The sequence below is a fragment of the Salvia miltiorrhiza genome, chromosome 7 (genome assembly GCF_028751815.1).
Source record: "Salvia miltiorrhiza cultivar Shanhuang (shh) chromosome 7, IMPLAD_Smil_shh, whole genome shotgun sequence".
In the NCBI taxonomy this organism is placed as follows: Eukaryota; Viridiplantae; Streptophyta; class Magnoliopsida; order Lamiales; family Lamiaceae; genus Salvia; species Salvia miltiorrhiza.
In genome coordinates this window covers 13,040,459-13,112,547 of record NC_080393.1, presented here as the reverse complement: position 1 = coordinate 13,112,547, position 72,089 = coordinate 13,040,459, and the positions used below count along the sequence as shown (strand labels likewise).

At 36.3% G+C, this 72,089-nt stretch overlaps 4 protein-coding genes and 1 pseudogene across 16 annotated transcripts; 2 read left to right on the top strand and 3 right to left on the bottom strand.

Annotated features, from left to right (window-relative positions):
- Positions 1–1,207: 1,207 nt before the first annotated feature.
- On the bottom strand, positions 1,208–2,335 carry LOC130993830 (protein ALP1-like). Its single transcript, XM_057918867.1, has one exon. The coding sequence runs from the start codon at positions 2,333–2,335 to the stop codon at positions 1,208–1,210; it is 1,128 nt and encodes a 375-aa protein (XP_057774850.1).
- Positions 2,336–12,721: 10,386 nt separating this feature from the next.
- Positions 12,722–14,689, bottom strand: LOC130993109 (uncharacterized). Of its 2 annotated transcripts, none has more exons than XM_057917858.1 (2): positions 13,775–14,689; positions 12,722–13,650 (listed from the first exon to the last, which is right to left on the bottom strand). In XM_057917858.1, exons 1-2 carry the CDS (start codon positions 14,401–14,403, stop codon positions 12,939–12,941), a joined length of 1,341 nt encoding a protein of 446 aa, XP_057773841.1. In that variant the 5' UTR covers positions 14,404–14,689; the 3' UTR covers positions 12,722–12,938. The 2 variants fall into 2 exon arrangements, with proteins under 2 accessions (XP_057773841.1, XP_057773842.1); XM_057917859.1 differs by having other exon boundaries at positions 12,722–13,644; positions 13,775–14,688.
- Positions 14,690–39,694: 25,005 nt separating this feature from the next.
- LOC130993107 (uncharacterized) lies at positions 39,695–51,361 on the top strand. Of its 12 annotated transcripts, none has more exons than XM_057917854.1 (17): positions 39,749–40,009; positions 40,216–40,297; positions 40,551–40,704; positions 40,791–40,911; positions 41,687–41,731; positions 41,831–42,002; positions 42,229–42,412; positions 43,289–43,390; positions 43,502–43,831; positions 43,907–43,990; positions 44,388–44,546; positions 46,295–46,378; positions 47,178–47,315; positions 48,924–49,036; positions 49,570–49,730; positions 50,782–50,912; positions 51,039–51,361. In XM_057917854.1, exons 1-16 carry the CDS (start codon positions 40,000–40,002, stop codon positions 50,877–50,879), a joined length of 2,037 nt encoding a protein of 678 aa, XP_057773837.1. In that variant the 5' UTR covers positions 39,749–39,999; the 3' UTR covers positions 50,880–50,912; positions 51,039–51,361. The 12 variants fall into 12 exon arrangements, 8 of the variants coding, with proteins under 8 accessions (XP_057773836.1, XP_057773839.1, XP_057773835.1 ...); XM_057917855.1 differs by having other exon boundaries at positions 51,034–51,361; XM_057917853.1 differs by having other exon boundaries at positions 39,695–40,009; positions 50,782–51,361.
- A 4,569-nt stretch (positions 51,362–55,930) lies between these two features.
- On the top strand, positions 55,931–56,218 carry LOC130993829 (50S ribosomal protein 6, chloroplastic). The gene has a single exon (XM_057918865.1). The coding sequence runs from the start codon at positions 55,931–55,933 to the stop codon at positions 56,216–56,218; it is 288 nt and encodes a 95-aa protein (XP_057774848.1).
- A 448-nt stretch (positions 56,219–56,666) lies between these two features.
- On the bottom strand, positions 56,667–61,424 carry LOC130992740 (inositol-tetrakisphosphate 1-kinase 3-like; annotated as a pseudogene).
- Between the last annotated feature and the right edge of the window lie 10,665 nt (positions 61,425–72,089).

The window sequence follows — 72,089 nt, the reverse complement described above, 5'->3', positions numbered from 1 at the left end:
GAAGGTGGAGAAGAAGTAGAAGTAGAAGTAGAAGTAGAAGTAGAGCATGATCAAATGCAGGATTTCATCGATGAAGATGACAAGGACCAACTCTTGGTGGTGGAGGCATAGCATACGCATCGATTTTGGTACCATTTATTATTAATTGCATGCTCAACAATTTAAAACCATCTTTCTTAGTTTCCAACTAAAAAATCTTCAATTTCTGGCTCAAAAAAAAAATCTTTAATTTCGTGAATCCCACATGTATCTCTTTTCCAGATTGAAATTAAAAAAATATCGTAGGATGACGATCATGTTGGAGAAAAGCAAATTAAATGATGCAATTCTTATAGGGGAAATAGATGATATTCAATACTCGGCTCTACTCACCTTCCAACACAACCAAACACTGTGAGCTTTTATAAATTTTATGTATGCTGTGGGGTTGCTTTGGCTCATGACAAAGAATCTTTTTCTTTTTCAATTATCAATTTTCTAATAAGCACGATGTGCTCGACTCCAAAAAGTTCATATTTTTATTTTTATGATGAATTTTCAGAATAATTTATTATTATTAACTTTTAGTAAAACATGTTTTGTTGACTTTCTTTGATTTGTTGCAGATAAAAGAGGTGGAGAAAAAGAAAAGGAATAATTTGTCATGTGATGTACACTTATTTTTCTACTGTAATTTGACTTGATATGTAGAAATTCTTCTGATAAATTATCTCAATATTATCACTTCAATATAAAGTATATGCAATATGCAATAGTTTCTTGGTTTTTTTAAACTATAACGTCAAATAATTTTTTTTATCTAAATGAGATGAAGTTTCAGGCTGATTTAAATGGCCCAATGGCTTAGTTAGAGAATAAGAAAGTAGTGAGTGGATTTGGGGCAGGCCGCTGCAGTTCGAACTTTACGCGACCTGTTTTGAGGAGCTTAGAACACCTCCAACGGTGGTGTCTTAGAGGGGTGTCTTAGGAGTGGGCCCCACCTAAGACACACTCTTCTCCAATGCATTGTGTCTTAGGTGGGTGCTTAAATCATCATTTCCACAAAATTCATATTTCTATACTTTTATTTTTAAAATTCAAATTTTATTAAAATTAAAATTCTACATTACAATAATTTAAAGACATAATTTAAATACAATAATAATAAAAAAAATTACAATAATTTTCTAGGGCTCAATCGGACCAAAACGAGACCAAATATGCTCCTTCAAGTCCAAAGTGAGGCGAGCATGGATGCTTGTCTAGCAACAAATGAACGAAAATCCGGCGGAGCACCGGCACGAGGTTGAGAGGCGGCGCTACTCGAAGCTTCGTCGGCGTCTTCTTCCCACTGTGTTGCTTGCTCGCCTTCGTCTTCGATGATCATGTTGTGCAAAATGATGCACGTGAACATGATGTCGCTCATCGCCTCCTTGCTCCAAAGACGCGATGGGCCTTTGACGATTGCCCAACGAGCTTGAAGGACGCCGAAGGCTCGTTCAATATCCTTGCGAGCCGCTTCCTGCATCACTTTGAACCTCATCCCCTTCGGATCCGTCGGATGTGTAGGACTCTTCACGAATACAGGCCAATTGGGATAGATGCCGTCAGTCAAGTAGTACCCACTTGTGTAGTAGGCGTTGTTGACTTGATATGTGACCGGCACCCCCATTCCTTGCAGCCGATCGTTGAACAACGTCGAGTTGTTGAGCACGTTGATGTCATTGTTCGAACCAGGAGTCCCAAAAAAAGCATGCCAGATCCATAGATCTTGCGAGGCGACGGCTTCGAGGATGATGGTCGGTTCCCCCTGATCGCCGCGAGTGTATGCGCCTTGCCATGCCGTTGGACAATTCTTCCACGCCCAATGCATGCAATCAAGGCTCCCTAGCATTCCCGGGAAGCCGTGTTTCGCTTCGTGCATTGCTAGAAGCCGTTGGCAGTCAACGGAAGTCGGCCTCCTCAAGTACTCCGTGCCGAAGAGTTGAATAATGGCTCGACTGAATCTGCGCAAGCACTCCAACGCGGTGGACTCTGCAATCCGGAGATACTCGTTGTATTGGTCCGCTGCCCCACCGTTAGCTAGCATACGAACAGCGACAGTGCATTTTTGCAATGGCGTGAAGCCTGGCCTCCCAAGTGCATCCGTACGTTGTTGGAAGTATAGATCGGATGCGACGACATTAACGATACGACAACGCACGACGCATCTGAAGTCGGCGGCGGAAGATGTTGTCGAGGTAGACCGGATTTTCATCAAAGTAATCCGCGTGCAAACGTACAGCGCCGGCTTCACGGTCCCGACGAATGAAGGCCTTCTTCCGCTCGCTTCATCGCCGACGACGAGGTTGCTCATCTGGATCACCAATATCTTGAACAATTTGGTTAAATTCTTGCACAAGATTGGAAAATTCTTCAGCACGTCGCTCGTCCTCGTGGCTTGATGAGGAGAAAGACATTTTTTGTAGAGAATTTTTTGATGTGGAGATGATTTTTAGATAATGAAATGAATGGAGAAGAGTTGTGATATATATAGATAAAGGGAAAAAAAATGTTGAATTCAGCTGTTGGAAGCAACGGTCATTTAAAATATATATATATCAAACGGTCATTTTTTAAAAAAAACAATCGAATTTCGAATTTTTTTTTAAAAAAATGGGCGCGTCCGCCGGACGCGCCAGACACTCCACGCCTTCGCCCCGGGTCTCCGCCTCGCCACACCTTCGCATTTGGCCGGGTCTCCAGTGCGTCGCCCGCCTCCTCGCCCCGCGTCGATCCAGCGCTCACAACGAGCGCTGGAGGTGCTCTTATAAACTCCTTCAAAGTGTTTGACAAAATAAGCTCTTAAATAGCTTATAAGCTCCAAAAATAAGCTCCAAGAGCTTATAAGCTTCCCAAAAAATAAGTTCCTATGCCCCAACTTATTTTTTTATAATCTCATATACAACAATTCTTTTACAAATATTTTTCAACTATAATTTATTATTTTCATCATATCATTCAAGTTCATTTTTCTTTGATTTTCTCTCTCTAGCAAAAAAAATCTCTCTTTAGCTTATAAGCTCAATTATCTAAACACTTTAACAATTTATAAACTCTTAAAAATTACATCTTATAAAATTTTGAAACATCTTAGAGCACCCGCAACGCGGGTACTCGAGTGGCTCCTCGAGGAGAGGGAGCCGGTCGAGGAGGGCGATGCGGGGGGGAGCTCCTCGAGGAGTACCCGAGTTATCGGGTATGCTCGATAGGGGAGAATGGATGGCGCGTGCAATGCACACGCCCAATTAAAAAAAAGGAAAAATTGGAAAATTCAAATTTTATTCGAATTTTGACTGCACCTCCTCGATTTGCGAACCTTTGACCGACCGTTTTCAATTTTTTTTTCCCTCCTTCTCTTCTTTAAAAAACCCCACCTTCTCCCCACAATCTTCACAACTCTTCTTCTTCAATTTTCTTCTCTTCACACCTATTCTTCTCCTACAATTTTCTCCGTCATGGATCCACACAACCCTTTCTACGATCCAAATTGGTGCCCTGATCTCTCCTCCGATTATCATCCCGATATGGGAGGAATCAACTTGGAGGAGAGCCCGCCCGAGGAGGAACCGGTCAGTGCTCAGCAGAGTGTCTCCCCACCAAAGAAAGGCGGCCGGAGGAAGGAAAAGGCCACCAAAATCAAGCACGACAAGGAAGCTAGGTACCGTCATACTTACCTTCCACAGCATACGGATCTCATCGTCCAAATTTGGGCGGAGGAGACCAACGACTCGATCCGTGGGACGGATCAGAAGGGAGAGGCATATTGGGGCCGGATCCGCGAACGTGTGAACCCCATCCTCGACGTCGACCTTAAGATCAAGCAATTTCAAGGCCACTGGTCCCGGGTGAGCGCGGATGTGCGTCTCTGGGAAGCTGTTTGGGTGGAGACGCGCAACAATTGGCCGTCCGGTCATTCGGATGATATGATTCGTGAAAAGGCCCAAACCCTCTTCAAGGCTCGAAGCCCACACAGGGCCTCCTTCAATTTCTGGAACGCGTGGAGAGTTCTCCGGAACAATCCCAAGTTCAAGTCGATGTACCTCCTTGGAGACGTGCATGCCTCCAAGAGGACAAAGACTACGGAAGAGGGCGGCTTCACCACCTCGGCGTCGGGCAAGGAGATCTCTTCTGCCCGGCCCATTGGCAACAAGGCGGCGAAGGCGGCGGCGAAAGGGAAAGGGAAGGCAGCAGCGTCGCATACGAGCTCGGATCCTCCACCAGAAATAGTGGAGAGGTTGGAGAGGACCGACGAGCAGATGAGGGCATTCACCGCCCAGTACCAGCGGAGGAACGATATCCGGGAGAGGGAGCTCGATATGCAGCTCCTGAACACGGATACGACGCACATGACGGACGCACAACGTGCATTGCACGCGTCCATGATCGCCGACGTGCTCAGGCGTCGTGGTCTATCCTAGGCTATCAAGGAATGTGATTTTAATTATGTTTTAGGTTTTTTAAATTTTTATGTATTTTTTTTAGGTGTTTTTAAATTTTTATGTATTTTTTTATGTTTTAAGTAATTTTAAATTTTATGTTTAATCCAGTATTTAACTATTACAAAAATATGCTATTTAAATTATGCAATAAAATTTAAATGAAAAAATATAAAATCAAAACTAATATTATCAAGTAGGCTATCAAGGAACCCCAATGCAGCACTACCTACTCAATAACACAAACACTATCAAGTAGGCTATCAAGGAACCCCCAATACGGATGCTCTTATAAGCTCTTTAAAATAAGCTTAGCCAAACACCCTCTAAAACTTATCAAATATTGGATGGAAAAGGTTTTGTAAAACAAATGAATGATGAACTTTCAACTCAAGATGTGCATTAGGATTGTTTGTTAATTAGGATTGGGTAAAAAAAAAGATGTGCATTAGGATATAAATTTTCTACAAGAAACAATTGTTTGTTAATTAAAGACTAATTAACCACTATGTAGTCATCCGTAATTAAATGAGTATGAATACGATATGTATGAGCGATACTCCCATGCATATATACTTCTCATAGACGGCATCAGCTGTTGAATCGAGTTGTAATTCAATAACAAATTATGAAAAAGTTAGAAGAATCAAGCTAAGAACATGATACGAATTTGCAAAACTTTTTATTCTAGAGAGGTGAAGGAATTTCTTATCCTATATCTCTTAAATTGAATGCCCCATTACATTTAAACATAATGTCTCTATTTATAAGATACTCTCTCAATTCCAATTCCATTAGTAATGTCTCAATTACTATATTGAAATGTTTCATTAGTAATATTTCATATTTTTTTTAGTAAAAAATTAATCATTTAAAATGTTGTTAACAGATGGCCTAACTCACTTTATATACCAACTCACTCAAAATAATCCTTAAATCTCCTTAATCAACTCACCTTATATATCGACTACATTTTTTTTTTAATCTTTGTGCTCAAAAATAGCGGAAAATTATTAATGAAACATATGAAATATAAGAGCACCCACAGTGGGGACCCGATAGGGGGGACTCGATGTTAGGTCCCAGAAGGTCTAGAATAGGTGTATGGGAGGGAATACACCTATAGGCTATTTTTCAAAACACACGAGACAACCTTTAGAAGTTAACTAATACTGACTAGTTTGAAAGATGTAAACAGTTAAGCAAAGGTTGAAGCTAATGCTGAAATAACTTCAGTGAAGATATCAATTAAGCACTAGACTTTAACTGATATACTCGCAGAGGTTCAGTCTTAGAATTGATCAGAGAAGTGTTATGAATCTTACTGATTATCCGAAGATTAATTAGTTAGACTAATAACACTGGCAACGGAAAACTTATCTTTTGAAAAAGCCTTTTAATAAACACGTTGTCAGGTTTATGTTTCACTTTGCATTTAATCAGTTTCAGTTAAAGACGTTTGAGCACAGATAAGAAAGTAAAATTGAAAGCTGTAAACGACAAAGGGATTTTTACGTAGTTCGGAATCCAATTCCTACGTTCACGGTCTGTCGATCACACTGACAAATACTCTGGGCTTATGCTTACGGGTGCACAGCAAACCTTACACTGAAAATACACATTTCAGTACCAACACACTGGGTTGGATTTCTCAATCACTTAGCACGCACTGGGTACTAAGATCTCTTTGAAGTCATAACACTAGTCTGAACTCCACACAACTCAAACACTATTTTCGCTCAGTTGAAAGGAGGTTCGAAAACTACCAACTAGATCACAGAGAACAGTCTCTCTGTAATCAGTAACTTATGCTTTGGATAAACAATATTTTCCTACTAAGAGAATATATGTAATTAGTAGTAGACTGATTTTGGCTTTAGGATTCTCTTCTTCGATTCAAACTTTGGAAGGCTTTGATTGGCTGAGTGGCGATTTCGGCAGCGTTTCAGCTTGTGTATTTGAATCGGTGAAGATTGAAGTGATCTTCGAGCTCTATTTATAGGAGAGGTCTTGAATAGATCCGTTGGCGGAGATGGTCTTCAAGAATTCATCCGTTGGAGAGCAATTCGAATTTTGCCGAGGCTTCAATCTTCGAGGTTCCTTGTTTGGTGAGAAACAGCTACTCAGGTACAGAAGGTAAGGCGCCTCTGAAAAGGTAATCACCAAAAATGAATGCTCTGCAAAGAAAAGACGATCCTCTGTATCTCTGCATTTAATGCGGATGTACTTTGAGTGCGTGGCTTCCTTCTAACGTTGGAGTTTCAGTCCGAGGAAGAATTTCAACTGATACTTGACTTTAGTATCAGTTCGCTGATTCCACGTAGCCAGCATTTGATGAATCAGTCATAACTGATTCTTCAGTTGAGAAACTCGTTTAGTCAAATATCATAATTTGACTCTGCCTTTAATCGAGAACATCAGTCGAGTTCTTCAGTCTTCAGTCTCTAGTCCTTCGTTCTTCATTTTTCATTCATCCTGTCTTCAGAACACTAAACAAACTAGAAGGTGAACTCCAACACTTGAGTTCAAAAGGTTCTTGTCTATTACAAAGAAAACTTAAAGATTTTGGTATCATCAAAACTAGAGCTATGATATTTCATTAAGTTCCCAACACTCGAGTCACCCCCAAGATCGGGTCACCCACTGCAGCCTTGTCCGCCTCGAGGATGACCTGATCTATCAGGCTTGACCTGATGCCCGTTGGAGAGTGCGCGTGCTGTGCACGTGCCTATATTTAAAAAAAATAATAAAATTTGAAATTTGAAAAAAACAGCCGTTTGCCGATTTAAAAAAAATAAAAATCGGTCATTTGACCATTCATTCCTTTTTTTTTCTCTTCTTTAAATACTCCTATCTTCTTCTTCACACATCTTTTCCTATCTTCTCCAATATTCTTCTTCTCTCTATCAAACTCTCTTAAAAAAAATGAATCCCCACAATCCCAATTGGTACGACTTAAATTGGGTTCCCGACCTCTTCGGCGAAGACGTTTATCATCTCAATTTGGCGGGTATCAACTTGGAGGAGGAACCTTGTCCAAGCGGCGATGAGGAGATGTCGGCCACCCATTCCGCGTCGAAGCCCAAGAAAGGAGGGCGACGGAAGGCTATGGCCTTCAAAGAGAAGGCGCCGGCTCCTATGCCGGAGGAAGGAAGAGCCACTCGGCACACCTACACCCTCGAGGAGACGGACCTTATTGTCCGTATTTGGGCAGAGAAAACCAACGATGCCGTCTGGGGTGTCGATCAAAAGGGAGAGGCCTATTGGGGCCGTATTCTAGAGCGGGTGAACTCCCTCTTCGGCGTCGCCTTCAAACCCCGCCAAATAAAGGGCCACTTCGCCCAAGTGGCTGCGGAGGTGAAGTTGTGGGAGAATGTTTGGGTGGAGGTTTGCGCGAAGTGGCCTTTCGGCCATTCCAACGACATGCTCCAACAGAAGGCCCAAGTCATCTTCCAAGCTAGGAGCCCCACTTCTGGTCCCATCAACTACTGGAATGCTTGGAGGATGCTCCGAATCAACCGGAGATTCAAGTCCATGTACCTTGAGGGCGACGTCCATTCCTCCAAGAGGACGAAGACGTCGGAGATGGGCGACTTCACCATCTCAACGTCGGACGAGGAGATCACGTCTTTCCAGCCAATTGGAAACAAGGCGGCGAAGGCGACGGCGAGAGCGGCGAAGGGGAAGGGGAAGGTGTCGCAATGCTCGGAGCCTCCACCGCAATACACGGAGAGGTTGGATAGATCGGACGACAAGCTGGAAAAAAATCATCGGCGAGTACGCCAAGAAGAACGAGCTGAAGAGAGAGATCCACGACGATCGAGTCATGTTCATGAAGACTTCCGACATAACTCCGGAGCAGCTCGAATGGCACAAGCAACGGGTGGCGAAGATCTTAGTTCGGCGAATGGCCGGTGGAGACTAGATAGGTTTTAATTATGTAATTTTTAATTATGTTTTTAGGTTTTAATTAAGTAATTTTAAATTATGTCTTTAGATTTTTTTTAATGTAGTTTTTAGGATTTTTAGGTAAATTGTGTTATTTAAATATGTGTAATTAAAATTAAATGAAAAATACAAAGATCAAAACTAAAAACATCAGGTCAGCTATCATGTCATCCCACTGCAGCCTCCTTGACCCAATGTGATCCCCCCTTTATTAGGTCAGCTATCAGGTCACCCCCACCGTGAATGCTCTAAGTTAAAGATGAGATAGTCTTTCTAGATCTATCAACACCTTCGTGATTTTGCACTTGGACTTTGGTTTCATACGATGTTCCTTGTTTGAGCTAACTATTGTCATTATAAGAGCTGATTGCAAGAGTTGACCGTCATCTTTCGATTTGTATTTCTCGACCATGGCGAGTAGAGCTGGCAAAATCGACCTGGTCCGATGGGCCGGCCCGGCCCGCCCGTGTTTAGGGCTAGGCTGGGCCGTACAAAATATAGGCCCAAAAAAACCCGGGCCTAAAAAGCCCGTCGAGCCGACCGGGCTTTGGGGCTAAAAAGCCCGGGGTTTTCGGGCCAAAAAGCCCGCCCACCTCTTTTTTTTTTAATTTTTTTATATTTTAGTTATAGTTTAATAACTTTAATTTATTACTTCTTTTTCAATTTTCCTTAATTCTATTTCGGTATTTCCGTCTAGCGTCTACTAATAGTGATAGCCATAGTTCATTCTCCTTGCTAAATATATATGTTTTATTTGAATATTTTGTTGTTTGGACTTGGAGTTCTATTTTTTAGTTTTCATTTATTTGTCGGACTATTTGAATTGAAAATAAATTCATGTTGAATTGTCGATTGTAGTAGACTAGTAGGATTTTATATTACTATTTTGTCTATAATTATTATTTGGATTTATTTTAGTTTATTTAATTTTTTGTAAAAAAAAATACTCCCTTCGTCCCTAAAATAACTTCCTCTTTTTTCATTTTGGGACGTCCCCCAAATAACTTCCTCTTTCTTTCTTTCCATTTTTGGAAACCTACCCCACCACTAATAATACTTTATTTATTCTTACTTTTCACTTTTCACCACTCTCAATACTAATTATAACACTTTTCACAACTTCCAATAATAATTATATCACTTTTTCTTCATTATCAATACACTTTACAACTTTTTATTAAAACTCGTGTCGTCCCCAAAGAGGAAGCCATTTCAGGGACGGAGGGAGTAGGATTTAGTGAAAAAATAATAATTGGGCGGGTTTGGCCCGATCGCCCGGTGGCCAAGTCGAGGCTGGGCTGGGCCTGAAAAATGAAAGCCCGGTCAATTTCGGCCCGGCCCGACCGATATGCCAGCTCTAATGGCGAGTTTAAATTCCTTGTTGCTTCAGATTCTTGGTTTTAAATCTATAAAAATGTTAAAAAAATACTGATAAAACAAATTATTTCTAACCGCCTATGAACTTGTATATTTGAGCTTCAAATAGGCTTCATGTACCTTTTTCTTAACTTTCTCTATAAAAAGAAATGATCACATATATATCAGTGATACTTCTATGTAGATATACTAAAATGAAAATAAATATGGACTCCCATGAAAATTTCTGCAGTGGTTAATTGTTGCCGTTATAAGTGAAGTTTACATCATTATCAAGGATAAAAAAATTAATCGTATTCCAATTTGCCATGAAGAATGAAATGATTTCCTTGCACGCATACCGGTAGATTTACATCTAATGAAATCCTCAACTACAAGCACATGTACCAAGTTTTTAAAGCACCACGACTTCAATCCCTATTTAGCAACCTTTCTTACTGTTCCCTCCTTCCATAATTATAATAATGAATCACTTGAGAGATGACATAAATTTTAAAAAACTAGTATATGCCCATTCGTGCGATATTGCACGACAGACATCGAAATTAAATGATAAATTTAAATAATAAATAAAGGAAAAATTGCACCTAAATAAACAAACTTTGCCAAAAATCCGTATTTGAAGCGAAGTTAGGATTTTACATTTTAATACACCAACTTTCGTTATTGTCCAAATTTGACACGACTTAATTCTTAAAAATTCAAAAAACAACCATTTTTTGTAAATAATTATACAAAGACCCACTTATGTTATAGTTTGAGACATTTAAACCAAAACAAGATATTTCCTTATGATGTTTTCTTTTAAACCATTTTAGGATCGGATCAAAGATTAAAACAAAACATCATAAGGAAATATCTTGTTTTAGTTTAAATGTCCCAAATAATAACATAAGTGGGTCTTTGTATAATTATTTACAAAAAGGGGTTCTTTTTTGAATTTTTAAGAATTAAGTCGTGTCAAATTTGGACAACAACGAAAGTTGGTGTATTAAAATGTAAAATCCTAACTTCGCGTCAAATATGGATTGTTGGCAAAGTTTGTGTATTTTCACGCAATTATCCCATAAATAAATAAATAAATAAAATAATATAAAAAATACAAAATATGTTTTAAAATAAATTATAATAATTCACATCAATTACTCAATAAAATTATGAATTTAAAAATATAAATTTTCAATTTATACAAAGTGTAATGATATTATAGTTATTAAATAAATTTAAAAATGATTCGATAATGAAAATTTGCATTATGCATATTATTATATAGTATTATTAATCATAATAAATATTTTCACATATAAACATAATAAAAAGTTGTAAATTTTTAATGAGGAGATAGAAAATAAAATATTTTAAATTTTTCATAACTTATTCATTTTAAATTCATTTTTGATAATTTTTATAAGTACTATATTAAATTTAAGATACATATTGATTTTTTTTCATGAATCAAATTTGATGATGTTTAGAAAAATAATTAAATTATAAAAAAAATAAAAAGAAAAAATAGTAAAAAATTTGGTGGAAGAAGAGAGAGAAAAAGAGAAGGAAAACATGAAGGGAAAAAACTCCTCTTTTATATATTATATAGATATGGGATAGATAATATATTGAATGGAGAAAAAGTTTCATTGCATAAAAATAAATGGCTAAATTAAATTAAGCGTGAGGTCATGCAAAAATGAGTAAATATGATTTAAAAGAGAAAGTGGGATCATGTTTCAAAATAGACGAGATATATACATTCTTATAAGACATACGGAAATTAAAAAAGTGGTACATTCTTATGAGCGAAGAGAATATATATTACTCTCTCGGTCCCATTACAAATGTCTCAATTTCTATAATGTGATGTCCTATTACAAATGTTTCATTCTTTTTTTAGCAAATAATGGATCCACCACATTCTCACTTTATACATATTTTTACAAATTTTAATTTATTTTTCTCTCTCCACCAATTCACTTTATCTACTAATTACATATTCCTTATCTCCATGTCCAAAAGTAATTAAGATATTTGTAATGGGATGAAGGGAGTAACAATTAACATCTGTCAATACCTATATAGTACTCCCTCCGTCCGCCAAAAGTAGACCACTTTGGTTGGGCACGAGATTTAATAAAATTGGTGATGATTTTGATGTAGTGGAGAAAGGGTCCCACCACTTTATGAAATGTGTGGTTGAGATTGAATTTGGGGTGGGTTTTTTTGTAAATAAAGAGTGTTTGTAAGGATAAAAGATTAAAGTGGGTGGTGGGACCATTTACATAAGAGGAAAGTGGTCTACTTTTTGCGGACGCCCAATATAGTAAAAGTTGTCTATTTTTGGCGGACAGAGGGAGTATTTATTTATTTTGACAGCCGGATATCTATATTTCAAAACTTTGATTAATCTCTAACTTTGTCGCACAATATTGTATATTTGTATATATATGATGTGGAGAAAATTCACAACCATATATGTTACCATATAATAGTCCACGAATCGTATAAATTTATGAAATCTAAATTGTAGTAGTATTTAGAATATAAGTCTATGCAGAGCTAAGGAATTTGACTGACTACCATTATTAAAATACTAGATGCGCCATGCTACCTCTAGTTTTCAACCCCAGCGTGCACGCACAACCAAACCCAACTATTCCCAACTCTCTCTGATTATAATATTATTAATTTGTGAACAAAAATGTGGGAAGGCCACCACTTTGCTTGGACCCAACTACAAAATCTTCAAACTTATCAACTCCTTTTATAATACTTAAACTTGTTTTACGCCTGCCCAGTGATGCACAGAAATTACAATTCGCAACAGAAAATCATTTTAAATGTTGGTTAGTACGCCAACTAATTAAAAGCATCCTATTTTAAAAGAGGAAATCTAAACACAATCTGCTTCCAAACAAAAAAAAAAGTAGAAATCAATAGGAGGATGAAGTAATACCATCAATATTCTTGATAGAAGCAATGGTAAAAAAACACACTAAAAAAACGCAGCGTGCCTTCTTTGTAACATCTGTACATTCATCCTACTTTTAGTTAGTCCTAAAACTACTCCAGATTTAACAGAATTTTCAAACCAATTGTCACTCTAAACAAATAAATACAATAACAAAAAGGAGAAAGGGGATTAATTTTGAAGAAAATGAATCAGACGAGTAAATCTTGAGGAGGGCACAATTCCTTGCGAAGCTTTTGAGAGAAAAGCCTACAAGCATCTATGCTCAAGTCCAACGCCGCCGACAGCGCCACGAACGCCGCCGCATCCTCCGTGCAGCTGACATGCTGCACGCTGACCTCCACCAACGGCGCCACCACTCCCCCACCCCCACGGCGCACCTCTCCTTCCACCCGAGCCGACATCACGAACCCTCTGTACATGCAATAGGGCCACAGCCCGTATCCGAAATCCCCACTGCCCCGGGGGCTGCAGACCGGCGACGCCGCCCCGTTCCCGTCCAAGTCAATCACGAACTTCCCTCCCTTGCTGCAGCTGATGGTCGACTCCGCCAGGACAATGCCGGCAGCTGCAGAGTCTGGAATCAGCTCGAACCGGTAGCCGAGGCCGTCGGCCGTCCCGCGCTCGCGCCATGCCTCGAGGCGGCCCCACGGCTTCCAGGTGCCGTCGCCCGGCCGGAGTATGAGCCAGCAGCCCGGGTTGGACCGGCTCACCCGGTCCGAACCGGTCGACGCCACAAACGGCGTAACCATCGAGGCCGCCGCAACCGGCGAACCGGAGAGATCGTGGATTGTAATGGACCACCCTTTCCGTTCCTTTCCTGGCCGTTCTCTTTCGCTCCCAAACGAACTCAACCAACCCCTTCCACCATTGTTAGCGTGCTCCGATGGAAAAGACCTATCACTTCAAATCATCAATTAATGATCCCCACTATCAATTCAATTCCAACAAAGCCGTACAGCTACTAATTACAATAAGGAAAGGAAATTAAATTTATTTTTAGTTTTGTAATTCTACTATGCTATACCTGGAACGCTGATTGCGGTCAGCTGTACGGAGACTGAATTTGCAGGTGAAGACGGGCTGCCGAATATTCCCGCGAATTTGGAAAATCTGCGGGCTGCATTCGGGCTCACGATCGAACTCGAATACGAATCTCGGGTCGGGCTCGGCCTTCACGTTCAAGTGGAACTGCGCGGGGCCTTTAGCCTCTCTCCCCACATTAATCCACCCATTGTGGAAGGCCACGGCCCTACACTCCGCCGCCGCCATATCCAGCGGCACCGTTATCTTCCCCAGCAATCGGCCACCGTTCAGGCCGCACGTGGCGCCGCGGCGGCCGGAGTAGACTGAGATTTTGAGCTGCGGTCGCTTGGAGATGGAGAAGATGGATGATTTGGCGGTGAGGCGGTCGAGGTCGGCTTTGCTGAGGTGGAAGCTGGCGGCGAGCGTCGGAGGGTTTCCGTCGGGGAATTGGGCGTTTTCCGGCGGAATGTAGGGCACCACGGCGCTCTGGAGTGGGAAGCCTTTCAGCTCGATCGTGCAGAAACACGGCGACGACGAGGGGTGAACGGCGGAGCGAGCCGGCTTCGCCGCCACCGGGATTTTAAGCGCGAGATTGCTTACGGTTAACCGCACGAAAGGGCAGGGATCCATGATGGTTGGAGTTGGGAATGATATTCATACAAATATTATTGGTTAATTGAGTTTATTAGCGGTGGAGCAGGGCAGAAAGGTAGAGGAAGAAGGAGTAATGTGGGGTGAGGGGAGCAGGATAACTCGCGGGAAGGTGAACAAGAGTAGTAGCAGTCGCAGTGCGCCCACCACTTAACGACGACGGCGCTGCTCTGCTGTTTGCTAATTTTCTGTTAACTACCAATCGAAATGAAAGTTAACAAAATGTTAAATTGAATTTATATATTTTCTTACTTCCTTTTCTCAAGTGACTTTCCTCATAATTATATTCAGGAAGATGCTTTTCTTTTTAAACCTATATACTGTTCAAATAGAAATTTATTAAAAAAAAGAGAGAGAGAGAAAAAGACCTAAAAACCCTGAGAGCATAGACATTAACAAAGGGCCGGGTCACAAAGGATCCGTCTAAAAGCAAAACAAAAATAACCGCGTAAAAACACCCGCAAAGGACCATGGATAGTCAAAAACAATGAAACCGAAGACTATGAGGAAAAAATTTAAAAAGCCGTCCTCGTCCCCAACATCTTCCTTTTTAAACATATATACAAGATACATATATATTACACTAATAAATTCAATAATAATCATATTATTACAAACGATATTAAACATTCAAACAAATAGAATTTAATATTCAAATAAAATACAACTCACATATCATATATTTGAATAAATTAAATAACAATCATGTTATTTTAGATCCCGGAAGGTCTATAATAGGTGTATGAGGATGGATCACCTATAGGCTATTTTTCAAAACACACGAGACAACCTTTAGAAGTTAACTAATACTGACGAGTTTGAAAGATGTAAGCAGTTAAAGAAGATATCAGTTAAGTAAAGGTTGAAGACTGATACTGAAATAACTTCAGTGAAGATATCAGTTGAGCACTAGGCTTTAACTGATATACTCGTAAAGATTCAATCTTAGATTTGATCAGAGGAGTGTTATGAATCTTACTGACTATCCGAAAATTAATCAGTTAGACTAATAACACTGGCAGCGGAAAACTTATCTTTTGAAAAAGCCTTTTAATAAACATGTTGTAAGGTTTATGTTTCGCTTTGCAGTTAATCAGTTTTAGTTAAGACGTTTGTGCACAGATAAGAAAGTAGAATTGAAAGCTGTAAACGACAAAGGGATTTTTACATGGTTCGGAATCCAATTCCTATGTCCACGGTCAGTTGATCACACTGACAAATACTCTGGGCTTATGCTTACGGATGCACAACAAACCTTGAACTGAAAATACACTTTTCAGTTTCAACACACTGGGTTGGATTTCTCAATCACTTAGCACGCACTAGGTACTAAGATCTCTTTGTCAAAACACTGGTTTGAACTCCACACAACTCAAACACTCTTTTCGCTCAATTGAAAGGAGGTTCGAAAACTACCAACTAGATCACAGAGAACATGCTCTCTGTAATCAGTATTTTAGGCTTTGGATAAACAATATTTGCCTAAGGTTCTAAGAGAATATATGTAATCAGTAGTAGACTGATTTTGGCTTTATGATTCTCTTCTTCGATTCAAACTTTGGAAGGCTTTGATTGGTTGAGTGGCGATTTCGGCAGCGTTTCAGCTTGTGTATTTGAATCAGTGAAGATTGAAGTGATCCTCGAGCTCTATTTATAGGAGAGGTCTTGAATAGATTCGTTGGCGGAGATGGTCTTCAAGAATTCATCCGTTGGAGAGTAATTCGAATTTTGCTGGGTCTTCAATCTTCGAGGTTCCTTGTTTGGCGAGAAACGGCTACTCAGGTACAGGAGGTAAGGCGCATCTGAAAAGGTAATCACCAAAAAGGAATGCTCTGCAGAGAAATGACGATCCTCTGTATCTCTGCATTTAATGCGGCTGTACTTTGAGTGCGTGGCTTCCTTTTAGCATTGGAGTTTCAGTCCGAGGAAGAATGTCAACTGATACTTGACTTTAGTATCAGTCTGCTGATTCCACGTAGCCAGCATTAGATGAATTAGTCATAACTGATTCTTCAGTTGAGAAACTCGTTTAGTCAAATATCAGTATTTGACTCTGCCTTTAAATGCAAACATCAGTTGAGTTCTTCAGTCTTCAGTCCTTCGTTCTTCATTCTTCATTCCTCCGGTCTTCAGTCTTTAGTCTTCAGAACACTAAACAAACTAGAAGGTGAACTCCAATACTTGAGTTCAAAATGTTCTAATCTATTACAAAGAAAACTTAAGGATTTTGGTATCATCAAAACTAGGGCTATGATATTTCATTAAGTTCCCAACATGTTATTATAATTAAGATCGAATATCCAAATAAATACAACTTAACATTCAAATAAAATACAATTTGCAGATTACTGATAAAACTTGAACTAATGATCTCTTGAAGGAAATAGTCTTTAGTGCTTGTCTTTACCACTTAAACTTTTTAAATACAGTCTATGAAATGAAAGAAATTACTTGTGTTTTAGGAAGTGATTGTACATTAAGTTATTAGAAGTTTATACTATTTATAAGGTTAGTAATGGTTTTATGTTAAATTTTCACCAATATTTTTAATAAATTTGAGTTTGTAAGCTATTATTACAAAAAGCAAAAATTTATTCAATGCATATGAAAAATACAAATACTCTTGTGCAACCGATTGCACCGTGCAACTGGTTTTCAAAATGACACTACTTCATTCGAGAAATGGCACTTGAACATTTTTGAATGACACTACTTCAACATAGAAATGACACTTGAAGATCTTCAAATGTCATTTGTATGTTGAAGTAGTGTCATTCAGAAACCAATTGCACGGTGCGACCGGTTGCACGGGAGAGTGTCTCTTTGAAAAATATAGCTATAATAGATTTTCACAACATATATATATATATATATATATATATATATATATATATATATATATATATATATGAGGTGAGCTACTGTGAGAACACATCTTAAAATAAGAAATAAGAGCAATTTTTAATGTATGAATTTTCTGTTGAACACGTATGAATTTGTTGTATAAATGTATGAATTGTGAAAAATAATTTTTTGCTACCTTTGGGATTCGAACTCAGGACCATAAATCCATCCAACAAGATTACGAATCAACCGTAGATCTTGATGATCTAAGGATTGAAAATGATTATTATTTTATATATATATATATTAGGGGTTGGTTATAGTGAAAATCACAATTTTAAATAAGAATTGAGAACATTGCAGTGACGTGTAACGTTATTATATTCGTTGTGCAATTAACTGATATTTACTTAGAGGGGGCGAAAATTTATATGAGTTCAAAATTTAATTAAAGGGAACGGAAATCTTATCAATTAATTGAAAACCGTTATTCAATCATTACAAATAACTTATGCAATACTATATACTGATTTATGCAGTATTCTTATTTCTCAAATAAAAAAAATATTCTCGCTTTAATCTAATATTTCTTTTTAATAATAAAGAAAGTCTCTATTTTAGGTATGAATTCGAAAAACTAATTTATGTTTTAAACACTACAATTAATTATGAGGTTATCATTACTAACTTCTTATTTCTCAAATAAAAAAAAATATTATCGCTTTAATCTAATATTTCTTTTTAATAATAAAGAAAGTCTCTATTTTAGGTATGAATTCGAAAAACTAATTTATGTTTTAAACACTACAATTATGAGGTTATCATTACTAACTTTTATTGACTCGGCCGTCCAAAACACTGTAACAAATTGTTTTAAATTTCTGATATGATATATGAGCTCTAGAAATATTTGATAATTAAGAATTTATAAGTTTAACCAAACACTCACCATACCTCTTGTTATTTGAACAGTTTAAGCAGACATAAATTCCATTGTGCGATAACATAATGCGCGGACCATTCACATAGTTTCTTGAAATATTTGTAAATGTCTTATGTAAGTATTTTATCGAATATTTTAATATTTCCTTTGTCTCAATATAAATCTCATAGTTTTTAGGTACAAAGACGTAGAAAGTAGATAAAGTGAATGAGTGAAAATTATTTAAATATTAGGTATATAGAGAGAATATATTGCCAAAAAAAGAATGAGACATTTATATTGGGACGTCCCATTATAAAAAATGGGACATTTATATTGAGGCGTAGAGAGTAAAATATTTATAAGTGTTCTATTAGAGTATATAAACAATTTGGATCATACAAATGTATGTAGATCGAGAAGACATCATTCTTAGAACATCAGCATTGGTTGAGTCAGTGCTTGACTCATCTATGCTCCAAGTCCACTTATAAGTCAATTGTTGTATTGAGTTAGCTCATCATACTGACTCATATAGTTTTGATTTTTTAAATTTCAACTTAATTTAAATTCAAAAATTATATTAATGCAATGACATAAATATAAATAAGACAATTACATCAATTTAAATTACATAAATTTAAAACATGAAAGTTAGACATTTCCGACTTCCCTTCATGCGAGAATTCCGACCACCATTTACGCATGTATTTCTATCTACTTGGATAGACCGCCGCACCAATTTGAAGAGAAAAAATCATAATTGTTGAGATCCATTTAAGAGGGAGAAGCTTCTTTTAAAAATATATATATATATAATGAAGAAAGCTTTTGAAAGAAAGATAGAATTCGAGAGAAACAAAGATTTAAGAGGAAGAAAGGAAGTGAATGAAGTTATGATGAAATAGTGAAGGGGCAGGAAGATTCTATAGATGAAATAATAGAAATAGTAAAGAAAAAAAAAACCAATACTACTGTGCAGAACAGTAGGTGACGGTTTCAACTTTTTATTTATTTTTTTGTTTTTTAAATGGGTGCGGCACGTGTTGAACACGTGCCACAAATTTCGCCTCTTGTGGCTGACTCATTCACATGTACCATGACTCGAGCCACCCTCTCTTGCATTGGTCGGCTCATCATCAACGCTGGCTCGATTAAGTGGATGAGCCAATTCGACGTGGTCTTAGTAGATAAGTGAAATATATATAAATAGATACTAATTAGCTATAACAGAACCGATCACCTACCCACCGTGGACATGCATAACGTGCCCACCATGATGTGGCAATTGTAATTATAGTAAGATAATTTTAATTAGAGTAAGATTTATTAGTTATATTTCCTAATTAAAATTGTCGCATCAATAGTGGGCATGCTTGTCCACGGTGGGTAGGTGATCGGTTCTGTTAACCACAAATAAACTCATTTCTCCGTCAACTAAGAAATTTGTAAATTTCCCTTAAATTTAGGATTTGTTTAATAATTTGGTCAACTTATGAAATAGACCGGCATAAGTATTTAAACGTACCTTGATGTTCATTTAATAAATCAGGAGGGCAATAAATTCAGTCGTTTTCCTCCTTTCCTATTTTGGAAGTTTAATCTGATTTTATAATAAGGAAACTGGTGGGGGCGTTGTATTATGGTTTAGATATAGAGAGGCAGAGTGAGTTTGCTAACCTAAGCATGGATTACAGCTGTGCACAGCCTGTCCTCGACTGTGAGCCATTAACGGCAACTGAAACTGCTGTCAGCTTAAATTACAATTATGACCCTCCAAACCTTTTTTTTTTTTTTAATCATACATCTATTATATAATAGGATTAAGCCTTAACCTATGTGGCATATCTTAAATCTCACCATTTCAAAATTTACCATATATAATCTTCATCATTTATTAATTAATTAACTATTACATTCTATATAAAGATTCATTAATCATAATAAATATAATTAATAATAAATGTATATATATATATATATAATAATATTAACATTACATATAATCTAAATTAATAAATTTTATTATTTATTTTTTCTAGATAAAAATTAGATTTATATGTCTGATAAGAAAAAAAAATTATAATCTATATATGATAAATTATTTTAATTGAATGTTAGTGATTAGATGTATATTTGTTATTAATTTTATATTTCTCAATACCGTACATATTATATATTATATTGTGTGTATATATATATATAATATTTATATTCTTAATTTTCAATAAAATTAATTTTAAATTAAGTTTGAATTGAGACATGCACGTATATGTAAATTATAAATGGGTCCGATCATTGATTTACATGTTTGCATGATAAGACACAAATTCTGTAAACTGATTAATTTAAAACAAAATCTTATTTTATGTCTATCAAAATAATTAAAATTTTATTTTTATATTTTATAAAATAAATCCATACATTTTATTTATATAGGGAAGAAAAATATATTTTTCATTTCTGCAAACTTTATTTGTTTCTGTTCGTCCATTACTATAATAATAATAATAATAATAATAATAATAATAATAATAATAATAATAATAATAATAATAATAATAATAATAATAATAATAATAATAATAATAATAATCTATTCTATAATACGATTAGACCTTAGCCTACGTGACAGGCCTCAAATTCTTTCTTTTCAATCTCAATCTCCAACGTGGCATTTGAGAATCCAATCTATATATTCTCATTCTCACTTTTAAAACAAAAGTCATGCCTCCCTCTTCCTCACCCCATCGCCGTCGTCCCTGAATCCGGTCGGCGTCGTTTCCCCCTTCACTGTCTCTCTCTTCTCTCAATCCTTTTCTCTCTCTAAAGTCGATTGCACACTCAAATCGAGCCCTAATTCCCCCCTTAAATTGCCCGCCTCTTTCTCCCTCTAAATTCCGGAGTCGCCGCCGTCCTAAGGGCGGCGTTGCTCCGCCTCATCTCTGACTCCCTCTTCCATTCCTTAATTAGTTCGATTTTGTTTCCACTTCTTAAACCCATGAGAATTCTCCATTCGAAGCAATTAATACAAGAGCCCTAAGATTTCTTTTTCCTATAACCCGTTGTCGTTCCTTCTTCTAGACTCCGGCGAAATAGTCGCCGCTGAGCCCAGGAGTTCATCCACCGTGCCGTCGACCCCCACCCCACCGACGACTTCTCTGTTTTGATACCTTCATTTCTGAATCTGCCGTGATTCTTCCTACACACCTTTGGTAAGTATTAAATTAGTTTCCTAATTTAATAACACGTTTCACTAATTTAAATATAGAATGATTATTATTTTAGAAAAAACAAATTTTGGAAAGAATTTTAACAATGGAAACTTATAACCTATATTTTTAGCAGAGTTGCCAGAGCAGAGGGCCAGAGCCAAGTTGCCAGAGTAGAGCTGCCAGAGCAGAGATGCCAGAGCCAGAGCTAGCCAGAGCAGAGTTACCAGAGCAGAGTTGCCAGAGCAAAGCTTCCATAGGAGAGCTGTCAGAGCAGAGTTAACATAGCAGAGCTTCCAGAGCAGAGCTGCCAGAGCCAGAGCAAACCAGAGCAGAGCTTCCAGAGCAGAGGGCCAGAGCCAAGTTGCCAGAGCAGAGCTTCCAGAGCAGAGATTCCAGAGCTAAGTCATTAAAGTCAGAGCCAGAGCCAAGTCGCCAGATCCAGAGTCAGAGCTAAGTCGTTAGAGTTAGAGCCAGAGCCAAATCGCCAGATTAGGCATTAGTTAATTGCATACCTACATTCTTAATCCTCGCTTTTTCGATATTTATAAGTTTTAATTGCATACCTAGATTTTTAGCTATAAATTCCTTAGTTAATAATGATTTACGCTGCATCGTGTTTTTTCAGCCAACACAAGGTACTTTTGTTCTTCTTTTGCTGTGTTTAGGGAGCAAAGCAAACCTTTTGCTGTGTAATTTTAGTGCTTCGTATTTGAATAAAATTTGTTTCTGACTTGTGAAAGATATGTTATAAGCCTTTCGACGGAATATGTAAATTACAGTTGATTGGGGTCCATATAAAACCATTTTGAGTTGCCAGAGTAAAGCTTCCAGAGCAGAGTTGCCATAGCAAAGCTTCCAGAGCAGAGCTGCCAGAGCCAGAGCTTCTAGAGCAGAGGGTCAGAGCCACGTTGCCAGAGCAGAGATGCCAGAGCCAGTGCTAACCAGAGCAGAGCTGACAGAGCCAGAGCTAACCAGAGCAGAGGTTCCAAAGCAGAGGGCCAGAGCCAATTTGCCAAAGCAGAGATGCCAGAGCAGAGCTGCCAGAGCAGAGATGCTAGAGCTAAGTCATTAAAGTCAGAGCCAGAGCCAAGTCATTAAAGTCAGAGCCAGAGCCAAGTCGCCAGATCCAGAGTCAGAGCTAAGTCATTAGAGTTAGAGCGGGATGATGAGGATAAAATCCAGCTCAGTAATTAGGGGACAACAACCTGACAAGTTATAATCTAATAATAGCCTTAATTAGTTTAATGGCGAGCATGCGGAATAGATGACCAAACGAATTTACTACTTTACCCCAACTGTAATGCCTATAAATACCTACGATGATGAAATAAAGCACACGCTCTCTCTTTTACTGCTTTAAAAACTCTTCTCTTTCCTTTCTCTCTAGAGTTTGAACTAATAAAATTACATATATAAATAAAATATCTAAATTGTTAGAGTTATGTTTGTTAGATAGTTGACAATTGGAGTCATGGTTGAATATAATTTCATATTTGATGATGGTCTCTCAAACTCTAGATGAGATGATGCTCAAAACTCCAGACGAGATGGTGCTCTTTCAAGTTTTAGACGAGATGATTCTCTTTCAAGTTTCAAACGAGATGATGCTCAGAAGTTAGAGGTGATCTGTCGAGTTTGCGACGAGCTGATGCCCACAACTTGGTTGGTCTTAAAACTCCAAATGATACGATGTTCGATAAATCAGTTATGGTCTTTTAAATATCAGGCGATATTATTTTCATAATTAGTTATGCTTTTAGAAGTTCGGAATTATATGATACCTATGTCAAATTTATATGTATTTCTACTCTTTTTTTTTCTTACGCATCAACTTTTTATAAAATTTCATATGAAAATTAATGGGCATTTTTATGATCTCAACAAAATTAATAATTTAATTGCTAAAAGTTGTTGACATTAATATAATTTAAAATGTATTACTAATTTAATTTAATTTAATTAATTATATAAATAATTTACAGAAAAAATTATTTTATATAATTATCATAAGAATAACATAAAATATATAAATTACAAGAAAATATGTACCCGTCGAATTTCGACGGGTAATACACTAGTTTATTATATAATCAAATAAGTTATTCGCATCCAGACGAGACCTCTATATCACACAAAAGTAGAAAAATAATTGCACGTAGACGAGACCATTATCCACACAAAGGTGAAAAAAATGAGACCACTACCCACACAATGATGAGAAAACTACACTGCTAACAGGCCGAATTGAACTCAAGACATCTCACGAATGAGAGTATTTGAGTGCCTCGATTTTATCACTTGAACTAGGTCTTATTGACCTTCAAACTTTATGTTGTTTTGCTCTTTTCACTCAATTTAATAATGGAATTGTATAATCTCCAATGTTTGAAAGTGCTCAATCCGTGCCATTATTTATAGCATGTCTTTTTAGTACAGAAATTAAAAACAATAAAATTAGAATAAAGGTGTGTATGCCACATATTTAATTATGTGTTTAATAAATTTGTTGTTATTTTTAATTTTCTTAAGTAAAGTGATTTTTTTCCCCTCCCCTTAACATTTTCTTTATATTTTCAGATTATTTATTTGTCAATATTTTTGAAAATATTGAAGGGCAAAAAACTAGAGATGAACTTAACTTTAATATTGGTAAATTAACATATTTAACTTTTTCCTCCCTTTTTTTCGCATTCACTGAATTTAAACAAATTGAAAATAAAAAATGAATTTAAAACACAAAGTGAAGGAATATTTCATCCCATTTTTTCTCACTCAATAGAGAAGGAATATGATTAGCTGTTGAGTATTGGTTATATTCAAATATATATTGTTATTGTGTAGATAATTCTTGAAGTATCTTCGAATGTTCATTTTGGACCTGATACTTTGGCTAATACAGTCCAATGCGAGTTTCCAACAGCATTGTACGAATTTTCAGCAGCATATTCCAGTTGGTATCTTACACGCCTCGTATGAGTATATTTCACATTATATCAGCAGTATGCACGAATTGTTGTTGGATCACAATTAGAGATAGATCAAGATCATCCAAGCAGAGTCCTTATCAAGCTAGACCTTCTACGACTAGGAAATAATTAACTTGGGCTACAAGAGAAGATTGAGAGCTTGAAGTCTATAAAAGAAGGTCATATTTCGTTCAACATAGCTGGAGGAATTTCGTGCTTAATATCTCTCGCAATGTAGTCGAGAATTCTGTTCCTGCTAGGTGTCCCCCTGGATTTGTACAGTCTGTAGTACTTTCATTGATACAGTACTTTTATTTCCTAGCAGAAGAGTGTTTGTGAGTTATACACTTGAGCGTACATTGAAAAAGAGTTATAAACTCTTATTTATTGTTGGTTCTTGTTTCTCAAGGGATTAGGTCCGCCTAGGAAGTTAGTCGTTGTTTAGCTTTCAATTATTCACCGTTGATGGGATTTTGGGAAGATGTAGATGCTAAGTAAGAGGGTGTCTTATTGTGTAAGTCCTTTGTTCATTTTAACTTCATATAGTGGATAATTTTCCCTGGGCGAGGCCCCCCCAGACGTATGTTGTTTAATTGAACTGGGTTATTATTCTGTGTGTTTTATCTTTCGTACTCACATTCATTGTTACAACACATTTCACCACATGTTCTATGGATTAGTCATTCTTTCGTTAGCTAATAAAGATTGAGAGGTAAGGACAAGAGAAGAAGACGACAGATTGTCGTTCATATTCAGAGGGCCATGAGGCGGCGAAAAATGGGGTTCGTACTTACAAGTGATAGAGCTCGCATCTCTCCTCTCTGCACCTATCTTCCATCTCGCGTCGGTTGAGCCAAGTCTCCATCTCGTTGATCCAACCATCATCTGCCTTGTCAATTTGACATTTCGTTTCTGCAGCCGAAAAATAGGGCTTCGACGGTAATTTGTCGGAGCAAAATGGATCTTCGGTGTTCAGAATCACAACTCCACTCAAATTTTCGGAATCATCCCATGGAAAATTCATCACAATGGAATGCGATGAAAAGAGAGAAAGAGATCAGAGTCGGGTGACTTAGGCTAGGATTTTGATGGGAGGAAACGATGGCCAAGTGCAAAAAGACGGGTGTCGAGGGTGAAGGAGAGAATGAGAGAGTGCAGCGCATTACAGTCAGAAGGAGAGTGTAGTGCTTAGATCAGTTAGCAAGAGATGACTGAATTGTGTGAAAAATAGGTTTTAATTAGGTATATATATATACATAAAAGGCTTAATTAGGTTCTTAATTAAGTCATAATTTTAGCTCAAAACAGAAATATGTCATTTTATGTGGGGGGATTCAAAATAGAATATGTGCCATTAATAATAGGACGAAAGAAATATTATTTTACAGCAAATCCTATTTTGAAATAGCACACAATTGCACTCCATCTCAAACTCTACTCTACTTTATATGTATATATTACTTTGTTAATATTAATAATATGTAAAATTTAATACAAAACATCCATTTAGTCTAATCCATTTATCCAAACCCAATAAAAAAATTGTGTAATGAACAATGTTTCACTATATAATATGAAAATTTGGATACAAATGTCCAAAATCCTTAATTACTGATAAATATGGATAATAGCGGATTCATAAAAATAATTTGGAAAAGCTAAAATAAAAAAATTTCGACAACGAGAGGTGCTAAAATAAAAAAGGAAAAGGAAAAAAAAAATACTAAAATGAGTTGCTAAAATAAAAATAAAAATGAAAAAAAGGAATAGGAAAAATTACTAACTTAATTAGGATTAGTAATCTATTAGTATTATTAGAATTCATTAACCCACAATTAAGGTATCCTCCCCAACTCAAGGAGCGGTCGTCCGGCGTCCGCACAGGAAAGCGACTATTTGTATAATTTCATCGAATATTTTGAAAGCAATTTTAGCTAGAAAATGTTATTTATGCCATTGAAATTGAAACTTTGATCACTCCATTAGGTTGCGTTTATTTTAATGGATAAATTTATCATAGGAAAAATATGAATAACAAAAATTTATGCAATGACCTCCTTTTTCTTTTCTAATATTTTATAAGAAAGAGAAGTTGACCATTAATTTTTCCTTCCTTATTTTCACTTCAAGGATGGATAATATTATCCCTCCAAAATTTTTATAAAATGTTAGAAAAGAAAGGAGACATTTAAAGGCATAATTTTTTGTTATCCCTCCTTTTTTCATGAAAAATTTATCCATCAAAGTAAACGCATCCTTAGAATAAAACTGCTTCATAAACGTTAAGATTATACTAGTATTTACACCCACGATTAATTTTAATAGAATATGTTTGAACTGAATATCAATAAAATAAATGAAGAAAATTTGCAATAATAAAAATTGATATATTATATAAAATTCAAAGAAAAAAGTTTAATTTGAAAATATTAATAAAAAATTGAAAAATATATTTATTCAAAAAAAGATTAGAGAAAAGAAAGATTTTTTTTAATCTTTAAATAAATATAACTTTTACATTTAAATCAAATATTTATATAAAATATATCAATTAAAGTTCCTATCGTGATATTTAATTTGATATGCATATTAAATATTTTATAATTAGTCGAATTTTATAATTCTAGAAAGAAATAGAAAAAAAGAAGATAAAAAAAATAAGAAGGAAAATATAATTTACAAATAAACTTTTAATTTTATTATAACTACAAAATTATCACTCAAGTTTGAAATTGATTTTGAATTGAAATTTTGACTTTTTAATATAGTACTCCCTCCGTCCCAAACGAAATGTCATGTTTTCCTTTTTGGGCTGTCCCAGACGAAATGTCTTGTTTCCTTTTTTGGCAATACACTCTCTCTCTATACTTAATATTTAAATAATTTCTATCAACCCACTTTATCTACTTTATACACATTTCTTAATTTTCGTGCCGAAAAAAAATAGGACATTCCATTTGGGACGGAGGGAGTACATAAATTTGAGGAAAAAAATTCAATAAAGTCTTACACAAAAGCAGGGGTTAAAGGTGTGAGGGTGCGGTTGTTTTCTATTTTGGTGTACCTCTTTTCCCAACTACACATAATTGACAATTGAGTCATTATTTAAATTGGGCATGCTTCTAACGGCGATTATTGAAATAGCAGCACTGGGCTAGCTTTCTATATTTGGATCAATAACACATTATACTACCTTGTAAGGCTCTGCAATTATTAACATGTACTTGGAAACTTGGGAAATAATTTTCCTAACAATTTAAGCAAAGACAACTTTAATAAGAAAGAAATCAATTTTAGCAAGTACTCGAGTGCGGATCATATAATAATGTAAATTGTTGAAAAACTTCTTAAAACGAATTAGATTATTTATTACAAAAAATACACTCACTATATCCAAATCCATATCTATTGATCTATTTGTACGACCTGGCCCTCTTAAACCCTAATCACCTTACACCCGATTTGTACTCTATCCAAATCCATATCTACTGATCTGGTCGTACGACCCGACCCTCTTAAACCATAATCACCCGCCTCTTCCCCCTTCCCCCCCTCCTCTTTCTCTCTCGGCTCTATCCCCCTCTTCTCTCTCTTTCTCTTCTTTTATAAGATGAATATATCTCTGCAATTCTATTTTTATTGTTACAAAAATAATTTATTTATTCATACTATATAAGAAAAAAAGAGTACATGACATACATTTACTCATATGTTACACTAGTTGCCTCGTTGAAAACCTTAACTAAAAAAACCTCGTAAAAAAAAAAACTTAGCAAGGAGAAAATAGTATAACTATTTGGCCTCCAGGGCCATTTGACCTTCAAAGTCTAATTTTCGGATTTATATTAAAGATTTTGTTACCCCTCAAGATAACAATCTTGAAAGTGTTCAATATAGTTTTGGGGATTAGATAAATTATCATCATTAGCCACCAATATCGAATTTCAATTTCTTTTAGGGTTAATAGCCGAAAAATACACGAAGTTTCACCAAATTTGCATTTTGCACATGACCTTTAAAATTAGCTCCATAATGCATGAACTATTGATTTTATTGCAATTTGCACACGACGAGAATTTCGGTTATGATTAACGTTGACCGGCAATGACGTGGACTATTATTTAGTGTACGTGGCAATACATGTGGCATTTTTAAAGATCTGGCAATACACGTGTCATAAAAAAATGTCTCTTTCTCAAAAATCACAACTGCGTCTCCTCTATTTCCTCAAACTTCTCCACCGCCACCGGCCGAATGGAAGAACGATGAATGACCACCGCCTTCGTCGATGCAGTCTGAGTTCGGCAAATGTCGCCCCCTCGGGAGAACCAACAACAGGGGAAAGCTAACAAACATTACCGGGTCGCGTTGCTCCCCTCTCTTCTTTCTCTTCTTGACAGGGAAAAGAAAGAAGACAAACTCCTCTCCCAGATATATCTTCAAAGAACAACGAAGCCAGCTATTTCTTTCTCTAATTCTTACTAAGGGGCAAGGAATTCTTACTTATTCGTCTACTTTACTTGACTGATTGGTAGACTAGTTCGAGCTTTCCTACTAGCTAATTTGAGTTTAGGGATAGCTGATTTGAGTTGCCCTTCATAAAATGGACAAAAAGATGGCAGCAACAAAACCCAACTCAGTGGCGGCGGATCTGGAACCCTCCGCAGTTTGTTGTCCACTGCACCGCCGCCTTTCTCCTTTTTACCACTCAATGGCGGCGGATCTGGAACCCAAACTCTGAAATCTCGTGAACGGTGGAGGTGGAACGTGGCGGTTGTAGACAAGGCCGCACTGTGCGGCGCAGTGGAGATGGAGGTGGTGCTCGGCGTCTGGAAAAGGCGACAGATCTAGAGCGCTGGCCTCAGCGGTGGTGGTGGCAAGGTGCGGCGGGGTGTGGCGGGGTGAGGTCGGCGTCCCCTCGCCTTCGACGCTCCTCGCCGATGGAGATCTATAAAACTGTTGCTCAAACCTTTTCGTGAATATCAGTAGGCCCGGTAGGACGTCGATAGGTGAGTTCCCGGAATTGCTGCTAATGGTCGAGAGAGAGAGAGGGATCAGGGGGGAGAGGGATGGGCCAGATTTGATGTTTTTTTTTTTTTTAAATTATTTAAAAAGCTTAACAAAACGAAGTCGTTTTACATGGTCGGCGGTTAGTCCACGTATGCAATTTTCGGCTGCCACGTCAACTACGCTTAAGGTGATGGTCAATGCGTGTGCAATTTACAATGAAATTAAAAGGTGATGTATTCTGAGGCTAATTTTAAAGGCCATGTGCAATTTATAAATTCGGCGATAGTTCGTGTTTTTTTTTTGCTATTAACCCTTTATTTTATAACATAGACCAATTGTATTTTGCTTTGAAGATAACCAACATATAACATGGTTAATACCATTTCAAATTCTCCTTCTTGGAGAAACATTAAATCTTGCTAGTAAGTTAATTTTAATGTTATATCATGCATGATAAAACGTAGTGCTCCAATAGCACACAAATAAGGAACTTCGGGTCCTAAATAACTTCGTTATTGTGATAGGATAACCATTTGGTAGCTAAATGGATGTGATATAGTCATACTATTTAAAATGTTATTCGGATAGGTCGACTAATTCATATAAAATATAATCGATTGGTTTGAAATACTCCATCGAGGAGATTGTCGATCTTCGAGTCGAGACAATACTTAGTTTTAACTAAGTTTTCAAAACTTACCTTTAGACATGAGTTAACTTTCTCAAGTATTGAATATTCATAAATGTTCTTTCTTCATGAAGAATTCACTTAGTTGGTTAGGGATTTTCAAGTATATATTCATATTTAATGACCTATGTAATAAAACAACCACAACGCTCATAAATTTGATATATTATATCAATGATTGCTGCCATAAAATGTTATATAAATAACGAAACATAATGCCATCTATAACATGAGAATATATTTGATTGATTTTGGGTTTCTCAAACCTTTGAGCTACTAATCTCGCTTAACATCTCATTATTTTCATTTAGCGAGTTAGGCTCTGTCTCATTACTTATTTCTATATTTTTCATTGCTTGTGACACTCTAATACTCCATCTGTCCGCCAAAATTATGTAAAAATTACTATATCGGGCGTCCACCAAGATTATGTCACTTTTCTTTTAAGGTAATGGTCCCACCATCCTCTTTAATATTTTATCCTTACTAACACTCTTTATTTATAAAAAACTCACTCCAAATTCAATCTCAACCACACATCTCATAAAGTGGTGGGACCCTTTCTTCACTACATCAAAATCATCACAATTTTTATTAAATCTTGTGCCCAAGCAATTTTACGTAATCTTGACAGACGGAGGGAGTATAACTTATTTTGGATTCAAATAATCTTCAAATTGAACTAGCAATTTTGTTGAGGCAAAAGTGTTGTCGAAAACTGTCATTTTTCTATTATACGATTCTCACGTATTCACAAAGTTCATGGCAACTTTAGTAAAATCAAATTTTCATCATTTGCCATAATATTTGATTTCGTTGTTTTGTAATCCCAATATTACTACAATTTAGAGAACGTGCAAATGTATTGGGATTATCGTTTTCGGAACGATCCTCTTCATGATGTTTTTGGAGTGATTTGATTTATTTATTTGATTTTTCAATCAGTAGAAAATTTATCTTAGGCACCAATAGGTCTTTTATGCTTTTGGCGCCAATAAACATTAAATCAATTTTGTCCGTTAATGACTTCAATTATTTGTGGTACAATATGACATGTATATGAGATTTCACTCATTTGGCAGTCAATAATAATTTGTTGAACATCTAGTTCATAATGCGTGGATCTAACATAATTAATCCAACATAGGATTTTTGAGAGTTGTTGGAGTTCAAGATTAGGCTTTGGTCTTGAAATAGGATTTTTGAGATTGTTGATGATGCGATGGATTTGGATGCGTGGTGCTCCAATGACCTGATTTGTAAACTGCTTTAAGGCTTCTGCCTTGGTACCTCTGGTACCGTTTTATTTTAGTTCTACTTATTTTTCTGATAAAAAAAAAAACATAATTAATCCAACAAGAAATTTAAGGCATTGTACAATTCATCATTCATATCTCCCTCTAATGCCGAAAAAAGTTTTGAGTTAATTTAATATCTCCTCCTAATGCCAATTTTTTTTTTGAATTTGATTATTAAATTAACGTATCAATATATGAATTGATTCTCAATTATTGGCTCTAAATATGTATTTTTCACAAAGCATACATATGATTTTCGTAGAGCTATGGGTACATTTGAATGGCGATGAAAGAATTTAGTAGATGAGAAATACTCTTAATGATAACGAAGTAATTATAATGGAGGCGACCCAAATACTCAAGTATTAAATAAATTTTTAATCATTTGGGTATATGAATTTGAAATTCACCACGACATGATTTTTGGCCAAAATAATAAGTCATGTATAATTATACACAAAAATATTATCAATTTTCAATTGTATTGTCCATATTCTCAATAATAGTTCAAAAATAATTGAATTGGGAAGAACAATTGCTCTTCAAGAGCTTGTAATATTTAAATTATAGTGTATATCTTTGTTTATTTTTTCTTTCATCAAGAACAGACACATATCACCTAAAATATAAATTGCTTTTCAAGAATATTAATTGTACCACTTCGAGAGCAACAATATAAGTCAAATCGATAGGGATGTCAATCGGGTCAGCCCCTCGGGTTTTGGGTTAATCGGGTGTGGGCTAATCGGGCTAAAGATTTTGTCGGGTTATAAATTTCAGCCTAACCCTAAACATTCGGGTTTCGGGCTATCCCATCAGGCTAATTGGATTAAAGACATAAAAATAAAATTATCATTTGTATTTTATTATTCTTAATTATCTAATGTATAATGTACAAAATATACATAGAAATTAAAGATATAAATTATATAGCAAGCATGAAATGCAAAAATATAAGATATTGAAGAAAAGAAATCAAGATTACATAACATATAAAATAAGTTAATAACAATAAAATGTTCAACTTTGTTTAAAAAAATAATAAAATATTCAACAATATTTTGAACTCATGGAATCAAATCATCTAAAAAATAAATATAAAGTCTAAATATTTGAGTAACACTCTTCTTCAACATCGATAACATTTGGTGCTTCAACTTGATCATTGTCTTCTTGCTCATAGTCTTTATTATCTATTAAAAAAATTAAAATTAAAACATAATATATTTCCATAATTTAGAACGTACGTAATAACAAAAAGGAAATCTTACTCAGTATTTTCACTATGTCGGGTGAACTGGTCAATTATATATATGTGTCACTATAATATTTAGTATTTTCAATAATATTTATTCTAAAATGAAAATTAATTATAATACTATAATCAATCCTAATCTACATTTATCAACAAAAGTAATAATATATGTACTAATCAACCATGACAATTATTTGAATTTAAAAATTAATTTGAAGCTAATAATTATACATTTTAAAAAAATCTGAATAGCTTATCTCAATCAACTTAATTATTAAATTAATTATGGGAAGAGAGAACTAATAAACTTAATTTGTTCATAGTAGTAATCTAGCTTGTTCAATGGATTTAATTATTAGCAGTTTACTAAAACAAAAAAAGATTAGGTGAATTCAATTTATTTTGCCAGCAAATCTATTAGAGGCTAGCAAGTGAATTCTGCCAGCAAATCGATTAGAGGCCAGGAAATCGATTAGGTGAACCTCAAGTGAATTCAAGTATGCCAGCAAGTTATTCTTTGAAAGCAAAGTCTAATTAATTCTACAACAATTTAATTCAAGATTAATAGTTTAAATCACCCAACGAAAACAAAACACCCAAAATTTGCATATACCCAAAATTTGCATATTCCTTAAGCTTTAGGGAGGGGCAGTGGTGGTGATAGCTGAGGCGGTCAGATGCAGAGGTGAAGCAGAGCCGAAGGTGGTGGTAGCCGAGGCGGCGATTGGAGCTGGTAGTTCCAGGCGGCGACTGACGCAAGTTGAGGCGCCGTGTCGTGGTGGACCTGGTGGTGCAGCAAGGGAAGGCGCCATCGCAAGGTAACCGGTGTGCCGGTGGTGGTGCCGGGTCGGTGGCAAACGGCAGTTGAAGCAGAGGCCGTGAGTTGTGGGTGTGAACTTTGTGATTGCCGATTGCAATGGAGGATGGAAGAAGAATGAACTAGAATTTGAGTTCAGTTTTTTTTTTCTTCATATTTCAGCAACCCGATGGGCTGACCCGCTTTAACCCGCCAGCCAGAATGGGCTAGCCCGATTCATAATCGGGTTGTAATTTTTCGGTCCTAACCTTCTAATTTTGTCGGGTTATTCGGATCGGCCCACAAGTTTTGGACTGGATTGACATCCCTATCTATAATAGTACCTTATAAGAAAGACAAGATTCTTTCTTAAAGCATAGTCATCAAATGAGGTATTCACATATTATTAAAATAAGACTTGTATTAAAAGAGAAAGAAAAAAAACAAAAATAAAATAAAGAGAACCCTTGAGAGCACAAGAGAGCAAATTAAGGGACCGAGCCTCGTTAAAACCTTTTTAAGGCAAACCCGTGAGGAAAAAACCTTAAAAAGGAAAAAAGAGTACTTCGTCTAAAACCGAAGATCAAAGAAGGAGCGGGATTGAGACAACTTCAAAGGTTCCGACCTAACTGTGGCTAGCTCGGCTCCCCAAGATCGAAGAATAAAAAAACAAAAGACACACAAAGCAACTCAAAAGACAAACCTAAGAGAGAAAGTCTAAGGACCTAGGTCCGACAAGCAGCTGACCTGAAGCGCCCTCCGCTCACGGCAGCAAAGCAGCACCCAAGTATCCATCCAACTGAAAAAGCTCAAACAAGAGCAGGTACCAGCCCTTCAACGACAAAAACAGGCTGGCATCGAAAGCTCGACGCTGCTAAAACATCGAGCACCCAAAGAGATCCGACCACTTCGACTCCAGCTTTGAGCGCACCCAAAGGATGTAAAAAAGCCGAAATGACAACACGCACCCAAGAACCCCAGGAGAAAACCCACGTCTACCACGTGTAGAAGAACCAAACTGCAGCTCCTCTCTTCCCGAGTCAAGAAGACCACCACCACCGCATATAACAATCACGTAAAACAATCATTGCATAAAACAATCACGTAAAACAATCGTGCTGTGCTGATAACACGTTGTAAAGTAGAGAGAAAATGAGAAGAGAGAGAAAATAGTATAAATTTGCAAGAGCGTATTTTTGTGAGGACTAAGGGCACCCACTATGGGGGGTGCGGAAGCCGGTACGCACCAGGCGCATGTGCACCCCCCTCCCCCAATAGCTGCACCGCCTCCCCTCATGCCCAGCTCTTATCTCCGCTCCTAAGCCCGAACGATGAAATAGGTAGACGCGTGCAATGCACCGCCTACCCAAAAATTTTTTTTTTACTATTTTTTAATTAATTTTTTTATAAAAAATATTCAAAGCTTAAAAACTTTTTACTATTTAATGTAGCTTCAAAATAATCCTACATTTAATTATAATTTTTCATTACACTTTTTAATTATTACTCCATCTGTCCCAATATTCATGGTTCCTTTCTTTTGGACACAGGTATTTAGGAGAATTAAAGTAGATGTAAAAGTAGAAGGCCCCACATAATTAGTATATTAGTTAATATTATTTATTCCTTAATTAACTTGACTAATGCATTTGGGCGACAGATTTAACCAACTATTTAGGCATTTTACTGATTTTTTTGGCGGCAGATTTAACAAGAGTATAAACTTTAAGAATTTCATCTTAAAAAGTAACCAAGGGTGAACACAATTATTCCACATAAAAAAAGGCGGCAGACCAATTTCATTGCATTTCGAAAATTCAAAATTCCCACGGAATTCATACAGGCTAATCTATAAAAAGGGAGCCATTGTTTGCTCAACATTCAATCACTTAAACACCAAAAAAAAAAAAAACATGTGAAGAAAAGACTTGTACACTGAATAAAGGTGTTCCATCCTTCAATTCTTGTTGGTTGAAAGTAAAAATGGAAAGCCACCAATAGGTAAAATGAAAGCTGTCGAGGTGAAGTTTAATGTCTCCCGACGGACTGTTTCTTAGCTTTGGGCTGAGGCAAAGCAACAACAAAGTCAAGGTCAGTGTATAAGCTCCACAAGTAAGAAGATATGTAGACCAATGAGAAGAAGAGTGCACATAGACCTAGAGCTAATTGCAAGTTTAGAGTTAACAAAGAGGTAAACAATAAGAAGACTAATAAGTGACAAATTGCAGCAAGAGTACTGTAGGGCGGTGGATAGATCAAGGGCTGATCAAAGCTCATACCAGTGCTATAAAACTTGACCTTACAGCCCCAAATAAGCTGTTAAGGTTAAGGTTTTGCTTAGAGGCAATTGTGGTTTAAGAGCATGCAAAGCATTATACACATTGATGAGAAATGGTTCTATATAACCAAAAGTTCTCACATATTTTATTTAACTCCAACAAAGGCTGAACCACATAGAAGTTGCAAGAGCAAGAAGTTCATAATAGAGGTCATGTTTATGTGCGCACTGTGCCGACCATTGTTTGTTTAAGATGACAGTGTGCTATTTGATGGAAAGATATGCATCTTCCCATTTACAGAGATTGGTGCCAACAAAGAGATCAAATAAAAACAGGGTGACTGGGACTCTAGAGCAGAAGCCAATACAAAGCATCACAAAGCAAGTGATTAAATAGTGTCTCATCACTTAGGTATGGATATGACATGAATTATGTGTGCATTGTAATGCTAAATGATAAGAGTTGAAGTAGTGAATGTTCTAGTTTAATGTAGTTTAGTTTATTGCATTGAATAAAGGTTTTAACGCCTATATCAATGACTGGGACAGATTGTACCTGCCATTAAGGCCAAGTGGCCCTCATTTTCAAGCAAAGATGTGTACATTCAACAAGATAATGCAAGACCACACATCAACAATGATGACTTGGAGTTTAGAGAGGCTGCATCAAGTGATGGTTTTAATATCAACATTGTGCATCAACCTCCAAACTCACCCGATACCAATATCAATGACCTTGGGTGATTTAGGGTCATTCAAAGCTTACATACAGAGATGACATGTTTTGATGTTGATTCTTTAGTAAATGCATTGGTCTCATCATATGAAAAACTATCTCCTATGTCCTTGAATTGTAGTTTTTTAAGCTTACAAGTTTTCATGCTTGAGATTATAAAGGTGAAAGGGCAGAATTGCTACAAACTACCCCATATGAAGAAAGGCTCGTTGCTCAGACAATAGATGCTTCCATTATGTTTGGAAGTTCCCCAAGAACTTGTGAAAGAAAGCATAACATATTTAAGAGAAAAAGATGAAGTGGAAGACATTGAAGACCTAATGGACAAATTGGGTATTCATCAAGCAACAGTGGATGGCATTGAATCACTTTTCAATGCCTTGATGTTGGTTGACTAAAGTCAAGGATGACAGGTTTTTATTTTATTTTTGAAAATTCCTACATGAAGCTATACAATGGCTCATACTTTTTTGTTTTTGAAAATGTACACAGAAAATGTAAGGTACTTTAGTTGAATATTTAGTTTAAATTTTGCATTTCAATTGCCCTCTTGAGTAGCCACCAACATTACGACTTAAGTAGTAGGGCAACTAAACAAGTTGCAAAAGAGCATACAACAACCATCACCACAAATACAGAGCACACAACAACTATCACCACAAATACAGAGCACCAACAGCCATCACCACCAACTAAACAACACACAACAACATAATCCACACATGAACACTTATCACAACAGCACACTTTCATACCCTCACATTTCATATCAAAAAGAAATCATGGATGGCCTTCAAATTAAAGGTATAAGCAAGGTTTTATCATTTCAGTACCCATTTTACCAATTAGCTCTAGTACTCTCGCATGCAACCACTTACCACAAAGAAACCATAAACAAACATTGATTAAATAAATAAGCAAGGCAAACATGGAAGATCTCACCTAAAACAAGGGGAGAGAGCAATATGGCGAGCAAAGCACGGTGAGCTTTGGATGCATTGAGCCACCAATCCAGTTTTCCCCTCCGAAACCTCTTAAATTCGCCTCCAATTCTTCCGATTTCGCCTCCGATTTAGGGTTCTCCTCGCTCAGAAATAGGGTTCCCCAAGATTCATAACATAAAAGATCAGTTTCTTGACCAATTTCAGAGGGTGGGGTAGATTTGAGGGGTAAGGGTTGCTATACGTACTAGTTCATCACAGCTGGGGCAAGGACGACAGTAGATCGACGGTCGGAACGAATGGGTCAGACTCCGATCTGCCATATGCTCTCTGTGCTCTTTCAATCTTCGATGCACCGAGCCTGTACTTGTCGATCAACACCGTCAGCCTCTCCGACATGGAGAAATGAAAGAAGATAGGTGGCGACGATTCATCCAAGAAACCGAGCGAATCGTAAGTATCGGGAATGAACTTCGTCGCTTAGGTACTCCTTCCAACCGAATGAACCTTTCATCATGGTCATTAGGGGCGTCGGGATAGATGGATGAGGAAATTTTTAGGGTTTTCACCCAAAAATGGGCTGCGGAAAGGAGAGATAAAGAGATCGAGAGAGTGAGGCAAGTCTCGGGTGGGTGGGGTAGTCTCTAGGTTAGATGTTAGATTTAAAAAGGTAGGGTTAATTAATTCATTAGTTGTTCCCTAATTACATCTAAAAGAAATACGAGCCATGAATATTAGGACATAGGGAGTATTTCTTAATCTACAAATGCATTTAAGGAATAAAATAGAAATGAAAATTATTGTAATATTTTTGTAATTATTGCATTTTTAATGGGTTAATTGCATGAAAATACACGAACTATAGTCACTTTTTCATTCTGCACACTGAACTTTGAAACTTACATTTTTAATCATGAACTTTGCATTTGTTTCAATTTTTCCATAAAATTAAAGTCCGGCAGCCGGAAAGCTGACGTGTCATTAAACATGACACATATATGTAACACGTCATTAATTAAAATGACGTGGCATGGAAACGACGTCGTTTTATTACTGGTTTTTCGCTTCTTGCTTCGCCGCCACCATCTCCGGCGAGGGCTGCCATCGACAGCCACGCCGCGGCGCCTCGCCTTCGTCCCTCGCCCCCTATCTATTTCTCTCACTCTTTATTTTCTTCCTCTGCCGTCCTTTCGACACCTCTCTCTCGCCTGACTCTCCTCCATCGCCGCGCACGATCGCGGACCGCCGCTGCACATGCAGCGCCGGTCACCGGCGTAGCTACCTCTTCAACCCTACACCATCTTCTCTCCCTTTCTATTCCGACCTTCTACCCAACAAAATCCCCGAAATTGAAAACCCTAGCCCCCTCAATCTCACAACCCTTCTCTCCCGATTCCAACGACAACCACCCGACTAAAATTGTCGGCGCTGCCGTCCCTTAGACACCTCCATCTTGCTTGACTCTCCTCCACCTAAAGCCCCAAATCAGAAATCTTTCCCCCCTCAAACACCACTAGTCGCCACTTTTCCTCACGCTGAACTGTACAACATCAACACCAGTCAACTCTCCTCAAACACCACCAGTCGCCTCTTCTCCTCCCTCTTGCCCGACTGAGCAGCAGTAACAGCCACCATCGCCGCATGTCAACAACCTCCACCTTGTTTTTTCAGCCATTTTTGGAGCAAAACGACGTCGTTTTGCACGTATAAAAACTGACGTCGTTTAATTTATCGAACGACGGTTTAAATGGCACACTTCCGACTGCCACTATAGGCGCCACATCATCATCAAATTGGAGGTAAATTAATTTTATGGAAAAATTGAAACAAATGCAAAGTTCATGATTAAAAATGTAAGTTTCAAAGTTCGTGTGCAGAATGAAAAAGTGACTATAGTTCATGTATTTTCATGCAATTAACCCTTTTTTAATTAGTGTAATATTAAATTAAGATTTTAATTTCAATGAAATTTGTGTTGTTAGATTTAATGATAATTTTAATTAAAAATAACATTAAAATTAAATATAAAATAAAATATAAATTTAAGAGTTGGGGTGTTGGCTCTACTATAGTGGAGGGTGTGTTCTTAAATGGTGGGGACCACTCTCTATAGTGGATGCCCTAAATGCCTCTATTTATAGGAAGATACACATTTAGGGTTAGGGTTAGGATTTGGTCATTATGCTAAGAAAGATATATGTACATATATTTACAACAAATAAAAGAGTGAAAAAAAATACTAATAATAGAAGATTTGATAAAAATAAATAAAAATAGTAATACTTGTAAAAGATTTGACATTTGAGCACTATCAATGGGATTGGTTTTATTTTTTCAGTTTTCAAATTTGCACGGCTCCCGAAACGATGCATATCATTTAGGGGCATTTTTGTCTAATAAATAGCAGTTGTTTGGCGAAGCCACTGTGTAGTGTAATCTTGTTCTGTTTGCTAAATTTGAAGGTTGCTTCGCTGCTATATCAAACTTGGGGTTGTATGAATTCTACATGCGTCAAGCATGTCTTATGAAAGAACAAAGTATTAGAAACATAGTGATCTGAGTTGAGTTGTCTGCCAAAATTCGACCCTTGAAGACTCAAAATTGTACCAAAGGGAAAGCGTCAAGCATGTCTCCAGGTTCCTCCCCCCTTCCCCTTCCCCTCCCCCTCCCAACCCCCCAAAAAAGGAAACGAAGATTAGAAACATAGTGATCTGAGTTGAGTTGGCAGATTTATGTTTTTCGTGCTTTGATATTATGGCGACTTTACTCGTCCACCTTTGTGAGTGAATATATTTCTACCGAGGCGTTTCTATTTTTGACCTTTCGTTGTGATGTTTTGCAGATTGTTCTGAGACACTTGTTAAACTGACAAAAGATGAAAAAATTATAAGTTGTGCAGCATGTGTTAATCCACCCAGTCAAATGTAAGTCACCTTGATGTTCTGTTTTAAGCTAATACCTTGTGTAGATGTGGATTTATGAACTCGGTAATAGTGTCTTTGCGTATGCACATACTCCTGCCTAGATACTGTCATTCCTAATTCCTAAAGTGTGCATGACATTCTAGAAATCCTTTTTCCTTTTGATTTCTAAGTTTCTTTGTCTTTAATTTGGAAATCTAATTGCATTCTTTGGTTTATTGAATATTCAAGCATTTTAAAAGTAAATGAATGACAGGCCTGGAGTTTTGGACATAACTTCCATTGTCAAGAGAGACACCGTCAGTTGTCTATCTACATTGCCTGGTTTTTCTATAATACCAGCCTGTGAAGATCCCCATCAGGAAAAAGAGTGGGGGAAGTTCCTGGATTTCCTTCAGAAGCATACAAGGGTAATATACAAGTATTCTGCAACTATTTTACTGAGCTGTTCTGTTTTTCTGGAAATGTAATCTTGTTCTGTTCACTAAATTTCAAGGTCGCTATATCAAAGTCAAAGTTCGGATTGTATGAATTCTACATACTACCCCCCCTTGAAAACTCAAAATTCGACCTTGTAACTGTTCTATACAAAGGGAAAGCGTCAAGCATTTCTCCAGGTTTGAAGCATAGCATATTTGTTGAGATTTATCATCGCTCTTGCATTCGTTCCCCCTAGTAAGGGTGGTCCCCTGCTATAGAGTGGAAATATATCGTGTTGCTTTGATTTAAGAGCTTCATATCCAAAGTTTTCTGGAAACATGTTGATCCAAAATTTAAAAGATTGAGAATAAATGCCGTTTCGCTAAATCCTTGCGACATACCTCAGTCCTCATATTTGGAAATAATCATTTAGTTCTAAAATCTAGTAACTCATTTATTATACAACATAGAAAGGAAAAATGGAAGATAGGAAGGGAAAATTGAAAATATCTTAGATACAAGATAGAAAGGAAAACTGGAAAACATTTATTTTTTTGTTGAGGGGGGAAAACATCTAATTTACTTGGCAAGATTAATCTTTAAAATTCCATATAATCTGTATAAAAAAGAATGTAATTAGGTATGAATGGGTTGATATTTCCTATAATTAGTATGTCCACAGAATGAAGTAGGAAATAAAACACCAATTATATTTATATATTAAATCGTGAACAGTGCAAATAAATTTCCATTTGTTGTTTTCATGTTATATATCCAGATCCTTGAACTAATCATATGTCCTTCCAGCAGTTTTTGACCTGGATACTGCTCCACATCACAGCTTTTATTACATATCAACATAAATGCTGCATGGTTATAAATTTACGCATAGAAGAAACTAAACATCATTTATTTCGTTTTTGTATTGTATTTGTACTCCAATCTCACATTCTTCTATTTATTCTGGAGCAGGGGTTGCTGATTCTGAACAAATATCTCCACCTACATCTCAGGCTGGTGAGTCTGCTCTGTCGTTCTCAAACCTAACTCGGAATAAAACTTCTCCTGAGATACAATGTGCAGAAGTAAATGGAGATTACTCTTGTGATTTGGCAGCTAAAACTAGGAGTAAATTAGGAAACTCTGATGGAATGGTTAAATCCTTTCAGAGAAATTATGTAACAGCACATCCCAGTTATCTGAAAACACTTGGTCAGGCACATTCCAGTTGGATATTTGGTGCAGTTGCTGAGCTTGTTGATAATGCAAGAGATGCCAAAGCAACCAAGTAGGTGTACATGTTTTATTTTCTTTTTGTTGAAATGACGGCTTTAGTTTTCCAATTTCAAAGTGTTGAAGTTGTCTTTATTATTTAGTCATTCAGGGAAAGGAAATTACCAACTATTATTGTTTATACGTTGCTTTATGTGTTCCCCATTCTCAATTGTAGGGTTGAATTGCATGTTTCGGGACCTTTTTTTAACATATATGATATCTAATGTTGTTTTTCATAGACTGGAAATAGCTATGAATATGTTCTACTCCAAAATTGCTGGCAAAGAAATTCCTCTGTTGTCATTTGTCGATGATGGACATGGAATGAGCCATGCAGCCATCCAAAGAATGATATCATTTGGCCATGCGCAAACTGAAGTTGATGACCCCAATCATATTGGAAAGTATGGAATTGGATTTAAGGTACTTCTTCACAATCCAGATTTGTTAACATACAGTGGTTTATCTGCATAAATATTTTCAACAAAATGTTGCCCTTATATTTGTTTTACCTAAGATTGAAAAAAAAGAGGCCTTATTGATGACAATGCTATTTGTTCCTGCAAGTTTGAAAGTATGAGAAATATACACAATCCGTTCATGCTTTCAAATCTTTATCATGTAACCCTTTCACTGTTTTTTCTCACTGGACCTTTTTGTTGATATAACTCTTTCAATCATAGCTGAATTGTTTGCTTGAAATTGTGTTTCCTTTTCAGTTATACAGAGTATGTTTTTGGGCTTGAATTAAAGTAAAAATCTTTTGCGGAGTTCAAAGTAGTATAGAGACATGGTCCTTTTTACTCAAAGTTGTCTAGGTGTTTGAACATGTAATTCCTCATCACTATATTGCTGAATACTACTTTGGGTTCTTGTCACTCTTTCTGCCCTTCTAAAGTTCTAGTTTATTCAAAGTATTAGTATTTGTTCAAGTTCAAACAAGTTTGTTTTTCTTCACATCATTTCCATATAATTTGAAACAGATATTTTATTTCTAAGTTGTGATAAAGAAACTTACCAGATTTCAGTGCAAAATTGCTGCATACAGCTATGAGTTATTGAAGCTGATACTAATCCAAGGCCTTTAGTCCATTCTGTTGCTCATATTGAATGTGTATTATACATATATACATAGCTATATATGAAGACTCTTACTGGGATAAAACATACATATTATAGATAATTTTTCGGTTCCTATATATTTGGTGAAAGTCTTGGAGTCCTGTGGCACAGATTGGAAAAAGCTATTGCTGAACAATGACCAGAAGTATGTATTTTGATATTTGCTTGTTTTCTCAGACTGGGACTATGCGACTAGGCAAGGATGCTTTGGTTCTGACACAGACAACTGAGACCAGATCAATTGCTTTCCTATCACAGTCGCTGAATGAAGGAAAAGAGGCAAGTCTCCTATCTCAGTTATAGATACCAGTGATGGATGTGGAGTTAAATTTCTAATGTTGCTTGTTCTTAACTAAAATTGGGTTTTCTCTCTGACATGCTGTGTTGTAGAATTTGGAGATCCCCATTGTAAGCTACCGCAGAGTTGGGCAGTCCATGGAAGTGGACACAGATGTCCAGAATGAGGAAGCAGCGAAGTTTTACTTGAAGATCATTAAAAAATATTCCCCATTTGATAAGTACCTTATTGGTGAAAAAGTAGGTATATTTGGGGCAAATGGTACTGGAACGCAAATTTATATATGGAATCTGGATGAATGGGGATCAGCTTATAGTTTGCAATGGGAAGCTGGGATTGCTGGCGGGAGTTCGTTTCATCAGGGCGGTATATTTATTAGGTCAAGAAGGATAAGATCTCGTCCAGGGCAAATGTCTAGCGTGGTATGTGTCTTTTTGTGGATAGCATTTCAAATGAATTATTCGTACAAAAATTGAGCTGTAGTTTCTTAATTTCAGGTGCCTCTGGACTATTGTCTGAAATCGTATTTGGAGCTGATATTCTTAGATCCAAGGATGAAGATCTATGTACAGGGAGCACTGGTAATGAATAAACATGTGCATAAATTTCTTATGAATGTAAATGAACAAGTAGGTGAGCTTAAAGTGGAGATATTTTTTTTCTTGAGATATGAGAAATTTAGCATTAGTTCTTTCTGATTTGCTTTAATGCATCTGCTCGACTTACTATGTATGGGCCAAAATTAGTTAATTTGTTATTACTATTATTCCTATCTCTTGTCCTTCCCTCCCCCATGTTTTTTCCGTGGAGATTGGGTGAAGTTGTTTGTTGTTGGGTCTTTTATGATATCACATGCTCTATGTGGTCCCTGATTTCCCTTGGATCTACTTGATGTCTCAACAAACTGATGTGTTTAATTAAGTTAGACCTTCATATATCCTTGTGATAAAATTGATGTTGATTAGATCTCTTGAATAGGTTAAAAGTCGACCCCTTGCCAAATCTTTGAATAAAACCAATGTTGAAAATGGCACCATCTTGGGAAAACCAGTTCAACTTACTCTTGGCCGTTCTCAATTGGAATGGGAGCAAGCAAATTGTGGCATATTTTTATATTGGCACGGGCGTTTAATTGAGGTAAGGATACACTTCGGTTGCCTTATTTTGTTACGCGAGGAAAAGAAATAATTTAATTTGCTTCACTCGTTCAGATTGTTTCTTGCATTTTCCCTTAGGTTTGTTGGCATTTTGGAAAGTTATGTATTTTGTCATTCCAATATTATCTTAGATACTGTGTTTAATGACATTGATTTCAAGTCTTATTCTGTGTTTTTCACGCTAAATGATAGATAGTGTGGTATTGGTTTGTGCATGTTGTATTACTCAGTTTATTTAAGGATTTGACTTGGACTTAGTGTATCACCAGACTCTAACTGCTTTCTTGCTTAAGGACATGAAGACATCTGGAGATTGTTTCGTGCGGAGGATCGTTTTATTATTATTATTATTATTTATATTTTATTTTTTTATTTTGCATCTTTAAACCAGGACCATTCTTGTTAGAGAAAAGTGTAATCTAGTCGCATCTTAAAATGGAGTATGTTCTTTAGGTTAAATTTCCAAAAGACAATGATTGTATTATGTGTCGAATGCTTGAGTCAACTGTCTTTGTCTATGAGGCTTGAGATGGGCTGTTTCATCTCTCTACCCACAAACAATGTGTCTTGAACCTGAGACAAGTGTGTTTGCCTATGAACCTCGACTCTTCAAAAATCCATTTTTCTTTCTTTTTTTCCCGTGATGAAAGATAAAAGTATCCTTTTATGTAAAATATTAGCTGTTTCTTGCCGTTCCTGAGAACGTGTCTAAAACAATATTTTCCTTTTGCTCACTTTCTTCAATAATTTAGAACATTATGTATTAGACCATTTCACTTGGTTGAGAATCAATATTCAAGTCAAATGCCCCTGAAGTGGTCAAAGAAGTTGGATCTTTTTTGGCATTACTTTTTTAGATAATGTTCCACTAACACTCGGTTCTCATCTATACCTCAAAGGGTCATCAAATGCTAGAATACATGCTAGTATATAGATTTTTTCGTATATTTCTAGCTGTTGCTGATTTTGAAATCCTACCTTGAGAAATTTTATTATCATTATTATTATCCATCCAATGCAGAACAAGTTCTATACCTGCCTGATTATAATCTTGAACTCGTGTAAACTTTTATATATTTAGTTGCAGAAGTTATAGTAGTCAGTGGGTTGTTTCAGACCTCAAAGATTATCTTTAAGGTGAAAGGTTGCTGGTCCAGAGTTCAAACCTCTTTAATTAGCAGAAGTTACAAATTTATATAATTATATATCTGCTTGATTGTATCTGCACTAATAGTTCTATCCTTGAAAAAATCATAACTTGCTTTCATGACAGAAAATCAGTCAGTGAGCGAGTCCACTAGTAATATAACAGAACAAATTTCTTGATTACCCATTTCAGAAACCTATAATAATACTTTGTTCACTAAGAACCAATACCTGGAAGACATGTGAAGGAGTTCACATTAAAAGCAATTAGCGTTTGACTGCAATTTTGAAACAATGAGCCTTTTAAAAACAATGGTTAATTTTATACTGGACTAAAACTGAAACTTTAAGTGCATATATTAGATCAGATGTGCTATTCCTGGATATGATTTACATTATAATCAGCAATCATAATTTAGTCCCATGTTGTGAGTTCCTATATCTTTTGTAATATAATCACCATTCACCAAATCAGTCATTTTAGAATGTGTGCATCCACTTGATTTTATGTTGGGCTTTTAAATTCTTATTGAAGTTCCTCAAAGTTTCCCTGTCAACATTTCGTGTATCACTTTATTTCAGGCTTATAAGAGAGTTGGAAGCATGATTCACAATGGAGATTGTGGGCGTGGTATCATTGGGGTGGTTGATGTTACTAAAATAATGGTAAACTTCTAGGAATTATCTCGTCCTTTTTCTGCTTATCATCTTATATGTTATGTGCTAAATCTGAGAGTCTAGCCATCTTGCTACAAAAGTAGTGCATTTCAATTATTGGATAGAAGTCTAAGCCTGCATATCTGTAGATATCTATCTTTATTGAGGCTTCATAAAACATTTCATCAATGAGGTTCAATCTAGTATTTTGCTAAAATGAGTAGAGTCTTGGTTTTGATATTTTTCTACAAACTTGCAACTTAATGTACTTCATACTGTGACAAATTTGATTTGTATAAGTTCTATTAAGTGTAATTATGTCACGTCAAATAACATGTTAATATATTTGATTATTACCGTTATTTTGATCAGTAGGGAAGACCTTTTGTTTTGTCCAATTGCATATCTGTGAAGCCTAAATGAGAGAATTCGTGTTCTTCATTTATCCATGTGTCTTAAATCAGCAAAAAACTTTAAAGTCTTTCATGTAACTGCGAGACTATACCTTTGAAGATAAAGCTGCCCTTCAGTATGATGAGGTGAGCTTGTGAGAAGTGAGTTATATATGAGTAAGTCATGCTAGATAAGCTGCAACTATTAGTAGCAGTGACGTGGCTGGCATGGGAACATCCTTTTCTTTTGCTTGGTGATGAGTCTCCTCTCATGAACAGAGGTTTATATCACAACAGTTTTAGTATAATTTTTTTTTTCTGGGCAAAGACTTTCACTATAATGAAGTCATTCACAATTTTGAAGCAGAAACAGTGATTCTCCTTGCATCCTTAGTTCTCTTCTATTCTTATGACAGGATGATGACAATGGTTGTGTCTGGGTGCACAACAACAAGCAAGGATTCCAAGACTGCGAAGCTTATGCTGTACTGGAGCAGTGGCTAGGTGAAAAAGCTGATGAATATATAGATGAATATGTTGATAAGATTCAATTGGTAATTCATTTACTTTCTTTTAAAAGAAACAATAACTGGCTTAATAGATTCTCAGTATAATTCTGTCAAATAATATTATCTGTAACTTGGGGGTTGTTTGGTTCAGGGGAATCGAGGCCTGTGACTCCCTTAGCGAGAGTGTTTGGTTGGATTTTTTAATGGTTTCCCTTCCCCATTTTAGGGTTTTGTCACTCACCACCGCCATCACCAAACCCTCCACTGCCTCCACCACCATTTAAACTGCTGCCGCCGCCAAAGTTGATTCCCCTTTCTTGAACCAAATGATTGGAAAATTTTGAATCACCTATTTCCTTTCTCCCAGTTTCCCTTTCTTGTTTCCTCTCCCTTTCCCCTGTTTAAACCAAACACTCCCTTAGATGTATAAATGCTGTTACTTTTACATGTTTTTTATATATCCAGGTTTGCTTGTTCATGATTCTTTTGGGATGTCCATGATCCATAAGGGGACGTTTATTTTTCATGATTGATAAGGTGCATGATTGAATATTTTTATCCTCATTACTAGGACTTCTCGAATCCCACTCTTTCAATGGGATATGAATCAAGCAAAATTAACTCAAATGATAGAACTTATCAAGGGCCTTGGGATATCCCAAAGTTCCAATGCATCTTCGTTAACTATGGCTAGGCTAATCCTCATAAGTAGCAAAGTCAGCTGCCTTGTTGAAAAGTCTACAATATTGAATGTTTTGACTAACCCATTTTTTTTTTAAATAAAGTACTTCTAGACCATCTCAGTCAGTGCTATGAGATAACTCACATAATTTTTGAAATTTCATGTAAGTAGCTCATTAAGTCTTCACCATGGAAAAATGGTTCCTTGCATTGGATAAATGTTTTGTAATTGGAGTCTATTCTTTATTTTAATTAAATGCAAGTTCATCCTATGTTGGGGGTTTTGTAGACATAATGGTGCACCATTGAAATTTCTTGTTTCTTGTGAGGGTGTAGTTTTGGATAGAGGAATCAGAGAGGGTGAGACCTTTAAGGGTACCACTAAAAAACTTAAATTTAATATATCAATAAATTCAATTGCTTCACACATTCACTCTACTACATGATTTCACCCACTTTTTATCTTCAGAGACTGAGAATGAAGCCAGAGCTTAGCCGAAATATCTTTGGGAGATAATTGGAAGCCTAAGGTTTGAGCGTTCTCCATTGATTATGCATAGTAGTCACACATGGTATTTGTGAAAGTTATTTTACTGGTTAAGAAAGAACAGAAAGTTAAAGGCTGGGTTGAGGTTGACTTCCTCTATTGCTAGATTTGCATTTTTTTTATTATTATATGTTTTGACTCCTAATTATATGCATCCATAGTATGTCTAGATTATTAAGAAATGCATGAAATGCTTTATGGTGCATCTATTGTCACGCATAACTATAACAGCATCTTATGGCATGACCACTGTACAATCTGCACATCAATTGTGAATTATGAATTCCTCCTACGCTTTAAAAGAATTTTTTCCTTCTAATCCATCTTTTGCATTTTCTATTTCAGTATAGTCTTATGGCAAACTTCCCCTGCAAGATTCTGGTTAGGGTTCTAGTTCAGTTGACATGGATTTATTTCTTGTGCAGAGAAAGGGTAATGCGCTATCCAAACCTGATCATGAGTGGGTGCAGTGTGACAAATGCAGAAAATGGAGGATGTTAAACACTGATTTTGACAGCAAGATGTTACCTTCACAATGGTTATATATCTTTTTGCATTTAATACTTTACTTTAAATATTTGGTAGTTCCATATACACAACTGATAGTGGATGTTTCCAAAATTTCGGCAGTAGTAGTAGTATAATATTTTGCGATTGTTCATGCAATTCTTATATTTTCATAGCTTAAGTTGTAATTAAGAATTTCAGACTTGTGAGGCTGGTCCAATAGAAAAAAAAACAGCCTTTTTCTAATTCATTTATATTAAAATAATCAAATGCTGCACAGATCCTATTACTGACTGAGCAGAAAATCTTACGTAGTAAACTCCCTTGGATATTTATGGGCTGCAGCAGTCCAGCAGTGGAACTGGTTTTTATTTTCAACCATATAATCTCATATTTTTGTCATAACCAAACTGTAATTATGTTCGAATAGTTTAATGCCCATCTGCTGTTTCTTAAACTGATAAATTACAAGCGCAGACAGTTGTTATTTGCAGTTTCAATATAATTAATAAATAAAATCTTATTTTCCTTTTTGGTTTCACTAGATCTTGTATTTGGTTTTAGGTTCTGTTACATGGCGCCTTTTTATGGAACCTGTGAGACACCCGAAGAACCAGTCGCAAGTGGAACAGTTACAATATCAACCAAGCGTCATGGATACAACACTAAAGATCCAACAGAATCAAGAAACAACTTTCCCAAAGAAGCAGTTAATAGATCAGAAGGTTTGTTGTGCCATTATTTTACTTCTTAAACATGTCTCTTCCCTTATAGGTTTTTCCTGTTAGCTTATGTTAATAATGTATATGACTGTTTATATACAATAATGGACAATTAAACTTGGTAACCAGAAACTTTTTAGCAGTGAGATATTTTTGCACACTGTGATGCAGAAACTTTGTGGCGTAGCATCACTGCCAAACTTCCTCAATCTTCTTTACTGCTAGTATAACACTTTAGATATTAGTTCAACTTGTAATGAGACAGCTGTATGGGTGCTAACTCTGCTGCCTGATGGTACATGTTTGATCTAGGGATAAATTGATGTTAGCACTTACATATGCAATATTTCAAGCTTTGAACTTAATGAGGGGAAGTTGTCGGAAATATCAAAATCATTAAATATAAAAATCAAAAAGTATAATGTAAAGTGAGAAACATCTTGATACTTTCCTTAGTAAATCCTAGGCCCAAATTAAGCCTTCAGCTTTAGAAGAGGAAATAGATGGATGGTATTCTGAATTATAGTAGCATTTTTTATCAGTGTAATGCATATCAAAAGATTCAGAATAGGATTGGTAAAAAACGAACACTGAACTCTTGCTGCCTGGAATTCTAATAATGGACAAATGAAAATGGTAGCTGCAACAATAATTTGTCGATGCTTATTTGCTGTATGAATTTTAATGAACCAATGGAAAAGATTAACTTGATTGATACATGATGTCCAGAATGCTAAGCTTCATCTTCTAAACTTGATCATATTCCCCTTCTGGACATTTGAAGATTCTTGATGTTGTTTTTGATGACGATGTTAAGTTTACCGCTGAGTTGCATCATGGCTCTTGAATCCACTAAGGAGTTCCGTAGGTGGAGCTTTCTATTAATAACAAGGTTGTCTGATTTAGTATATTCTGGGAGTGAAAATGGGCGATGGGCCATATAACTTTTATGATTAATTGCATGAAAGATCGTTCAATCTATCAAAGTTCAGGAATTAATGCTTTAGGAGTTTTCCATTTCTTCATTTTTTTTTACTGTTTAGCTTATATGCAGGCATTGCTACCTATAATACTGAATCAGAAGAGGATGATGCCAAGTTTCCTGTAAAGCGGAAGCGATGCTCTCTGCCAAGGATCTGCAAGAAGAGTTGATCATGTCTAGGTTTTATACACTATCTATCGTAGGTCAGAACGCTTCTCTAATCTTACTCAATATATGCTTAACGCTACCTCGATTCTAGTCCTTTTGTAGCTATTGCCGTAAATGATTTTGACAAAATCTTAACTTGCAACCTGACTTGGTCAGAGCAGATTCTGTGAGAGAGATCTGGAGAGTTGTTGCTGTACAGAACTAATTGTCCATAGTAGTAACATGATGCTGAAGTTGTATATCACTTTCTTCAACCATTGAGCTCTAGTAGGCTATCATCTCCTTAATTTTTATAAGGTTTACTAACTTTGTCCTGATTTTAGTTGTCGATGCATTTTATAGATTTTTGTAACACTACTTTTTGTTGTTGCAAAATTAATACTGTCCAAATTTTCATGACGATAAAATGATGTGTGACATGATAAAGACAATTTGTTGAGTTGTTGTAAGTTAATGGATTTTAGCGATGAACCGAATTGACCAATTGCATAAATGTTGGTGGGACAGATGAGTTTGAAGTGGTTAGATGTATTCTTAAGTCGAATACTAGTATTCAGTATTACAACTAATACTTCTCAAGAAAAAACAAAATATGCGGCCCCAGTATAAACGTAGCATCTGACAAGGTCTAGTACAATTTTTCAAGAATATTGCCAGGTATTGGCATTGTATTCGAACTAATATATTAATCATTTAAATTAATTTAAATATATGCCTTGATCAAATTATATTTTAAAAATAATTTGTTATAGAGTTTATATACTCCCATCTGATAGGAGGGTATCATTTATGGGATGACAAGGTTTTTATGACGCAACGAGTTTTAAAAAATGTTACTCACTGGTACTCTTTAGAAAAAATGATGACGTGTGAGATTATGTCCGAAAGTGAAAATGGTACTTTCTTATGGGACGGATGGAAATGAAAGAAAAAAAAAAAAGATATTTTCTTATGGGACAGAGGGAATATAGTCTAAAAGAGGAGTTTTTTTCTTCTAAATTTTTTCTATCCTCACAATTTTTCCTACCAAATTTTATTTTTTATTTTTTCTATTTTAGATCTTTTCAATAGACCATTAACTTTGATTTATGAAAAAAAATATTTAATATGAATATTAAATTAAAGATCACAAAAAAGATCTTTGATTCGATGTACAAATCATAAAAATGAACTTGAAATAAATAAGTTATGATCAATTTAAAGTGTCAAAATTATTTTTTTTCTCTATCATTTATCTATAATGGTGAACTTCATACTTTTTTTTTTCATTTTGTTTTCGTTTGTTGGCGAAAAAAATAAGTAGATGTTATTGTTTTTCTTTTCAAAAAAATTTAAATGATTGTTTAATTATAAAATTTTTAAATTTAAATATTTTAAACTATAATAAATTTTAATTCAATTAAGGAGAAGGAAATTTGTATTAATTTTAATACGAATTGTAAATAAAAAATTAATTACATATCCTAAAATTAGAATTTAAAATATTACTATAAGGGTTTATTTAATTATGTGTACGAGCTATTTATATAAATATATATGTATATACATATATATATATATATATATAGGGTGTGGTTCTAGAGAGAACTACATTATTTGTGAGAACGGGAGAACCATCAAATCTAATGCATCCACTGTAAAAATTAATACATTCGCTGTTAAAATTAATGCACTAAAAAAATTAAAAAAAATGCTCCCTTCAGGATTCGAACCCAGGATCTGCATTCATCCAACAAGATGATGCATCCACCGTAGATCTTGATAATCGAATGGCTGAAAATGGTTCTCCGGTCTTCTTTTATTTATGGTTCTTTCTTGAACCTCTCCCTATATATATATATATATATATATATATATATATATATATATATATAGTATATATATATATATATATATATTTGTTGTTATAATTTCTTTTTTATATTATTCATATTTTTCAAGATTTTTTAATTAGTTTTGGAGTGTTTAAATATTAACTTTTAATAATAATACAATTTGAACTTTTAAGAGTCCAAAATTGTTATATTAAATGACGGAAATTAATTTTGTTATATTGATGGTTTAATGTCATTTGCTCAAAATCTTAAATTATTTGTTTTATATTCTATGACGCATTTAATTATTATTGTAAAATACTCATTAAATTTAATATTTTACTCATTATTGATAATATTGTTATAATACACTATTTTATACTCCCTCCGCCCCACTTTAAATGGCCCAAAACTGTAGGACAATCCTATAGTTTTGGGCCATTTGAAGTGGGACGGAGGGAGTATCAAATACTAATATTTAAATTAATATGATTTTTTTGTTACCAATTAATCTAGCCAATAAATAATATTTTCTCAGTCTCTTAAAAATATACGAGGGTGTGGATGACACGAGTTTTAATAAATATTAAATAAAAATGTATTAGTGAGTGGAAAATTCACGCTTTATGAAAAGTAAGGATAAAAAGGAAAATGCTTGTGTTCAAAAATGGAAAGTCCATTCTTTGTGAGACAATCAAAAATAGCAAAATGTGCACATTTTAAGAGACGAAGAGAGTAACATTTTGACATTATTACATAATTTCAAATTTTAAAAATAAATAAATATATTGTGACCCGTGCAAATTTTATGAAAAGTAAGGATAAAAAGGAAAATACTAGTTATGAAGAAATACCACTTATATAATTCTAAAGTACATGTTTATTCCAATAAGATAAATATCATATTAAACTCTAAATTAACAATGCCATTTAAAAAAAAAATTATATGGTGGCATCTGACGAGCCAAATCATGAATTTGAGGACCAAAAAGCGGGTGCGGAATATTTTTTTATATATAAACTTGATAGTTTTCTGGCTGCTGCGTGTGCTGACATTCATAGCTTTCTGGTTGCTTCCTGGAATTTCAAGATGAGTTCCAGCTTGGTAAGCTTTTGGAAAGCCGGTGTGATCAGTACTGTGATCTGGGCTATTTGGACTCAACGGAATCATTGTAACTTTGAGAATGTTGTGTTTCAGGATCAGCGTATATTGCATACTGTGAAAGTTGCTTTTAAGGAAATGTCGAACAACTTTCCAAAGTTGGGTCATATGAACAATTCTTGGTCAGATTACACGGCTCTAAGGGCTATTGGGATCAAGGGTCGTATTGCTCCCCCCCGGATTTTATCTCGGTTCATTGGTGGCCTCCACCGACCCCTTGGATTAAAGTTAACACAGATGGCTTTGCTCTTGGTGCTCCGGGGCTTATTGATGCAGGAGGGGTATTTAGAGATCACTACAGTTGGGTTCGGGGTTGTTATCATTTTAAGGGAGACACAAGTTATTCTTTTGAGGCAGAGATCTTGGCTGTTATGTATGCAATTCAAATTGCTTTTCAGAGAGGTTGGCTTCGCCTTTGGATGGAATCGGACTCGTCCTACGTTGTTGGGCTTTTACAGGCTCGTTCTAAGATGGTCCCTTGGCGGTTTGCGGCGGGTTGGGCACGAATTCTGGATCTTTTGCAGCATTTCCAACTTCATGTTACTCATATTTTTCGTGAGGGAAATAAGGTGGCGGATATTATGGCTCATCATTCGAGGGTCGAGGGGTGGTGACCTCATGAGATTTTGGAGATTCATGATGCTGATTGGATATCTCGGTTCACAACCATCTGCGCATGGTTTAGTTTGGAGTTGGGGTGTTTTTTTAGCCTTTTCACAGTTTCTGGGTGCGCTCGGAGCGGGGGTTTTTGTTCATTTGGTTTGCTTTGGTTGTGGTGTTGTTTCTGTTCTGTCGTTGAAAGCCGTAACTGTTTAAGGGCGATGGTTAGGCCGGAGTTCTTGAGTGGTCATTTCCGCTTTCGCGGCATTTGTCTTTCGTGTCCTTTTTCACTCTGTTTTAGACGAGTACTCTTTTTTCTCTTCAAGAGTTTTCCCTCGCGGGTTTTTCTTGAAGAGGTTTTAATGAGGCTCGGCCCTTAGTCTGCTTTTCTGTGCTTTAAAGAGTTTTTTTTTTATTTTTTTATTTTTTTTATTTACAACCATCTTTAATAATATAAACTTGATAGTTTGAAATTTTAAAAAATATTTCTTATAATTTAAGATATTTTTAATGAAGCAGGTACAATTTAAGGTTTAACTAGCATTTGCACCCCATCCAATGTACGAGAAAATATTTTTATATTTCTATATTTATATAAATTTGATACCAAATCAATTATCATATTTATAAATATAATAAAAATTAATAAATTTTAACTGAATATATTTGAGCTTAATATTGAAAAAATAAAAAAAATAAAAACAAACAAGAATTCGCACTAATAAAATTGATATTCTGAAAAGTAAAAATATACTTAAAAAATAAAAATAAAAAAGAATTAAAAAAATAATTTTATTCAAAAAAAGATCATAAATGAGAGATTTTTTTAAAAAATTTAATCTTTAATTTAATATAATTTTTACATTTAAAATCAAATATCTATATAAAATATATCAAATTAAAGTTATTATCGTGATATTTAATTTGATATGTATATTAAATATTTTATAATTAGTCGAATTTAACAAGAAAAAAATAAAACAAAAAAGTAAGAAGATAAAGAAAAAGAAAAAAAAATATAATTTACAAATAAATATTTAATTTTGTTGTAGTATCTATAAAGTTGCCATTCAATTTTAAATTAATTTGAAATTGATTTCAAATTGAAATCTTGATTTTTAATATACTCTTGTTTTTTAATATACTCCAGTATAGATATGATATTTAGGCTTTCCTAGACAATATACATATTATTGGGTTCTAAACTTCTAAACCATCCATTTCTATTTTTTGGGTGGAGTAGAAGTAACGAGGATTGGAATCAGACTTTTGGAAATATTTTGGGATAGTTTCATGTCAAATATCTATAATTTGGATAAGGCATTTGGCGGATGGTAATTTGATTTCCATTAAAATTAATTACTGGCGAAGGTAATTTTTGAAGATTTAGGATAATAGTAATATGGAAATGGGGTAGTTGGGCACCATATACTTATCATCCAACTCTATCCCATTCCATTCCCATTCCTCAAACAGAATGTCAGTTTCAGCCATATTCGGCTCAAGGCTGGTGGTTCCGCCTCCCTCCTCCGCCGCACCACCGAGACTAGCGCTTGGCGGCGGGCTGCTGATAGAGTGCTCTTCCAGACCACAGAAGAAGGCAACCAAGCATCACATGAAGACCCGCCCTCGCAAGAGTCGGCCTTCTGACATCCGCCATGGCCCTGCCGTGTACCCTCCGCTCCCCCCTCTTCCCCCCGAATGGTCTCTTGTCTCCGACGCCGCCGCTGTGCCGACGCCGCTGCCAGCTGTCCAGTCCGAGTGATGCCATGAATTGGAGGAAATAGGGTTGTATTTTAATTTTGCCAATTTACTTTTTTTGATGTATGGGATTCTGATATTGTTATTGCTTTTGTAATTCCTCATTTCTTTTTGCATGATTCGGATGTTATTTTGTGAAAGAATTGTGTGTTTGTGTGTTGAGCATTATAAGATTAGGATTTTGATAAGGAGTATTAGATATAATTGGGATTGGAAAGCAAATCGAAAGCCCCACGTTTGAATGCATTACTTCCTCATCTTGAGCACTCCATATTATTTGAGAATTTTGTGATAGAATTTGGTGATAGGAAATATTGGAGGGTAGAATTTTCTCCTTACATGCTAATATGATGCTACTCTCTCTTCCCTAAATCCAACATTCTTAGCAAACATGATAAATGCTTAAATTCTTCATCAAGCTGCAACTTAATCATAAAAAAGAAGATATTCACTTCCCCAAAAATGAAAAAATGTGAATTAGGCAAAGATATTGAGAGTGAGATTATACATGTCTAACTCTAACTAACAAGAATTTACAAAACCGAACACATCGGCCATAGAATTAATACTAACTGATTAGCAGCTGACAAAGTGTAGCATGTGCATTCCGCACTCTATACCAACACTTAATCATCAACATAAATCACAAAACCAAACACCCTACTAAGAAAGGCCATGAGTTTGCACGATTGATCATATCATATGTTCTACTTTTCCTTGCCCTCCAAAGCAGGTCGATAAACTGCAAGATTTCGACCTCCAGAAGTTCAAACTGCTCGGATATGCCTCTTGCTGCAGGCGATACCTCTTTAAAGCTACTTGCTTTTGACTAGGCTCAGAAGAAAATCCGTAAATATGTGCTCGTATTCTGGCATTTTTCCATATCCTGAAAATCGGAACGACTTACATTTAGGCAAAACTTGATATCAAATCTAGTAAAGTTCAGCCATTGATCTGTGCAGTTTTCTTTTTTAACTCTAGCTACATTCCATCCAAGATAAACATATTATTCCTGAGTGGATAAATGCGCTATGGCATACCTGGAAAATAGTTGATATCTATCACATAATAATTGTCTCGAGTTCCATGCTCTCTAATTATATCCAAGTTGAATAGCCGAAGACCCTACCGTAAGATGATTGAAACAATGTCTAAGAAAAGATGAGGGTTAAAGATATCCAAAATTACAGCAGATGAAATGTGTACCAGCCGTCGTCGTAGCTCTTTAGCCAATTTCTCGAGTAACGGTCGTGGAGGGAGCTCTGCAGGAAAAAACGACATAATAAAAATAAGAACTGACAAGAGTGCTGGCCCCAGCTCCCAAAATAAGATTCTGGGCCACAACAAAGCCCAACGATAATCAATAGTTCATTGAGGTCGGTGAGAGACAAAAAACCATACTGTATAGGAGAACAACTTCCAAAAAAAAAATTAAGTAAAATTATGCTCAAATAGAATAAGCTCACCACCAACACGAGGGTCCAAGTCCGCTTCATCAGCAGATGCAGCAGCACAAGAAACTCTTGGGAAGTGATAAACACCAGCATTCTTTGACAGTTCATATTTGCTAACATCGGGTAAAGAAAAACGCCTGACCACTTTTATTGCTTCACCAACAATATAAACCTTGAAAAGCACGCCTCCTACAATACGAAGCAAGAAAAAAGATCTCATTAAAATATCTTTGTTTTGCATCCTCTTAAGGAGAACCACTGGACAAAGTAATAAAAGAACACGATGAATGTCTCCATACCATGATTAATGAATTCCTGTAAAACAAGTGGTGGTTCCAGCTTCTGGAGGGAGAACTCATCATAGGCAAGAGATAGTTCATGTGACTTTGCAACCAAAGGTTTTGCTACTGAAGCACAGAAATTTAGTGCAAGATTTAATACCGAGTAGATCACGGAGATCGTTCCATTAATTAGAAAAGGAAAGAAAAAAGAGAAAGAATCAAAGAAACTACTACAACCGAGAAAAGAAAGTGAAACATAACGCAAGACATACCAATGGGTAGCCTCAGACCTGCCTTGCTCACTGCGCCAGGAATAGATGACTGGATCTTTCTTTATAACCAACTGTTTAGGAACACCAACTTTTCCTGTTCATTATATAAGTGACGTCATCAGTATTCCAAAATGTAAGTCAATATTTAGTTGACATTTTACAACATAATTATAAATCTATAAGGATCAACAGCTAACAAATAACAGTAGGCAGACTTTTAATGAGGCTATCCCTTCCCTTTAATCAAGGAGAGGAAAAGCTTTAAAAAATAAAGCTATTGTGAAGGGTATCCACCAAAAGTACCATGACGGTCAGATAGGTTTAGGTCAGCAACGTCTTGAAGCATGGATTGACGATTATGCACTTGCTGTATGGCTTGAGGAGGGTCAAGAACTGTGACCTCAGGATGTGCATTCCAATAATCCTGCAGAAGTGGCAAACAAGGAATGATAAACAATCTTAAAAATCGTACATACATGCCCATGCAAAGAATATGGAAAAGCATTTCACACTTCAATTTCATTTCACAAATACAACCCCATGAAAGCAGAAGCAAAGAGACAATAATGTACAATAGAACCTTTAAAATTCCAGATAAGGGAGGGAAAAAATGACAATAGATCCTGTTGTCGTCGTTGTATACCCAATCTGATTATTCATATCACGATCATGTACAAAAATACAAATGTGATTCTTAGAATAAAGCATCAGGAGTTCTGGATGAATGCAGATAGTGTATGGGCAATGTTAAGTTATGTTAATCTGTACATTAGCAAATTCGAGAATATGTTCTTCACCCAAACTACGTGTTATTTGGTTGTGGAAGCTAGGCAATGTCAACAGACAGGTTCTCTCATTGTCATGAAGCATTTTGCGAGGTCAGCTCTACAGTTTTAAGGTTCACTATCTCCTAAATACTTTGAATGTGTGTCATGAGCAAGGCAGTTTTCAGCTAAAATGAATCTAGAACCCTTCCGTAATGTATCTGTCTTAACCGTAAGAATGTAACACAACCAACAAGAAAATTCATCTCAATAAGATGTATTTGGCAAAATATATTCTATTTGAAGAATTGGAATAATTTTCAGCTTTTAATATCCACTGTTTGTATGCTTTGCCTTCCATAAGAAGATGTATTAAGGTTCACTATCTCCTAAAAACTTTGGATATGTGTCATGAACAAGGCAGTTTTCAGCCAAAATGAAACTAGAACCCTTCCGTAATGTATCTGTCTTGTCTGTAAGAATGTAACACAACCAACAAGAAAATTCATCTCAATAAGATGTATTTGGCAAAATATATTCTATTTGAAGAATTGGAATAATTTTCAGCTTTTAATATACACTGTTTGTATGCTTTGCCTTCCATTCATCAATTTAGTCTCTTATATGAGAGTCTACAAACAGCCGTTTCAATATATAACACAACTACACGTGAAATATTGACATGTCTACAAAGGAGATAAAAAAATGTAAATAACAAAGAAATAAAGTCTGTTTTACCTCTTTAATCTTCGTAAAGACAAATGAACTTATAATCCAGGTACATGAAATCAAAGGCACAACAAACAAATATTCAAATTTTAAAACATGAAAAATGTTAGCCCTCTTTCCAAAAATCTGAAAATGGGTGCCAATCCTCTAAAAAGGAGAAATTAGCTGAAAACCCATAAATCCAGAGCGCACATGGAATAAACCCAACAATTAACTTAACAGTCCATGGAAGGGGAAAATCATCTTTAGTCTTTACAGGAATCACGAGGATTAAACCTATACATGTGCACAAAATTCTTAAGGAGAAGAGAGCAATGTCTCCACAAATTATGTTAGATGGAAATAAGTTCAACAGGATGCACATGCCACCATATAATCAATGCGTATCACTCCACTCCCTAAATAATCAAACTTTTCTTATCAACAATAAATTTTTTATCAGTATTAACAAAGTTCACCCTGAAAGATGAAACCAACCTCTAGCACTCGCCGCCATTCTTTTCCAGATAACTGCAGGAAATGACAAGAGAAAAATGCATTAGATGCACATAGTCATATGTTTTTTAAATTTTTAATAATATAAAAGGGGATTCAGTCGGGGAGTGGAGAAAGAAAGGAGCAGGGAAGTCACCTTATGCAACACAATGTCAAAAGGGCCTTGATCCGAGAGGGGTTTGCTTTGATCAATAGCCACAAATAGGATTCCCTTGTTCCTAAATAGCAATTAGTAATTGAAAATTGTCAGGATAAAATTATATCATAAAGTTCACCATTGTCTGACAGGATAAATGCCACATGACTGTATAAAGATTTAGATACCAAATTGTGATCTTTGACAGTTCAAAAACCTTCATCTAACAGCTGTACCACAAGAGGAGGGGCTGGGGGGAGACAACCCCCCCCCCCCCCACAAAAAAAGGCAAGGCCATTCAGCTTTAAAGAAATCTTATGGTCCAAGCCCATTCCAAGAAACCGTGAAATAAATAACTGGAGATTATGACAGCTCACAATTCCAACTTTAACAATTGGCCAAATCAAACTCAATAGCGACGATGAACTCAAACTCTCACCTCAATTTAAAGAAGTGAATAGTGAACAAACATAGCGAGTCTTCGAGAATGAAAGAAACATAAAATCAATTAAAACTACGTTAACAAAACACCCAACATGCATCATTTTGATCTTCTCCAAAGCTTGAAAAGATAATTATCCGAAGAGCGAAGAAATTGGTTACCTTGCTAAGCGCTCAAACTTGGGCTGCAAGAAGCTCTTAACTTTCTTGGATGTAAGAGCATATCCCACCACCACAACTTTCTTAGGCGGCGGCGGCGGCGAGACCACCGACGGCGGCGTATACTTCCACTGCTGCGCCGCCGCCATTTTCCCTTCATCAAACTCTTCCTGTTCCGCCACTGTGAGGTACGTTAATTCTCCTCCCATTCTCGTCCCCTGATAATATATTACTATGTATATTGAGGCCCTGTTACCAGGGAATTTCAGCAAAAAGCGTATCCTCTCTTTTCTACTCTCGTATATATCAATATCCCTTCCGTCGATTTCAGAAAATGGAAAAAATAAGGGGAGGGGTTCCGTAGAATTTGGTCCAAATGCAGAGTAGATTTTTCTACAGCTTGAAGCAGAAGAACCCAAAAGAATTTAGGCCAGAAGCAAATGAAAAGGAGGACAAAAAAGAAACAATTGTGTACCCCATGCGCTTATATATATATATATAAAAGAGGTGGGGGTGGGGGGTGGGGGTGGGGGGTAGGGTGGGGGTTAGGGGGTAGGGGATACTATTACTAGGTAGAGCATACAAAAGCTGAAATGCAACGCGTGGAGCTCTTGGAAATAAAAATGTGTATATATTAATATTGGATAGATGAAAGATGGCATGGCCTACATTCCTGGGGGTGGGGGGTGGGATCCAGCTACCATATCATTTACTCCACATAGATGCAAACAACTATCATGCTATTAATTAATGTACCATCATACATAGGGATGTCAATCGGGCCAGCCCATCGGGTTTTCGGGCTAGCCCTATCGGGTTCCGGGTTAATCGGGTGCGGGCTAATCGGGTTGGAGGTTTTTTCGGGTTGTAAATCTCCAACCCTAACCCTAAACGTTCGGGTTTCGGGCTAGCCCATCGGGTTGGAGGTTTTAAAGGTGTAAAAATAAAATTATTATTTGTATTACATTATTCCTAATGATCTAATGTATAATGTATAAAATATACATAAATATTAAATATATAAAGTCTAAATGTTTGAGTAACAATCTTCTTCAACGTTAATAACAATTTTGACATCTTCTTCACCACTCTCCATATCAACACTTGGAGATGAGTCCTCCATCTTTAACACCTACACTTGGGCATAAGATTAAATTCTTTTATAAGAATCAACTATAATACACTTCGGCTTACACAATCCTACGAGAAGAAAGCAACCAATGTTCCTCTTAGTTGCAAATTTGCAATTATATTATTTTATCTGCATTTATGTTTACTATCGGAACAAACATATGATAATCCCATTTAATTTGTGTTTTTATGTTTAACACCCCATTATAGTTGCAATTAGGTGCTTTTTCTTTCTATAAAATAAAACAAATAAAAATCCATCTACTTCCTATATTTCTATATTTCAATATGTTTTAATTGCTATTATTGCAGTGCAACACGTGATGAATGTTTTGATGCTAAAACTCAAATTTTTTACATTGGCAAATGGCAAGAACGCTTGTAACACCCAGGAATATCAGAATATAACATAATCACATAATCAAAAATCTAGAAACTGGGAATCAGAAGAACGAAATTGCAGAAAAATTGGAAAAATAAATGAAACTACAAATGCTTAAAAAATTACTCACCAGCGGACTAGAAGCAGCTGCAGACGGCGGTGGTAGCGGCTCAACTCAGGTGAGAAGAGGCGCGGCGGACCGGCGGTGGGAGAGGGAGCAGAGTGGAGGCGCGATGGTGCCGGGTCGGTGGTAGACCGGTCGGCAGTGGCGTAAGGGAGCCGCGTTGTGAAGGGAGGCCGGAGGCGGAGACACGCTGTCTGGTGGTGGTGGTGGCGGACGCCGGACGGCGCGGCTGATGTACGGAGGCGAGGCGGATTTGAATTGAGTAGGAAAGATGAAGAATGGAGGCGGCAGATAAGCATATCAGCATACATATGTGCATAACCCTAAAATGTAATTTTAAATTCCCATTTTTTTTAAAAAATTCAATAGCCCGACGGGCTGGCCCGACAACCCGACGGGCTGGCCCGCTTCAACCCGCCAGCCCGAACGGGCTAGCCCGATAAGCCCGATTTGTTATCGGGTTGCAATTTTCCAGCCCTAACCCTCTACTTTTGTCGGGTTATTCGGGTCGGCCCACGGGTTTCGGGCTGGATTGACATCCCTAATCATACATACCTAAGTTAAATTTCAAATCCGAAAATCGATTAATTAGTTGCAATAGATCGAATCAAAAAGATCATTAGGATCAACATAGTTCAATTCAAAACATATACTATATTGATTAATCGATAAATTAATAATTTATTAATTAAAAGAGGCGTTTTGTATTCTACAAGCGTAAATTTCATGACATAGGAATTCAACCAACTTTAGGGGTGTATTCGTTCAGGATTTTAATAGATTTCTGCAGACTTTTAAAATTTGGATGTATTCCTTCAAGACTTTTAAAAATCTATGAAAATCTAGAGGTATTCGGTCAAAACTTTTAAAATTCTATAAAAATCCAGATGTATTCGTTTCAGACTTTTAAAAATCTATGAAAATCTAGATGTATTTAAAAATCTATGGATTTTAAAATTGGACTGATTTTCATTTATTTCATTTAAAAAATACACATGAACAAATCCGACCTCAGACCACGAGATTTCGGAAATCTTCATATTTCAACGTCGGCTGGGTTCCAGCGGTCGTGGCTCGAAGAAGCCAGCGGTCGTTGGAGGAGAGCGGCGGCGGTAGAGGCGATGGGGAGGCAGCGGTCGCTGGGACGAGAAGATTGGAAGAAATTGGATTGGATTTTGGGGAAGAACTGGTTGTTGCGGTGTGATGGAGGAAATAAAACAATTAGGGCTCTGTGTGGCTGCTGAATTGTATTTATATCGCACGAGGCCAGCGGCCGCTGGAACCCAGTGATCGCTAGGTTCTGTCCCAGCGCTCAATTAATTCCAACGAGCACTGGAATGGTAGATTTCAAATCCGTAAAAATCACATCAAATTCTTGTTAAAATCCCTACAAAATCCATTCAAAATCTATTTATAATTTCAAAATACATGAAGAATCTGTGTGAAATCTGTAGATTTTAAAAATATATGGATTTTAAAAATCTATTAAAGTCCTGAACGAATAATTACATAAAAAATTGGGTGAGAATTTCACACAAAAATAAAAATAAAATCATGAATACTAATACTATGAACTTGAATCTAGCTCATGAATGATATAGTACTATAAAATTCAATACCGATGTTGTATTTTACAAGGCCCTAAGTACAAATTCAAAAATAAATTATTATATATTTTTTCTTATATTGACAACATAATAATAATATATTAACATAAATTTTTTTGATAAATTATTCAAAAGGGTTTTCAATGAAAAGAAAAGAGATTGACACTAAGAAATTAAAATTAATGATATAATCTAAATGACGAAAATAATCCTCATAAGATGAATATATGTTTTCTAATTCTAATTTTTATTAAGAAAAAATAATTTATAGTATAAGTAAATGAAAAAAAAAAAAAAGTTGAGCTTTCAAAAATTTAAAGCCCTAAACAGCAGCATGTTGAACATATGATTAGGTACGAGCGTAATTTGCTTACGCGAAGGAATCAAGCAACAATATTGTTAATTGAAAACCCTTAGGGGCCGTTTGATTTGCAGTTTAGGATTGATTAGGATTAAAATTATCTTGAAAAATTAGTGTGGATTAGTGTGGATTTATATTATTTCATGGGTGTTTGATATCATGGCTACTTAATCCTATATTGTGTTTGATGATGGTGGTTGATTTATTTCAAAGGAGGAGGCTCTCGGAACGAAAAAGTTGCTCTCTCCAACTGTAGATCTACAGTAGGCAACTGTAGATGAACAGTATGCAACTGTTGATGAATAGTACCCGGAGCATAACTTCCAGCAGCTCCATTTTTCACCGGTGACGCTGCTGCGATCTGCGCCTAGACACCCCGACACCGGAATCCTTCCTCCGAGAAGCAGCAGTCCAGCACGTTCCGTCTGGAATTTCAGCCCGTTGACCGGCAAAGGGGATCTGCAGCCCGGTCGCCGCTGCTCATCTCCGACCGCCGTGCTCGCTGCTGTTCTGCACCTCACGATCCAGTCCGTCCTAAGTCGCAGCTGCAACCACTGCTCTGCATCGGTCCGCGGCACCACCAGCGAGCTGCTGAGGCAGCAGGAGTGGCGGCAGGGGGTTTCAGGGGCGGCAGAGGTCGCGGCTGCCGGAGCTCCAGCAGGTGAAGCCGGCGGCGGCCGCCCGCTTGTGCTTGCTACTCAAGAAGCGGCGGATCGCGTGGAGCGCTTCTGGTTCCAGCTGCTGATCCGTCCGTCCGATGGCGTCAAACGGCGGCAATGGCTCCTCGAGCGTTGGTTGGTTCCCGCCGCTGTCTTTGGTTTCCGGTGGACTCAGTTCACAGGGCGACAGAGGGGCGCTCAATCTGCCGGTCGTCTCTAACAATTTTCTCCAAAATCCAAACCCTGCGATGGCCGCCCCGTCTGCTCCGAAGGGGTCTGATCTTCGGCTTGGGGGGCCGACCTCGGCTTTGCCACCACTGGAACAGTTCGTCGGGAATGGTCAATCTAAAGCACAGCAATCCAGTCGATCTTTTGCGGATACTCTCAAACAGACGAAGGCAAGTCGGCAAGCTGATGTTCCTGCCTATGAATTCACGGTTCTTCAGCCTTCTTTAGTGAACGATAAACCCTGTCTTATCATTTCGGAAGGGTTCCATCAACGACAAGTGCGATCATTCTCTCATGCCCTGCATGGTCGGATTATCCTTCGCAAGGGGGATCGTCCTCGTTTTGCTGCTGATTTGCATGTCGAGTTACAACAGTTATGGAAGCCGGATTTATCCTGGGAAATTATTCCTCTGGGTAAAGGTTACTTCACCCTCAAATTCTCCTCTGCGCAAGATATGGCACTGGCTTTCGCTAAAAATACATGGAAATTATGTCCGGGCATCTTGCATTTGCGGACATGGGTCCCAAATTTTGATCCATACAAGGATTCATCCACTAAAGCACAAGTTTGGATTCGTGTTTTTAATTTACCACACGAGTATTGGCATCCGGAGGTGCTTTCTGGTATTGCTAGACACGTAGGGGCACCAATTGTTATTGATGGTTTATCTGCTCAGGCTTCTGTGGGTCATTTTGCGCGTATTTTGGTTGAGATGGATGTCTCCAAGGCTGTGCCTGATTTTTTGGATGTCAAATGTGGGGATCGGGTTTTTGTTCTCGAATTCGGATATGAAGACCTCCCATATTATTGTCACTCTTGCTGTGTTGTTGGTCATGCTACTACCTCTTGCAGGAGATCTAAAGAGGGGAGGAATGATATTGAGGGTCAGTCAGCTGGCAAAGGTACCGACCCAGCCCCTGTTCAGCAACATCGCTCCAACTGGAAACAAGTGGATCGTAAACAGGCCTGCTCTGAGGCTTCTCTTGAGATGGTTGTTTATGAGAAGGGTGGAATCCTGACCCCTTCGAATCGTGACTCTGCTCTTGGGGATGACGAGATGGACACCTTCCCGGATTCAACAAGGAAGGAAGTCGTTGGTTCCCTAAATCTTGGATCGGATGCTGCGCAGGTGGAGGTGGACCTTCACAACCCCTTTGCTGCTCTGGAGTCGTTGGATGCTGAGGTTCAGTTGGATAATGATGTTGTCTCTGAACACTCGGTTGGTGATAACAGGGCGGACAAGTCTGTTGGTATGGAGATTGTTCCGGTGATGAATGACACTACCCGACATCCGGTGGAAAATACTATAGTGTCAGATACACAGGTTGATATTGTCACTCTGCATTGTAGCAATACAGACATGGCTTTGACTGTGACGCCAGGAAAGAAGACAATCCCTGAGGCCCAACTTGGGTCGTCTTCCTCTGCGGAGACTATGCTTCAGGTCCCGCAATCGGATCTAGCTTTGGTGGTGATGCCAGGAAAGGCGATGATGGAGGATTCTTCCATTCCTCGCGGCCGTGGGCGTCCAAAGGGTTCTACCAAGAAGGGGAGGGTTTCCGATTCCTCTATAAAGCACCGGGTCCGGCGTATAATCAAGAATGGTATGGATATGAGTAAGAGTCGTGCGGATGGTGCCGTTTTGCAGGGCGCAGGAGCACATATTGTGCCAGTGGAGTTCTTGAATAAAGTCCAACATGCTCAGGATGGAGGTGCGCTTCTACAAAATTTTGTGATTCAACCTTCTTCCGACGCTGCTCGAGCTATGTCGGCGGTGGTTTCTAAAAGATGGGGAGATATGTTGGATGACGACGACTCTTTGGATGAGGATGAATCTCTAAATATTTTCTCATAGTTTGGGTGTTTGTTTTCGTTTACCCGTGGTTTCTCGCGGGTGTTTGAGACTGCTTTTGTTTTGAATCTTGTCTTTCTTTTTTTATTTCTAATAAAATTTCTATTTCAGCAACCTATATTGTGTTTGATATCCATAGGATTATATTGGATTATATTATCTAATACCAAAACTATCCTCATATAATTTTAAAAATATCATATATGTCCACCATTACTTGGGCATTTGCATCGATATGCGTGAGAAAGGGTAGCATAATTTTTATCCAACTTCGCAGTATTAAAGTTATCCGAGGGGGGGAGGCCGGATTATTAGTATGGGTTATTCCCACAAAATAGCATGTAGAAGTAGGATTAAGTAGGAGTTGACCACATTAATAGAACATGATATCAAACATCACACTAACCTGTATTAATTTAATTTATCCTACCTATAAACCCATATCAAACAGGCCCTTAATTTTTTTTGGTGCATTTGGAGAACACCACATTAATTGGAGCCTTTGAGTGTCGTTTTTTGCCGTTCGAGAATGTCGAACCGGAACTTTTGAGTCTAATGAGAAAAATTAGAGATTAAATTCATTTTTATATAAATTTCAATAAAAAGCAAATAGTAATAAAACTTATGCTTTTATGAAAAATGGCTATAATAAGTCACGGTGGTGCCATAGTGTACTTCAAGTGCTTGATGGTGTACACGGTGGTGCCATCGTGTACACCATCGAGTACAAAAAAGTCAAAAGGTGTTATAGTTTTTTAAACCTAAAATAGCTATATAACTTATCTATTATAAACTGGGACTATATATTTTTATGAAAGATGACTATAATAAGATTTCTCTCGATTATTAATGTAAGACATTGATGGGACCATAGGTTTACACAAAGATCTTTTGAAAAATTATTATTTTATTAATTCATTAAAATTATTAATTTACATTGAGATCGAAGAAATTATTAGTATTAATTTAAGGAAGTTCTACCATATAATAAAAAAATGGTAAATATCATGAAAACTCCTAAAGTATAACCGCTTTATCAAAAATATCCTGAAATTTTTGAAACATTCTCTAAACACTCAAACTATCAAGTTTTTATCAAATATATCCCGTATTTATTTTTCGGTCACCGAAAACGTGATGTGGCTCGCCTGATGCCACAATGTAATTTATATTCTATTTTTTTTAAATGTAATGGCAAAAACGACGTCGTTTCGTACCATACCATTATAAAAAATTCACTCCTATCATGTTTGAAATTCACGCTAATAACCTAGAATTAAGGATAAACACGATGGAAATATGGTACGAAACGAAGTCGTTTTTTCCATGTCATTTAAAAAAAATAGAATATAAACTACATTGTGGCATCCGGCGAGCCACATCACGTTTCTGGTAACTGAAAAATAGATGCAGGATATATTTGATAAAAACATGATAGTTTGAGGGTTTAGAAAATATTTCAAAAGTTTCAGGGTATTTTTTATAAAGTGGGTATAATTCAGGGGTTTTTTTATGATACTAATACTTTATTGAAATGACATTAACACTACGTAGAAAATGACATTAACACTATATTGAAATGACACTAATACTACATGTAAATGACACTAATACTTAACATTTGGGTATGATAGTCCAGTTGAATTAGATATGGGTCAGGATTCAAATCGGGTACGATCCGAATATACCGTACACCCTGGTGTACAGAAAATTTTGTGAAGATGAATTTTGTTTGTGGTGACGTGTTTGTATTAACAAAGTAATTCCAGTTCATATAAAAACCGATTCATTTAAAGCTGATTAGTAAAATATTTGATTCACCTAAAAATTATAATTTTTTATGACTGTAATATCTTTGATTAATATTTAAAATATCATTCTAGAATCTATATTATATATATTATAGAAAAATAAATCTTATCCTACGTGGCATCGTATAATCACTTCATTCTAATTTTCCTCAATTCTCATTCATTCTTATTTATTTATATATTTCTAATCAATTTTTACATTATAGCAAAATAAATCATATCTTATGTGGCATTGTATAATCACTTCATTCTAATTTTCCTCAATTCTCATTCATTCTTATTTATTTATACATTTCTAATCAATTTTTACATTTAAAAACTATTAAATAATCATATAAATTTATAGATAAATTCTATACTATTAAATAATCGTATAAAACTATTATATAAAGTCTGTACTATTAAATAATTGTATAAAACTATTAGATAAATCCAACATATCCATTTAATTATAAATCCTACATATCCATTTGATTATCAGAATCCAGCCAAATTAAAATACATTAGCATTTCGAGGGTCCATTCGTCTGTTTTCAAACGTCTGAAATCCCTCCCAACCTTATACCAACTTTTCTTATATATATAAACTCAATGACCAACAAGAACTCATCATGCCTAACAATCCACATTTTTTTCACCCGAAAATTTTAAGTTAATAAAATGATGGCATCCATAATAGGAATCCTTATACCCACTTAATTGAGATTGTTCCAAGTGTGACTAAAACTTAAATAAAGTATATCAATAAATTAATCCACGAAAAACAATCAATTCAAATGTCAATTCATTTTTTAGAAAAGATATTCTTCAACTAAATGTTATAAATAAATAAAATACATGTCTATGCCCAATCTATATATATATATATAATAGCAAAATAATCCCTCTAAATGGAGGGATAACAAAAATTTATGCCTTTAAATGTCTTATTTCTTATTCCACATTTTACACAAAAGAGGAGTTTACCATTTTTCCTTCCTTATTTTCACTTCAAGGAGAGATAGTATTATCCCTCCATTTTGGTGTGATAATATTATCCCTCCTTAAAGTGAAAATAAAGATGAAAAACTGGTGAACTTATCTTTTGTGTAAAATGTGGGATAAAAAAGGAGATATTTTAAGGCTTAATTTTTGTTATCCCTCATTTTCCTCATCCATCAAAGTGAACGCACCCTAAAAATCATATAAATATTAGTACAAGCTAACCTATGTGTTATAAGACCTACAACAACTGTTATTTTTTTTTAAGATGATAATAATAGTTCTCAATATTTTCCAATGGTGATCGAACCTCTAACCTAATAGTTAAAGGAAAATATCTTATCACTAAGTTGTAGTTGTTTTTCTATAAAAATTATTAATCTAACCAATTCATGAATTCAATTTATATAGTTATTAATATCTCATTTTACTTATGCTCCGATAATGAATTGTAATTCAATTGCTAAAATATTCCTTTCCAATCAATCGAGTGTAAGTCTCACAAATGCCCCCAAAAGCTTTGGGTCAATGTTTGCAATATCTAAGCATTTTAATGCCACATTATCAGAAAATCCATTATAATTAGTACTCCCTCCGTCCCGCTATTCATGTCTCGTTTCTTTTCGACACGGAGATTAAGGAGAATGAAGTAAGTAGAATAAAGAGTGTGGTCCACATATTTTTTTTTTTGATGAAATTACATTATAAATAATACAAACCACACACACCCCACCTAGTGGTCCACATATTTAAGTTTGTGATTAAGGGATTGTTAATGTTTGATGATTCTAATGAAAATGAAAAATTCCTAAATAATTAAAATTCTGAAAATGAAAAATTGAAATTATGAAAAACTAAAATTCTTAAATGAACATAAATTTTCAGAAATTGGGCGATTTGCAGAAATTTGGGCGAAATTGCAGAAATTGGGTTGTTGCTCCTTCGCCTTTTGCTCTTCGCCATTTCTATCTGCATTTGGAATAGTAGTGCCACTCCCCTCCTACAAATGTAGAAATGCAGAAATTAGAGGTGAGAATGCAGAAATGAAATCACCTTTGGAACCACCGTTGGCAAATCACCACCCAAATTTGCAACCCTACCCAAATCGAGCTCAGAAATCTGCAACCCACCCAAATCGAACTCAGAAATCAAACGATTTCCCCAACCAAATCTGCAACCCAAATTAGGGGTTAGGGTTTTGTAGAGGGTCAGGGGAGATCAGAGGTGAGAGGCGGAGGCGGAGGAGATCAGAGGGAGGAAAAGGGCGATCGAGGGCGGCGACGAGAACTGCTGTCGCTCGACCGAGGAGTGAGGAGAGGGAGCTGCTGATGGTGACGATGGCGGTGGCTCTGTGCTGGATTTGTGAGTGGAAGGAGAGGCGGCCGTGGCTTCACTGAGCGCCGGAGTTTAGCAGAAGGAAGAGAGAGAGAGACGAATACGGGCGGTGGAGGGAGAGAAGTGACAGATCCGACATCTAGCAGAGAGAAGGCGACGGAGGATAAGGTGAGGGTGGAGGCGCAGAGAGAGAGAGAGAGAGCCGAGAGTCTCTTTGCAGATGGAAGCCAAGAGAGGGCAGAGCCCTGGTCGTCGGAAAACGAGTGGCGAGGCATTGCGGTCACCGATGGAGAGAGGTGACAGATCCGGCATCCACCGGAGAGAAGGTGAGGGCGGAGGCGCAGAGAGAGAGAGAGAGAGCCGAGAGTCTCCTTGAATTCTAGGGTTAGATGTATTTTTGATCTTTTGTATTAGGCATTTAATTAGTGTTTTAATTAATGTTAAGCATCCCCTTATTATTTCCTTTTTAGGAAACGGAACATTATCGGTGGAAACAACCCAAAAAGAAAAATAGGACTTGAATAGCGGAATGCAGGGAGTACTTGCATCGTTAAATATTTAATTTTCGTCCGATCCCTTTGGGAACATCATTGACTCGAGAATGTACTTGGGCTATGTTTGATTTGTTTTGGAGTCTTTCCAATATATAGTAAATCTATGGAAAAGCATTTG

What these genes read in the sequence shown, in the direction of transcription:
- LOC130993830 (XM_057918867.1), bottom strand. Translation starts at nt 2,335, where the DNA reads ATGAGCAACCTCGTCGTCGGCGATGAAGCGAGCGGAAGAAGGCCTTCA.
- LOC130993109 (XM_057917858.1), bottom strand. Translation starts at nt 14,403, where the DNA reads ATGGATCCCTGCCCTTTCGTGCGGTTAACCGTAAGCAATCTCGCGCTT. An exon ending in GACCGCAATCAGCGTTCCAG is followed by an intron (nt 13,651 to 13,774) that starts GTATAGCATAGT and finishes GATGATTTGAAG; the next exon opens with TGATAGGTCTTTTCCATCGG.
- LOC130993107 (XM_057917851.1), top strand. An exon ending in GTTAATCCACCCAGTCAAAT is followed by an intron (nt 40,298 to 40,550) that starts GTAAGTCACCTT and finishes AATGAATGACAG; the next exon opens with GCCTGGAGTTTTGGACATAA. An exon ending in CGCTGAATGAAGGAAAAGAG is followed by an intron (nt 43,391 to 43,501) that starts GCAAGTCTCCTA and finishes GCTGTGTTGTAG; the next exon opens with AATTTGGAGATCCCCATTGT.
- LOC130993829 (XM_057918865.1), top strand. Translation starts at nt 55,931, where the DNA reads ATGTCAGTTTCAGCCATATTCGGCTCAAGGCTGGTGGTTCCGCCTCCC.